The sequence below is a fragment of the Cenococcum geophilum genome, assembly GCF_001692895.1.
Source record: "Cenococcum geophilum 1.58 unplaced genomic scaffold K441scaffold_32, whole genome shotgun sequence".
Lineage (NCBI taxonomy): Eukaryota > Fungi > Ascomycota > Dothideomycetes > Gloniales > Gloniaceae > Cenococcum > Cenococcum geophilum.
In genome coordinates this window covers 560831-628114 of record NW_027137590.1, presented here as the reverse complement: position 1 = coordinate 628114, position 67284 = coordinate 560831, and the positions used below count along the sequence as shown (strand labels likewise).

Genomic DNA, 67284 nt, shown 5'->3' with positions numbered 1-67284 from the left:
TGCTGATGGGGGTCAAGAGGCGGAGGAGGGGGGCGGCGGTGGGAGGTTCGAGGGCGAGGAAGCGAGCTGCGGAGGCAGCGTCAATGGGCTGGGATGCCGATGCCGATGCCAATGCCGATACTGATGCTGATGCTGCTTCGGATATGCCGAGCAGCGCGACGCCGAAGAAGGCGAGGTGCAGCATAGCGCGGTACTCGAGGTGCTGGGACGCGAGCGTGCGCATGTGCACCGGGACGTCGACGAGCGTCTTCCCGCCGACTCTGCGTACGCGGCTGAAGGCGCGCGAGATAGCGAGGCCGCGGGCCCAGTTGCCGAGCGCGGAGACGGAGTTGTGGATGCGGGTGATGTTGAGGACCGTCGCGATCGTCTTGACGCCCTGGCCTGGGCTGCCGAGCAGGTAGGCGCGCGTGTTAGCGAGGACGAGCTCCGCGGTGGGGACCGGGCGCGTGCCCAGTTTCGCCTTCAGGCGCTGCAGCGTCAGGCCATTGAGTTCGGTTTGCGGGGGGCTTGTGTCTGAGGAGGGGAGGCGGCGCCGCATGGGCGCGAAGAAGGCGGAGAGGGCGCCCGAGGGTGTTTTGGCGAGCATGATCGTCATTTGTGAGTCGGCAGCTGATGAGAACCACTTGAAGCCGCTGATGGACCATGGGCCGAGGGGTAGGCCGTCGGTATCCAGTGTGCTGGCTCCTTCAGCGAAGACGGGTGCGAATGTCGCCTGCGTCTCCGTGTTCCGGACGTCGCTCCCGCCTGCACGCTCTGTCATCCACTGTCCGCTCGTCCAGGCTTTTTCTGGATTCCGTGACGTGAGGTGCTGGTATGCCGTCTCGAATACCTTCCGCTCTGTCTCGCTCAATTGGATGTCCTTCCGCGCCAGATGCACCGCTAGTAGCCTGGCAGCACCGTCCTGCATTGCTGACGGGCATGTCACGCCTGCGCTTGTGGCCGTCCATAGGTGGTATTTTAGGAATTGGTAAAGACGGCTGTACGCTCCAAACTGGTTCTCGTACCCGATTGCCACCATGCCCTCAGCGATGCCGAGATCTTGCAGCTTGCGCCATCCTTCGCTGGTCACGAGCGTATTGGATCGGCGGCCCCATGTGTCGAAGGCGTTGAGGTATGGCGGGTTGCGCTCGGCGTCAGCGGTCCAGGTGAGGGTTGAGGGTTGCAGGACGAGCGAGCTGAAGCGGGAGAGGTCGGGCGTTAGGGCGGTTTGGATGGTTTCAGGGAGGTAGGCTATAAGAGTTATTTAGTAATTACACATAAACTATAGAATTATCTGGTGGTGGAAAGATATTTTCCTTGCTCAAATAAAGGACTTGAGAGTTGGTCCTATCGCGTCTCTGTGTCTTTGAAGAAGAAAGAAGGTCGACTGACATAAAAATATCCTCCTATATGCCGCATCCTCATAGAAGGAGTTCTCCAGCTTCGGGGGCGTCTGAAAGAATCCGTCGGTGGAGCTTGAAGGTGGTGTTTGGTGAGTGAATGGCTCGTTCTGAAACGCTTGCGCCGTCACGGTGGGCAAAGGAGATTTGGTCATGTNAAATACTCAACGCAACTCATGGTGAAAGAAATACTCCTTGTTGGAGCACTGCGCGCTCTTATCCTCGAACTGTTGCAGCGGCTGTTGATGAGCTGACGCTAAATCAGATTCCTAATCAGGATGGCGCCGGCATTGACACCCCGTGGGGAAGCTCTGTATCCGAGGGTGAGGTTGATTGGCGTGCTTGGCCGTTCACAAGGCACAAATTGAAAGCGAAAGTCAATAAATGTTCCATACTTGTTTCTTACCGCGTAGGAATCACGGAAGCATATAGACGCTATTTTTGAGTTGTGAAACAACTAATTTTTGAATTGTATACAGGAATGAGTATCCTTTAGTGCGCAAATCCACAAAATCAAAGCGACAACGAAGAACTGTCAGATAATCTATATTCTCTGTGGCGTAGGACGTGCACGGGTCACGTGTATTGTAAATATCTTCGTCTAAGCCCAGGGACCCTAGGTCAATCAACGAAAAAGACACGATCAAGATCATCAATCAATCAACCCATTTCATCAATGAATAGCTCTATATGAGTTATCTGACAAGAACATGCCTTCCCATGTTTTTCAGACGCGAGACTCCGAACTCCCTAAGTGTATGCATGTTCCTTCATCTATGTGTACCTCCGCCTGTACGCCGACACATATGCAGATTCAAATGCAAGACAAACCCCTCGCTATGCTATACAGAATATGGGGAAGAAAAAAAAGACAAGCACGCCTGGCGCTCATAATATGCAAGAACACTTAACGTTCCATGTAAAGCGCACTGCGCGAGGGACCGGTCTATGAAATATAGTGCAAAGAAAGGAAATTGCAGACTAATCACAACCGTCCACGGAACTTGGCAGATCCATGCTTGGAGAAGCGTGCGCTCACACGAGCATTGTTATCCTCCGTCGAGGGGACACCTCGTGGTGTAGCGGTGGCAATGGTCAATGGTGCAGTGACTGTGACCATCTCTGTGATAGTAACTGTAGTCGGTTCCAGCAATCCATCGTTGCCGCCAGTTGGGACACTGTTGGTGATCTTCGGAGTGTTGCTAGTTACTGAGGTAGCAATCGTCGTAGCTGCAGATTTTTGGCCGGTGGCAGATCCGAATACCGTCCCAAGTTCGCCTGAGATTGGGTTCGTAGTGAAGGCTGTGCGAGACTTGAAGTTGGTTACTGCAGCAGTCTGAGGATCCTGCTGCGCAAGAGTCTTTGATGGAGTGACGCTCTTGACAGAGGCAACGACATCGACATCCATGCAAGTAATATAGTATTCATCCTTGCCTTTTGGAATATTGGGGTCGACACCACCCTCGGTGGGCCACTGCCACACCCAGTAAAGCGTGTACGGCTTGCCTGCTGCCGCATCGCTTGGAAGTTGCACATCAGTCTCGCATAGCTGCTCGTGCTGAGACCCGACTTGGCCATGTATTGGGTCGGCAAATTCCTTCTGACGCTGAACGGAGATCGGGAAACCACTGATCTGGTAGCAGCGTCCGTCATCGAAGTTCTCTGCGCTGAGGAGAACGCCTCGCTTATCACCCCCAGAGCCATCTTGGGTCCACTGCATGACGTCGGCGAGCTTTTCATCATCTTTAGGTTGAGTAGTGCCGAAGACGAAATTCGTTCCACCAGCCTTGGGCTTGCCGGGCAGCTGCGCAGGTTGAGTGACATGGCCGTTCTCAGCATACTTCATCGCAAACATGCCACTCGGGGCAACTTGCAGGCGCGGGAAGTTGGCAGACTGGGTCTGATTTCTTTGTGAAAGATGGCAAAGCAGATCAGCGTTATCGATGTATGGTGGCTGCCTCGTGAGCGGAGGCAGCATGTGCAGGTCGGACTGCTGGTTGAAGCCTGAAATTCCTTTATCCGCGAAAGCACGAGGGTATCCATATTCGCCGAAGTATTTGCCGTTGCTGTCGATGTTCACCATCTGCTCGATCCACGAATGCGCAAGCGCTTGTCCAAAGAAAAGGCCTCCGCAGGCGAGCCTGAAAAGAGAAGGCATTTTTGTAACAGTCGTTGTATATTTATGTGAAGTTACGCGTTTCGTAAGTCTTCGAGGTTTGAAAGAGTGGAAATATTCCTGGCCTGCCAAGAAGGTTGGTGTGAAGGACTGTGACAGTCTTTGAGTAGTTGAACGGTGGTGGCTGTAGTACTAAGACTGGGAGAGGTGTGGCCGTAAAGGACACAGAGGTTTGTGAAGGCGAAGAAATATAAAGTGGTGAGAAAAGGTGAATATTATACCGGGTCAGAATCCGCGTGACCTTACTGGAAAATACGTGAATGGACTTGAAAATTTGGCGGCGACAACAAAGCCATTACACAAGCCACAACATCCTTTGTCCTAAGTGAATGAGCGCAAAAACATTGCGAATAATCTCGCAGGGGAGTTATATCCTTTTCTATAGACAAGACCATCGAGTTGAAACAAACGAACGTCGACCAATGATGTTACCAAAGTGGCGGACGCCATGAGCGAGACACAGGAGCCAATCAAGGGAGTGTGGGCAAAAAATATCGAAACGGAATCACAGCAAACCCGATTTGAGAAAGCTTCTATTCTAGATGCGCCATTTCCGATCTACGTCTCGTCCTAGGCCTTTTCTGTAGCCGCCGCATAGCCCTAGAAAGAACCATCATCCCACTCAGCCTAATTAGCTCACCGCAAACTTTGGAGCGGGCAGTGCTTCACGATATTAATTTGATGCTGTGACCTCCATCAGCAGACGCAAGCTGCCAACGTAGACGTTGTGGCGCTGTCAAACCACTCCCATCGATTCACCGCCTCACTTGATCGTGTCTGGTCCAAAAAGCAACACGCATATACTTTTCTTGAGTCACATTGCCTCTAACAAAACCACAAGCGGACGACATCCGTTTGCTGCAGTGCCAGTAGTAGATTTGAAGTCTCTTTGAAGGGAGTGGGGGTTGGGATGGGAGAACGAAGACTTGGTTGACGCGTCGAGGGTGTTTCAGTGGACGTGGTGTATGCGAAAGTGAAGGGTATGTATCAAATACGTGCAGGAAATAGATCTGCAACGTTGAACAACAGGCCGTGGGATGCTGGCCGGCGTTTAGTGCTTGATGAAGTGCCGTGGTGCGACGAGGCGACCAAGTTTCAGGACTTGGAAGCGAACGAGAACGATTGGTGCCAGGCGCGCCGGCCTCAGCACCATCCATGGCGCAATTACTATTCTGGCAATACTTTATTTCAACATAACTCCCGCCGATGCCATAATTACAGGCTCATGGCGCCAATTCCAGACACCTAAAATTCTACTCGCCAAGTCCAAAGGCGACTGCCTGCGGTACATCATAACATCTAGTTCGAAGGAGGCTCAAGGGGCCTGGTATCCACTGGCCTGCGACAAGAACACCATCAACCTGCAAAGCAAGGACGAATCAACACCCTAGACCAACATTATCTGCTACCCTAATAGGTTGTGTTATCTACCAGATCTCAAATTCCTGAGTTGATACAACCACATGTCTGCAGGAATTCCTCTGCAGAATGACGATTGCTGCAGTGAAACCTTTTACCTTGGATTTGGTAACCAGACATCCACCAATCAACGCTTGATTACATCAGCTACGGTGGTTGACGTCTGGGGGTATCTACACCACCTCGGCGCATCTCGTTGTAAATGCGTGCCGATCGTGCCGATCAAACAGCGCAGAATTATACCCTTTCTGTATAGAATTATGCCTAATAGATAGTTTACTCGCCAAGATCAATATGCACTTACAACGAGATGTAAAGAGGTGGTGTAGAATTTTTGTTAGTTAGCGAGTTACCTCAGCAAGCTCAGACCAGAGAACCAATTAGCGAACATACGTGTCACAGTGCTGCAATGAAGTAGACTGAATAACTACGTTGTGGTATGAAGAGGGGAAGAAGGTGGAAAGGGGGTATTGTATATAAATAGTAGGGCCAGCCGCTAAGTCGCTAGTGGTGGGCCAGCTAACAGTAGGGAACAGTACGAGACAGTATGAAACAGTATGCGTCAGGTTAGTGCCGTAACAGTACTCCTCTCCCCTAGACGGTTTGGTCCCTAAACTAAATAGATAACTTAAAAATAGGCAGTGTATAGGGTTGCCTATTTTCTACCGCAAAGATATTAGTTTTACTTACCGCCCTTAACTAAGCTAATGGCGATTTTCTATACCGGGCATAGAAAATCCTAATTAGTTAGTTTAGTAAGTAAGGTCGGCAGAACTCTATACCACCACCTAAATTAGTCCGTGTGGTGTTTCTTAGCAAGAATTTAGCTAATTAGATAACTTTAACCGCTGGTTAAAGTTCTATAACATCTTAACCACTATAAATTTTAATACGGTAGTCGGCCGCGACCTTAGCGTGACTTTTCCTTATCTTATACCTAGTCTAGGGGTCCTAGCTTCTTAGGGTGTTGCTTATAGAAGCGCTATATAGCTTATTTATAACCCTTTAGGTTTTCCTCTAGCTGCTAGGTTATATCCTTATAATATTTCTATTTAATCTTATAAGTTAGGCCCTAGGGGTCTTTATTATGTATATTAAGGATTTTTTTAAACTCCCATTTATCTTCTATATTGCTATTATTATCTCTCTTTACTACTCGTCCTTGTATATTACGGCGCTCTATAGTATTAATATTTACTTAGCTAGGGATCTCTTTAATAGCCTAAAGGCGGACCTTAAATATATAAAAGGATTTATTTACTTAGATATAGTCTAGAAGGTTTACTATAACTGCCCCTTAGTATACTATAAGTACGGGGTATAGGCCGTCCCATTTATTATCCCATTTCTTTTTAGGTTTATTTATCTTTATATTTTTTAAGCTAACTATAACTATATTACCTTTATAGAATAATGCGCTCTCGTCCCTATAGGTATTAGTATTATCTTTATAGCGTTACTATAAAATCTAAGCTAGGGCCTTAAGCTATATTAATATCCGCTTAAAGCGGTTGGCTATAGAGTCTATACAGAAGAACTCCTTCTTTACTTATGCTAATAGTATTAATAGGTGGGGGCTAGTAGGCTTAATTCCGAGGCGAGGGTTAAAGCTATAGTTTGTAAAAAACGGGGAGATGCCTATACTCTTATTAACTTAGTTATTTATAGTAAACTTAGTAAGCGGTAGATAGTTAACCTAGTTGTCCTATATAAAGCTAATAAAAGCATAAAGGTATTTATTTATAGCGGCGTTAATAATTTTAGTTTAGCTGTCTGTTTTTAGGTGCTAGGCTAAGCTTAGTTATAAGGTTGTCTTAAGGCGTTTACTTAGTTATTGCTAGAAGTTGCTAATAAATTATATGCCGTAATTAGAGATAATTGTGCTTAGTACACCGTAGAGCTTATATATATTGTTAATAAAGCTATTAACTAACTCCTCTGTTAAGAGTCCTATTACTAAAATAAGGTATTATATTTTAGTTAGGCGGTTTATAATAATAAGGATATATTTATATACCTTACCATAGCGTTAGCATACTGGCAGCGTTATAATATAGTTAATTAAGATATCAGTCTATAGGCGGGTGGGTAATTTTAGTAGCTTTAAGAAACCAGGTGGGGTAGAATAGGGGGTCTTAGTGCGAAAGTATAGGGCATAGTCTTTAATAAAGGTAGCTATAAACTGGGAGATTCCTAGCTACTAGTATGTTTGGTTTAAGAGATTAAGAGTTTTAACCCAGCTAGGGTAACTAGTAGGGCCGCTGCTATAAGAGTAATAGGTAACTTCTAGGCGGAGGTCTAGGGTGTTAGGGATAAAGAAATATTAGTGGAAGTAGATCTGTCCGTTAATAATACTATATTCTAACTTATTGCAACAGAGTAATTTCCTAATTTTCTTTAGCTAATGGCGAGCTTTCTAATTATATAGGGCTGCTATTATATCTCTTGCGAGTTTATTCTCCTGGTATTTTAGCTAGATTAACTTATCTAGTAACTTTTTGGCTATTTTAGGGTCTAGAGCAGCTATAAACTCTATGTCGTTAGAGTTATAGGACTTATATAGTAATTCTTCTAAGATTATAGGGTTAACTTTCTGGGGCGGTATAACGACTTAGGCTTAGTGGCGGAGGCGTTTATTATTAGCGTCCTTAGGCCTTATTCCTAATAGCCGGCTTAGGGTATTAGGGAGCGTAGCTTTGCTACTAGGTCTATATATAATTATAAAGTTAAACTATAAAAGGAACTCTACCTACTAAACTTAGCGCTAGTTTAGCTACTTAGTAGTTATAAATATCTATAGGTTCTTATGGTTAGTAATAATTTTAAACAGCTCCTTAGTCCCTTATAGCTTAAGACGCTATTTCTCTAAAGCCTTAATAATAGCTAGGAGTTCTTTATTATAGATCTTATAGTTATATTTTGGTATAGAGTGCTTTACGGAGAAGAATACGACTAGTCTTAATTTTCTATTATTATTATACTGGGAAAGGACTCCGCTGGAAGCCTAATTTAATACGTCTATCTCTACTACTATTTTCTTTATATAGTTATAGTATGCTAGTACTAGTGCTAAAGTAAAGGCTCCCTTAAGGGCCTTAAATAATTTGGCTTGTTTTGGTCCCTATAGCCATCTAATATCCTTCTTTAGAAGTTTTATTATAGGTGTAGTAATGGTAAAGTAGCCTTAGATAAATTGTTAGTAGAAGTTTACGAAGCTGAGAAATTGTTATAGTTCTTTAATTAATGTTGGGTCTTTCCATTTCTATAAGGCCTATATCTTCTTAGGGTTTATAGTTATACCATTAGTTAAGATAATTAAGCCGAGGTATTTTGTTTTAGTAGAGTAGAACTTAAACTTATTAATATTAATCTAAAGTCTAGCATTGCTAAGTCTTTAGATGACTTTATTTATATACTTAGTGTACTTAGCGCGGTCGTTAAGGGCGTTGTATAAAATATAGTTAATATAATTTTAGAACGTAGCGGGTGCGTTATAGAGGCCAAATAGTATAACTAGTATCTTATAGAGTCTGAACCGGGTAATAAATGCTATAAGCTACTTATAGCCCTCCGCAATCCGGATCCGGTTAAACGCAGTAATTATATTAAGTTTAGTAAAGTACTTAGCGCTATAAAGTGCGTTAAGTGTCTTACGGATTAGTAGTAGTGGGTATTAATTCTTAATAGTGACTGTGTTTAGGCCTTGGTAGTTATAGTAGATTTATATACTACTACTAGGCTTAGTAGTAAGGAGGAGTAGTATAGTAGCTGGTAAGGTTAATTCGCGGATAAAACCCTTATCTAGTATTTTATTAATCCACTTCTTTATACACCTAAGTTTAGTAGGTAAGAGTGGTCTATTTTTATAGTATAGGGCCTAGTTTCCGGGGGTGATCTTAATTTTATGGTCCTATGGTTAATAAGGGGGTAGCTTATCTACGTTCTTAGGGAGAAAGTGCTTAATATATTTACTAAACTCCTTTAGTAGGCGTTATAGAATATCTTCGCGGGTTAATCCTAGTTTGCCTTTTAGGAATTTTTTAATATTAGTGTTAACTATCTTCTAACGTAAAAGCTCGGGTTTGGTTTTTAGATTTATCTTAAGGAAGTTATAAAAATAGGGGGGGAGCGCTTTATAGGCTTCCTTTATTATATAGTCGCCTTCTACTAGCCGGCAAAAAGACCTTTTTAATAGGTTTGGTACTTCTATTAGGCCTATAGGCAGCTCTTTAAGTAGCTATTAGTGCTTATCTTATTTAACCAGTTCTACTAGCTCTGCTATATAGATCCTTATTACCTTTATATCTTTTTATTTATAGAACTAGGTAAAATTAATAGTACGGGTGTATTTAATATTGTTTAGGTTGGGGTGTATCTAGCTCTCTAGTGCTATAGCTAGGCTAGCACGGCTTGGTTGGCCTAGGGGGGCGGAAATAAGGCGGCGGCCCTATACGGTACGCGTGGGAGATAGGTATAAGGTTAGGCGTTATAGTAGCGCGGTTTCTATTATCTGGGTCTTAGTAGTTTTATAACTAGTCCTTACTATAACGCGAGCTATAGTATACGTATATAGCATATGGCTTAGTTCTAAGTATTAGGCTAGGCGGCTAGGGTTTAAATAGTGCCTAGGTTGGGATTGGTTTCTTAGTAGTGGCGGCGCAAAGCGGACCTTCTTCTTTAGTCTTAGTAGGGCTGGCTGGCCTATTATTTTAGTCTTAAGTGCTAGGTTAGTCCAGTCTTTTACTATCTTGTTTCTTTGCAGCTATATAGGCTCCCCTTTATTAGGAACGTCTTCTACTATTAGGGCTTTATATATAGTCCTAGGCACTAGGCTTAGTAGTGCTAAGTGTCTATATAGGGCGTCCCTACTAACGTCGGCTATCCCCTACGGGAGGTAGTGCCTAAAGTAGTAGTCTAAGTTAAAGCGGATCTTAAGTTTCCTAAAGCTGGGACGGGGCTCGTACTTCTAAAGCTAGGGCATACCTAGGATAATTAGGGTAGTGGGCGAGAGTTTAGTAATAAAAAAGAGTATAGCTTTAGTATGGAGGCCGATTAATATTTAGGCGGTAAAGTAGTCTATAATAAGCGAAGTTAGGATACTATTTGCAAGGCGTAGTGGCCTAGGTACTAGCAGCTTCTTAATTATAACGTTATACTTTCTTATAATAGACTCTACGTTAGCAAATGCTATTATAGTACTACTAGAGTCTACTAGGCTTATTATATTGATATAAACTTAGGGGTATAGGTTATATAATAAGGAGAGTTAGGTTTAAATAAGGATTAATTTCTTATTACTATTTGCTAATCTAAGATTAAGTAGTAGTTTACTAATAGAAAGGACTAATTAATCTAATAATAGGGACCTAATCTTCTCGTCTTCCTCCTTATATGGTTTAGACCCTTAGGCGTAACTTAGTCTAAGGGTTTACCTTTTAATAACTAGGGTATAGGGCTGTTTTAGTAGGGCGGTCTAGTGTCCGTCTGGCTGGCGGTATCTGTTTCTATTTTAGTTGGGGTATAAGAAGACAATACCTCGCCGACAACGTGGCCGTATTTATATTCGCTAGCGTGAAGTCGCTAATATTAGGCGTTATTAACGGGTTAGGCTCCTATATAGGGCATAGTTTAGAGTAACTAAGCTATAAGGTTAAAGGGGGGGGGTTATCCGCCGCGGCTATAATAGGCTCCGTGGTTACCGCGTCTATAATAGACTCTACAGTCGCTGTATCCACGGTTATTTATTTACGTTATTTAACGGGGTAGTGTTAGCGACTCAGTTAATCGAGGCACGAGCACGGCAAGAGGGGCGCGCAAGCCTGTACGATTGGTAGTCTATAAACGAGGATCTAAAGCTAGAGAAAGGAAAGGAGAAGAAGAGCAGCGCTAGTTGAAGTAGGGTTCTTTTTATGCGGTCTTCTAGTCACGTGACCGCGAAGTTCTACCAAGTTCTGCCAAGTTCTGCCAGGTTCTGCCAGTGCCGTAATATTACCCCCCCCTCCGCAAAAGCCTGCCCTTAGGCTTTATAGTCCGTATTATACTTATAGGGCGTTCTTATCTTTATATTCTTCCGGTAGCTTATTGTCTTCGCTATACTAGCACTCTATCTACTCGTCTAGGTACTTTAGGGGTCCTGGTTTATTAGGGTAGCAGTTATAGAATTTTTAAAGCTTATAGGGACTGCTAATAAAGTTCTATATAGGGTACTAGGTAGGATCTAGGTTATAACCTTTCCAACTAACGCGGTACTTTAGCGTTTTCCTTACTAGTTTACAGGCTAGTACTTCTTTAATTTCCCATTCGTTGTCGCTATTGACTTAAATTAGTAGGGGAGGTTCGTTCTTTTGTCTAGGCAATAAGTTATTTATAGCTTTCTGTAGCTTATCCGGCAAGAAAATAGGGTAAACCTTAATCGAATCCGGGAGCTTTACTTTATACGAGTTACCTATCTTCTTAAGGACCTTATACGGTCCCGCTATCTAATAGTCTAGCTTACAGCTAGGCCGTTCCGTCTTTTAGTTCTTTGTTATAACCTAGACTATATCGCCTATAGTAAAGTCGGGTTCGCGCCTATACTTATTTGCCTGCTATTCTATTAATTTTTAGGCCTTTTCTAGATTTATATAGGCTACCGTTTAGGCTTTCTCTAAGCGCTTAGCGTACTGCTAGGCTTTCTTATAAAACAGTTTCTTATATACGGTCCGTGGTCCTTCTAGTCTATCCCAGTTAAAGCTTATTTAGGGTAAATACCCTATTTCTAGTTAGATAGGTGCAAATCCCGTAGAGTTATAGGGTAGGGTCGCCTAGGCGTAGTCTATTAGGGGTAGTAGTTCGCCCTAGTTATCCTAAAAGTAGTTAATAAAAGGCCGGAGTCTCTAATCTAAATATTGATTTATAATCTCCGTCTGGCCGTCTATTTAGGGGTAATATGCTATAGAGAGCTTTAGCCTAATACCTAGGATCCGGGTAAACTCGTTCTAGAAGGCCGATATAAATTACGGGCTATAATCGGATATAATAGTATCTGGTAGTCCGTAAATGCGGTAGACATAATAGATATATAGTTAGGCCGCCTCCTTAGCATTAATATTCTTATAACAGGGAATTAAAAACAGGCGCTTGCTAAAGCAGTTAACTAGAATTATAACCATATTATATCCGTCGCGGTCTATTAGTAGCTTATAGAAGTCTATAGAGATATACTACTAGGGGCGGTTAGGTATTAGAAGAGGTTTTAATAGTCCTAGGGTTTTATCTCATGGAATTATAGATCTACGGCAGCTGTTACAGTTCCGTATATAACGGTTAATATCTATAATTATTCCGGGCTAGTAGTAGCGGTTACCAATAATCTTACAGGTCTTATTTTTTCTAGGGTAGGCCGTAGAGACCTAAACATAAGCTTTAGCAATAAGCCGGGTCCGTAAGTTTTATTCCTTAACTACTACTAGCCGTTCCTAGTGCTTAAGTAGTCCGTTTTTAAGGGACCATAGGCTAGTAACATTCTTTGCCTTTTTACGGTATTCCTATAGAGAGGGGGTTATTTAGTTGGCCTGTAGTAGTTTATTAATAAGGTTAAGTTTAGAGGAGTTAATAGGACATATCTCGGCGCCTAAGAAGTCTATACTTAGTTCTGCCCGTATCTAGGGGTTAAGGTATTCTAGTTATAGTAGCGTCTAGGTCCATAGTAAGATCTTCGCAGCCGTCTAGTTATCTAGGTCTTGCTTACGCCTTATAAGAGCGTCCGTACGGTTTATAGCGCCTAGTCTATATATAATTAAGAAGTTAAACTAAGATAGGGTATCCACCTAGCGTGCCTACTAGGCCGTAAGGGCCTTAGTTATTATAAAGTATTCTAGGGCCTTATAATCTAAAACTACCTTAATCGGCTTAGGGGTCCCCTCTAGCTATACACGCTAGTGCTAAAAGCTAGAGATAATAGCTAGCATTTCTTTATTATGGATGTAGTAATTTAGCTCGGCATCTATTATAGTCTTTAAATAGTATATAATAGGGTACTACTCTCCGTCCAGTTGCTTCTAGGAAAAAACACCAGCTATCACGCTATCTAAGGCATTAGTTTTTAGCATTAAGGGCCGTTCTGGGTTAAAATGGGTAAGTAAGGGAGCCGATACCAGCCGTTTCTTAAGCTTATTAAAGGCCTGCCTATATATGGCGTTAAAGTAGAAGGGCTAGTCTTTTTTAGTAAGACGGTTAAGAGGCCAGGCAATTCTACTATAGTTCTTAATAAAGCGTCGGTAGAAGTTATAAAACCCTAAAAAGGATTATACCCCCTTTATAGTCCGTAGGGGTGTCCACTAGTTAATTACAGCCGTTTTCTTTAGGTCGGTTTTAATTCCGTCCGTACTAATAATAAAACCTAGGTACTTTATACGCTTAACACTAAACTCTAACTTTTTAATATTAACCTAGAGGCTAGCCTCGCGGAGCCGTTATAGGACTTTATAGACATACTCCTTATATTCCAGCTTATTCTTAGAGTAGATTATAATATTATCTAAATAGGCCGTATAGAAATTGTTAAGGTAGTTAAAGAGTATATCATTTATATACCGCTGGTACATAGCTAGTCCGTTAGTCAGTCTAAAAGGGAGTACTTTACATTTATACGTTCCGTAACAAGTCTAAAACGTAATAAGATCTTTAGACCCAGGGTCCATCCTAATTTAGTAAAAGGCCTAGCGGATATCAAGCTTTATAAAGACCTTAGCTCTACTTATTCGGGCCAGAGTCTTATTAAGTAGGGGCAGCGGATAGCGATCCTTGCGGGTTATATTATTTAGCTTATAGTAGTTAATACAGAAGCGAAGTCCTCTATTTGGCTTTTTAATAAAGAGAATAGGCAAGGCAAAAGGGGCTTAGCTAGGCTTAATAAAGCCCTTATTTAGGTTATTAATAAGATACTACTTTATGGCCTATAATTCGGTAATAGACTGCTTATAGAGGGGGCTAAAGCTAAGGGTATTTTCTTTGCCCTGCTTAATCTTAATCTTATAGTTATACGGTTGGTAAGGTAGAAGTATATTAGACGCTGCTTTAGAGAATATATCCTTAAATTTCTAGTGTTAATAGGGCAGCTTTTGTTCTACTAGTTCCTTATCCATAAGCTCGCTTTCTTATCCACTAAGCTTATTTCCCTTTTCCTTAATTATTTAATTAATTTTGTATAAGCTCGTTATAAAGGCGACGGTATTAGGCTAAACTAAGTTCTAGTAGAATCCTACGGCACTAATATAGCAGATATTAACTAGTAGGAGGTCCGCTAGTTTCCTTACAGCTATTTTCTAGACCGTATTTTACGGTCTAGGGTTTATAATCTTTCTTAGCTCCTATTCTATCTTCCATAGATTATCCCTCTAATCTATTAGTTCAGTATAACGTCCAACGTCCCTTGCTATTCTTCGTAGCTATATAGGGCCTAAGCTCTCCATAGGGGGCTTTTTTAGGTTACTACTAACTTCCTAGGTCTTTAATGCGGGTAGCGTAACATAGGTAGTNTAGGGGNNACATAGTATACANATCNNTTNNNAATTAAGCTATATATCTTTCTTAAAGGCCTAGTCCCTACGCATAGCATCGGCCTAGTAAATAGTATTAATCTAGGGCCGTATAAGGTTTTCTATTATAATACTAATTTCTTTTATAAAGGAAGGGGTTAAGGGTAGGATTTCGGGCTAGGTAAGCCGTCTACTCCATATATTAAGCTATAAGCCTAAATAGGCTAGCTATTTTCGCCCTAAGATTATATTATAGCTACCTAGGTCCGTAATAAGGAAGGGGGCGTTATACTACCTTCGTCCGTTAACACGGAGGTAAATCCNCAAGATAGTCGTAATAGGTGGTCCTATCCGCCNATTATACCNNNANATAGGAATTNGTTTAGGCAGTTCTTTAATAGGTATATTTAGAAAGTTAGCCAGCTTTACGGCATACTGGGTGTCTATTAAGGCGAAGGTATTTACTTTAGAGTTAGCTAAAGTAGAGGTTAAAACTTAGTATCTATTGCGGAATAAAGTATAAGGGATAGTGCAGCTTCTTCTACCAACTAGCTAACCTAGATCAACATCTAACATATCGATCCCTTTTAACCCTAGAGAAAAGTCTTCCTCTAAGGTTTCTCTTTTTCCGACTCCGCGCTATCCTCCTAGATTAATAAAACCTCGTCCGCTTTCGCGTTTATTAGGTAATCCTTTATACAGTAACCTTTCTATCCGCAAGAGAAGCAAGCTCCTTAATTACTAAGGGCCTATATATAGGGGTTACTATATATAGGCCGAGCATTCGCTAGACCTATAGCAGGGCTGGCCGTATAGCTAGCTGCTAAATTAGCGATAGGCTATACGGGTGGTGCTATAGGGGTTGCCGATCGTGCCGGGGCATTACAGGCTATTCTTATATTGCTTATGGTCTGATTTAAAGGGTTTCTAGCTTTATACCGTTCGGCGCATGCCTTAATTCGGCGGAGGCCTTAGTTAATAGCTAAGCACTAGTCTATAAGTTCCTTTAGCGTCTATATAGTAGTAAAAACTAGCAGTACAGCTCGCTATAGGTCTAGGGTAAGCTTATTAAATAGGTCTAGCATTAGATCTTCCTAGGGAATTTAAGCCTAGCCGGCTAGGTATAAAAAGCGGGTCTAAAAGGCCGAGAAAGTCTCTATCGTTTTCATATTTAGGCTTTTATAATCAAGTCGGGCGTTTTATACTTTAAAGGGGTCCTTATAAATAGAAGACAGGTAAACAATTATCTCTTCTTTAGAGAGGAAGGGCTCTACTAAGTCCTATACGTACCGCGGACATAGGTGCGTCTATACGTCCCCACCGGTACGGCCAAAGACGTAGGCCATTTTAGCCTAAGTAGTAGGGAAGTGGTCCGCATTAACTTTAAGCTTATCCTGCAATTAAAGCTTCCAATTATTAAATATAGGGTTGGTTCCGTCTATAAGCAATAGGGGGTCCACGACCTTTATAGACCGCGACGATGCTAATACTATATATTAGGCTAGAGCTTTAAGGACCGTAGCAAGTCTCTAGGTGTCTAATAATTCCTCACTAGGCGTAGGGGGTTCTCTGGCTTTAAGCAGCTCTCAAAGTCGTTTAATTTCAGCATTGGCTGCTGCGAGCTCCACTTAGGAGTTTAAGTTAGTTACTGTTTTACTATTAGAGGTATTTAAGGGTCCTACGGCTGCTTTACCAGCTACTGTATTTCTTAGCATCGTGGTATAGTTATTAGGGTAACCTTTAGTAGGATTCTATAGGGGTTCTGGTCTATGCATATTCTATAGGTCTTATTATTCTTTTCTATTCTTTTAGTTCTAGTAATATTCTTTAGGTCTAATTCTATGTTCTATTCTAGTTCGTAGTTTATAAATATATTTAAGTTCCTTCTTAGGAAGAAAGGGTAGTTAAGCTTTAGATAATGTTAGCGACTTAGTTAATTAAGGCACAAGTACGGTAAGAGGGGCGCGTAAGCCTATATGATTGGTAGTCTATAAACAAGGATCTAAAGCTAGAGAAAGGAAAGGAGAAGAAGAGCAGCGCTAGTTAAAGTAGGGTTCTTTTTATACGGTCTTCTAGTCACGTAACCGCGAAGTTCTGCTAAGTTCTGCTAAGTTCTGCTAGGTTCTGCCAGTGCTGTAATAGGTAGTATTAGAACTAGGTTTACTATCTTAGCGGGGTTATAGGCATCCTTTTAATAGCCGGGTAGGCTATAAGTAAGGTATAGTCTATTATTAATGCGGCGCTTGCGCTCCGTATTTAAGATTTTATTAAGGTTTATAGGTTTTCTAGTTACTGCTAGGGTTAGGGTTAATATAGGGGCAGGGGCTTAGGTAGGTAGGTAGTAGTTAGCGTTCTTTTTAAGGTTAGCTTAGTATACATAGTTCGCGAGGTTTTTAGTAAATATATCTATCTACTTACTCTAACCTATATAGTCGCTATTATTGATTTTATAGGCCAGTTTAAGTACTAGCTCTTCTATCTTTAGAGAAATAAACTTTTAGAGTAGGTCTACCTTCTATTTATCTATCTTCTTAGCGCGGACTATTAGCTTATTAAGCTCTCCCTTCTAAGACTAGTAATTACGCTTGCCTTAGGGGAAATGGTTAAGCTTATTCTTTGCAACCTAGGTTATATTAAGGACCTTATAGTAGGTAGTAAGGTCTTTAAGTATATCTTCCTTAGTAGGCCATTTCTATATAGATATGTTATTTAGGTTCTTATATATAAGCTCTAGGCCCTACTTAATAAACTTATAGGCCTTATCCTTTAGTATATTTAAGATATAAAGGATCTGGGACTAAACTATGTTAAAGTAGTCCCAGTCCTAGTTAAAGACTCCCTTAATCTTAATATACCAGGTCTTAAAATTAGCTTATTATTCTAGCGGGGTACCTTTTCCGCTAAATATTAGCGGGTCTTTAGATCTCCGTTTTTTCTGCTAGGTTACTACTATTATTATAGGGGTTAATTATTTTAGAACGGTAATAGTCTCTACCTAGGAGTTAATAGTTCCTATTTAGAAAGCGATAAGGGTACTAAGGTTTTCGTTAGCTTTTTTATTGGCGGTATTTATATTATATATATACTATAGTCCTACTTTAATGTTATTAAGGAACTTATTAGTATAGTTAACAAGGGTAAGGTAAGCTTTGCTAGGCTTAAAGGTCTTAGGGTATAGTAGGAAGCGGCGGATTATCTACGCGATATTAGGGTATGTCTCTGTAAATAGGTCTACAAAAACGTCGCAGGGGTTCTAGGTTTTGGCTATTTTGGCGTCGTTAGTGTCGCCTATTTAGGCGCTAGGTAAAAACTAAGGATTATTCTAGGACTATGCTAGGGATATATTGGTTTTAGCAGAGGCGCGCGTAGGTCGCGATTGCTCTAGGGCGGAGGTTAATTAGCTAGGGTACGGGGAATTAGTGATTGCGATAGGGCGCAAATTAAAGATACCATAAACTGTCATAGTGCTGTAATAAAGTAGACTAAATAACTACGTTGTGGTATAAAGAGGGGAAGAAGGTGGAAAGGGGGTATTGTATATAAATAGTAGGGCCGGCCGCCAAGTCGCTAGTGGTGGGCCAGCCAACAGTAGGGAACAGTACGAGACAGTATGAAACAGTATGCGTCAGGTCAGTGCCGTGACAATACGTATACCCGCAGGCGGATATCACTAACCTTTTTGTTAAAAAGTTGATTCTATAGGTTATCCCTTGCATTGATAAACGCGTCCTGAGAGCTGTGCTCCGTGCGCACCAATCAGGAATCTGCATACGCAGGCGGTCAACCACTCTGCCAGATAACCAAGGCCTCGTGGTCCGGGGGTTGGCGGTGGCTTTTTCGCGACCCTCTTTGCGACCCTTTTGGAAGTAGGATATTGAGTAGGCTGTACAAGATCTATATCAATAGAAATGTAGTTACGAACCATTATGGTGGTAATTAATTGATAAAGTTATCTATTCTCCACTCGACGTGAGGAAGTTGATATTCTTTGATCGCGTGCACGGGCCACACCTCTAAGTACACTATCAATGCAAGGGATAGGCTAATATAGACCCGATATCTATAAAATATCAGGTCCCCTCTAATCAACGAAATTGTAGAAGCGTTTCTAGCTACCGTTGTCCCTTGACCCGTCAGCGTCCAATGGGTAAGTGGTCCGTGCGCAAACACCAGTTTTAAACAACGCGTGTATCTATATAGATTCTATCAATTAATTACCTACTACAATGCAAAATACGGTTCTACAGGAAGGATAAGTGCTAGAAACCTTACGCCGGGCGACTTAACTCCCAAAATTAGGCGTGTATATCAAATTACTATATAACCAAAAGCTTTATATTCCTCAGTACGGGCGTTAAATTCAGCTCGATTGATTGGCTAGTTCTTATCGATAACCGTTGGGCGCGAATTGACGGGTCAAGGGATGAGCAATTTATTGATTTGTATAAGGAAAATTATAAAGTGCTGGAAAACAGCCTCACACGTGATTCTGGTGGTGCAAACACACAAATCATTAACTCTACCACTAACCAGCGCATTTATTAATAAAAGCTCGACGTTACGTTTATCAGCTCATCAAGGCGATTCAGAGGGTACTCTTATTTTTATTAGCAGAGTAGTGGTTCTTGCCACATTTTATCCGCGTCACCATCACCAAAACAAGGCTGTACATAAATCTTTACCTAAAAACCCATTAAAGGCCCCTTGAGCGCCTCTACCAACTCAAATACAACTATAAAGCTCTATAGGAAGGCCCTACATGAAGCTCTGTGGTGGAGGGTACTATTCGTCGTCGTCGTCGTCGTCGTCGTCGTCGTCGTTGAAGGTTCCTCTATAGCAGATTCCTCATGTCGAGGAAAAATAAAGCTAGACGAGAATAGGTCTCTATTCATGCAAGACAGGTTTCTTCCACAGCAGACCCGTCGTGTCGAGGAGAAATGAAGCAAGATGGTGATGGTGGTAGCGAAATAGGTCTATTCTGTATTTTTAAATAGCTAGATTTAGATACCCAATAAGACAGGCCCTCAGGATTCGGCATGCATTTTGCTACTATCTCCTGTGGTTGGCCTCTCCTGTAATCCGTTCCTTACTGAAGGTTTGAAATCTGCTCTTTGGCATGCAAAGATAGCTCACTACTCTAGTGATACGGTGAATGATGCACTTTATTTAATTTGTGCGCACGAGCCACATTTTATTGCAAACTTGTCACCCAATCGCGCCAATCCACCGAGATTTAGGCGCATGTGAGCGGTCGAAGCGCACCTCAACACCATCACGAACATTCTGCTCGCAAACACAATGGATCTCGGCGATGAAGGCAGTTCTCCATGGGGAGGTTAGTATCGCATCGGTCTTTTCTTCTTGAATTCTAGCTAATACAAAGCCACAGACGTGCCGTCCCGCTCTAATTCAAGCCAAAATCTCCCTAAGGCTTCTAATGATGACCGCCTACGAGCTTCAGGTACAGCTGCAGCCATAGCGCTACCAAAACGAAACAAGCTCTGACACTTTGTAGATTCCCTCGAATCCTCAATACCTACCGCAAGCTCCGTCCCCAACGTCTCTGCTGCTCCCCGATCTCCTGCAGGTCGAGGGCCAAGGAGACGTCAGTATGGCACACAACCAACTCGACTAGAAGCTGTGGAAGACCCTTTAGGGCCATTAGGGGCTCCTACTCCACCATCACAGCCCGATGAGCCACCGGCGCCCCCGCAGAAGGAGCTCGCCTCTGCGCGGGTCTCGCGACCCACTACAGCAGCTTCAACATCTTCAATTCGAAGTATGATGGATTCGGTAAATCTCGATGATGAGGAGGATGACATGCGTATATCGGGGCCAAGGATACCACCTCCAGTACAGCCTCCGAGTAATAATGCGCCTCAGAGGCAGACACAACCTAGCGTGAGCGTAGAGCAGGCAGCCAAGCCCACATTCCAAATTACAGTGGGAGATCCACATAAAGTGGGAGACCTCACCTCTCACACGGAATACTCAGTAATGACAAAGGTAGCCATGTTCAGTATTGACCACTGTTTTAACTTGCGCTAACCGTACGGTGGCATTAGACCACATCGAAAGGATACCGCAACCCGGAATTCACAGTTTCCCGTCGCTACCGAGACTTCCTTTGGCTATACAACCAACTTCATAATAACAATCCAGGCGTCATTATACCACCTCCGCCTGAGAAACAAGCCGTGGGTCGGTTCGATGCGGATTTCGTCGAGTCGAGACGGGCTGCCCTCGAGCGGATGCTCAACAAAACAGCAGCGCATCCCATATTACAGCATGATGGAGACCTAAAACTTTTCCTCGAGAGTGATGCGATTAATGTTGACATCAAGAATAAGGAGCGAAAAGATCCCGGCTTGGGGGAGAGTAAGGGCATGTTTGGCTCTATCGGGATCTCTGTTGGAAGTAGCGGGAAGTTTATTGAGCACGACGATGTAGGAGCCCCTGATAACTCTGATATGCCATAGGTGTGTCATGGAGCCTGACTGATTTCTTTTTCCAGTGGTTTCATGACCGCAAAATATACCTTGACGCACTCGAGGCCCAACTCAGGGCACTCCTCAAAGCGACCGACACTGTCGTAGCACAACGCAAAGGCCTTGCGGAAGCTTGCGGTGATTTCTCAGCGTCGCTCCATTCCCTGGCTGCCGTCGAGCTCTCTCCTTCCCTATCCGGCCCGTTAGATGGCCTCTCAGACATACAAATCCGAATACGTGAACTTTATGAACGTCAAGCGCAGCAGGATGTCCTTACCCTAGGTATTGTTATCGATGAGTATATTCGCTTGATTGGGTCCGTCAAAACTGCTTTCCAGCAACGGCAAAAAGCATACCATGCGTGGCATACAGCTGAATCGGAGCTGCAAAAGCGTAAGACAACTCAGGACAAATTGCTACGTCAAGGCAAATCGCAGCAAGACAAGCTGAGTCAACTCAGCGCCGATGTGGCAGACGCAGAGCGCAGAGTGCATCAGGCCCGGCTGCTCTTTGAGGATATGGGTCGTTTGATGCGTGCTGAGTTGGAGAGATTTGAGCGGGAAAAGGTGGAAGACTTCAAGTCGGGCGTCGAGACATATTTAGAGAGTGCAGTGGAGGCACAGAAAGAGGTATGTGACTGCTTGTTGCCTTACCCTTCCTATTCTATTACTTTTCTTCCCCTCTTAATAGTAGCCCGGCTAGCTTAGAGTACGGCTAACGGGTACCCGCCAGCTCATCGAAATCTGGGAGACCTATCTAATGCAACTTGACGCTGAGGATGCCGAGGGCTTCGGCCAGGTCCACCCACCTGCGGGTGTTATTGCAGCACCGCTTCCCTCGGATATGAAGGCTGCTAACACTACTGAAAGACCTGATAGTCAGGATACAGAGACAGATGCGAGGGCTGCAGAGGGCACGAACGAAATCGAAGAGTAGCTAGTTTAGGTACAGCATTTGTAAATAGGTTTATTGTCACGAAGTCAAATGATTGGGTCCAAGAGAGTTACATCATCAATGAGACTCTGAGGCAATGGAGCCGCTGTTAAGAGATTCTATAAATTGAGGCTTAACAGCGAGAATGGGAAGGACAGCACGGTAGCTGTAGTTCTTACAGACTGAGGCACATGTAACTTGGGCAAAGCTTTAACTAGGCTTGGAGTATTTTCGGTTGTGGACGGGAATAACAGCACGAACAGGTCAAGTGTGGAGAAAACCAATGAGACTAATTATGTCGTTGCTTGGAAATCGGGTGAGAAAGTCGTTCTATTCTGTCTCCACCACGCCTGTCATAATGCTTTTTGTGAATGCCCACGTGCCTCCCAATTGTCGAAGAGTTGTGACTGCAATGAAACCAGCATATTTACGCCACCCCTTTGCATCCCATTGGGTGTGCTCTTTGGTCCTGCACATCTCACCGAGCGTATGATCTACACGGGCATTGTTCCGACGGTGCAAAGGACCTTGACAAACCCCTAATGGAAGGAATGGTTCTTGGGGTCAGTACAATTACCTCCGCGCTGATTAGTCGGGTTTGGTTATTCTCAGACGAGAGGTCCCATTTGCAGGGGATGGGCGTGCACCAAGAAAAGCCGCAATGCACCTTCGAGTAACTGCGTCTGCAGTACAGTGAAGTGGAAGCCTGAGATGATGATGTTTGCAAATGCCCCGAGGCCGGAGGCCGAGAGTGTGATACAGATTGCAATACCACAATAGCACTAGGATTAGAGGTCAAGAAGAGCTTCCTTGATTCGCTCAAGGCGGAACGTTTTGTTCTGGATACTGGTTTGATTGGTTCGAACGCGTTCAATCATTAGAGTTTTGTCATCTTCTGTGAAGCATTTGGCTCGCATAGGGCTGTCTAAGTTACCGGTCAGTTTATGTGATCATGAAGAATTGCAGTTGTAAAACAGTACATACCAGGAAGCCACTACAAGACGAAGCAGCTCTAGAGAATAGAGAAGTATCCGTAGGTTAGGAAGATGGCTTGCCAGCTTTCAATAGTCCATGATGAATAAGGGAAAAGCAGTATACTAGAAGACCACCAACGATCTGCTGTCCACTATTCATCATATACCAATACGTAACGATCTGGGCCTGCTCCTCTCGCTTATACCGCATTGAGCCCAGCACGAAGAGAGCTGACACCGGCCTCGAAGATACTGGGAAGCGTACGAACAGCCACAAGGCTGGCGAAGCTGGGGCAGACAGCATGTAGAGCGAGAGTTATGCTCCAGAGGACGATGTTTAGGCCGAGGCATTTAGCGATCGGAACGCGTTGGATAAGCCAATTTGTTGGGTATTCTACAATGAGGACGGCGATGTAGATACAAGTCGTAAGCCAGGAGTACTGTCATCTAGTTAAGCATGAAATCGACTCCAACAGTTTAACAAGAGGGCTGGTCGAATGGCTGGGGATCTGATCTCGTAATTGAGGGGTGGGGCTCTGCTGAATGGCCCACCGAGGCACAATCGAGACAATGTTTCTCAACTAACTGGGCTTATAAGTAGAATTGCAGGCAGAGGCCAATTCGAATGGTATTGACTCTGTGCGAGTGGGACTGTGTGAAAGCACCAGCATGCCGTGAGGGACGCCAGGCTGTTGCGCACATCGAATCGAACGAAGGCGGAATGCAAGGCTGAGCGAGGCTGATATCAACAGGCTCGAGCAGGCAGAATTCCAGTAGCTCTACAAATAAAGTTGGGTTGTTAAAACATCGAACAACCTGGGATTTCAAGGAGAACGAGCGCGTTGTTACCAAACGCAACTTTGAGGTAAGCCCATTCAGACGAGCACAAACGATTTCACCCGCCCTTGACCTTCAAAAGGGCGGAGGCTGGGTGAACGAGCTTTGGGGTTAGAGTTTGGGTGGGAGGGCGGTGAGCGAGGCGCAAAACCAGCAAGGGCGATGATTGGCTAGGCATCCCTAAACCGCAGTGTTGCCGGCTTCGTCTAGAATCTTCTCGAGCTTTGTGCGGGAGTATTTCAGCTTCTCCCTCCAAACACTTCTTCTACCTCCTCCATCCTCTCTCCAAACTGTTGAAAACGGATAGATTTCCTTCCTCTACCATCTTTACTGCGAGTCAATCTCATCCACTAGTGCTTTTATAAAGCCGTTAGACCCTCATAACCCTCTGAGAATCGTAAGTATATAAACAAACCTCACAGCCTCGTCATCTTCTAGGCAGAGACCCACACTGGTCACAGAACCTTGACTTCAATTATTGCATATTCTACAATTTTCTGAACCATAATATTTACCTCACCACTCAAGCGCACTGGCTATTAGTCACTGACTCCGTAATTGCATAGACAATTATCTCCCCCCACCGCAGTACTACAATCATGCCTGCCGAATCCTTTGAGTTTCAGGCCGAGATCTCTCAGCTTCTCGGCCTCATTATCAACACAGTCTACTCAAATAAGGAGATCTTCCTGCGAGAGTTGATTTCCAATGCTTCCGATGCGCTTGACAAGATCCGATATGAGGCTCTCTCGGATCCTAGCAAGCTAGACAGCGGCAAGGATCTCCGCATCGACATCATTCCAGACAAGGAGGCGAAGACACTTACAATTCGTGACACCGGTATTGGTATGACAAAAGCGGTAAGTTGAACTATAAGACTTGTTCTACGACCACCGGAACTAACAGTTTTCTTAGGATTTGGTCAACAACCTGGGTACGATTGCTCGGTCAGGTACCAAGCAGTTCATGGAAGCTCTGACTGCTGGTGCCGATATCTCTATGATTGGGCAATTCGGTGTTGGCTTCTACTCTGCCTACCTCGTTGCCGATAAAGTCACTGTCGTGTCGAAGCATAACGATGACGAGCAGTACATCTGGGAGTCAAGCGCAGGCGGCACCTTCACGATCACACAGGATACCGAAGGCGAGCCTCTGGGCCGTGGCTCGAAGATGATTCTCCACCTCAAGGAAGAACAAACTGACTACCTAAATGAGAGTAAGATCAAGGAGGTTGTCAAGAAGCATTCCGAGTTCATTTCCTACCCAATCTACCTCCACGTCCTCAAAGAGACCGAGAAGGAGGTTGAGGATGACGAGGCTGAAGAGAAGGAGGAAGACGAGGACAAGAAGCCCAAGGTCGAGGAGGTTGATGATGAGGAAGAGGAGAAGAAAAAGAAGACGAAGAAGGTCAAGGAATCCAAGATTGAGGAGGAAGAGTTGAATAAGACTAAGCCAATCTGGACACGAAACCCTCAAGACATCTCCCAGGAAGAGTACGCATCATTCTACAAGTCTCTTTCCAACGACTGGGAAGACCACCTTGCCGTAAAGCACTTCTCGGTTGAGGGCCAGCTCGAATTCCGCGCTATCCTCTTCGTTCCCAAGCGAGCACCTTTCGACCTCTTCGAGACGAAGAAGACCAAGAACAACATTAAGCTCTACGTTCGCCGCGTCTTCATCACTGATGATGCCACCGACCTCATCCCAGAGTGGCTTAGCTTCGTCAAGGGTGTTGTCGACTCCGAGGATCTTCCTCTAAACCTTTCCCGTGAGACACTCCAGCAGAACAAGATCATGAAGGTGATCCGCAAGAACATAGTTAAGAAGACCCTTGAGTTGTTCAACGAAATCGCCGAAGACCGAGAGCAGTTTGACAAGTTCTACTCGGCCTTCAGCAAGAACATCAAGCTCGGAATTCACGAGGACTCTCAGAACCGCCAGGCTCTTGCTAAGCTCCTTCGCTTCAACTCTACTAAGTCTGGTGATGAGACTACTTCTCTCGCCGACTACGTTACACGCATGCCTGAACATCAGAAACAGATGTACTACATCACTGGCGAATCCCTCAAAGCCGTGCAGAAGTCCCCATTCCTTGATACGCTAAAGGATAAGGGTTTCGAAGTTTTATTCCTTGTTGATCCAATCGATGAGTATGCTATGACCCAGCTCAAGGAGTTTGACGGCAAGAAGCTTGTCGACATTACCAAGGACTTTGAGCTCGAGGAGAGCGAGGAGGAGAAGAAGCAGCGTGAGGCCGAGGAGAAGGATTTCGAGGGTCTCGCCAAGAGCTTGAAGAACGTCCTCGGTGACAAGGTCGAGAAGGTTGTTGTCAGCCATAAGCTTATCGGTTCGCCATGCGCTATCCGTACTGGCCAGTTTGGTTGGTCCGCCAACATGGAGCGTATCATGAAGGCCCAAGCCCTGCGTGATACCTCCATGAGCTCGTACATGTCATCGAAGAAAACGTTCGAGATTTCACCCAAGTCCCCGATTATCAAGGAGTTGAAGCGCAAGGTTGAGACTGATGGCGAGGAGGATCGTACTGTCAAGTCCATCACCCTGCTCCTCTTCGAGACATCACTCCTTGTGTCCGGCTTCACAATCGATGAGCCTGTCCAGTACGCCGAGCGCATCCACAAGCTCGTTTCCCTCGGCTTAAATGTTGACGAGGAAGTCGAGACTGTTGAGGAGGTTAAGGCTGAAGAGGCCGCACCTGCTGAAGCTAGTGGGGAGAGTGCCATGGAGGAGGTTGACTAAATGCATTAATTAGTACAAAAGTGGATTTGGCGCTGTGATTCCCTTAAACTCCCTATCTTCATGTGTCACGCCTTCATTTTCATACACATAACTTCTCTTCTCGGCGAACGGTAATCTGCGGTGGATGCTGGTGATTGCATCTTCGCATTAGACGTGAAGGCGTCATTTCTTTTTCATGTGGAGGTTGACGGAATGAATGAATGGGTCCCCGATATGTACTATGAGTTTGTGCAAACTTGGAAGAGGTTTCTCGTAGGTAGTTAACGGTGAATGACAAATAAACATTTCAATATATTGACCAAGTGAGACGTGATTCCAGTCCAGCTCATTTAATAAATATTACTTCAAGGTTCATACAAACCGAAAAACCGAGGATGCAGGTCGCCTGACCATGCTAAAAGTTCGACTAACCTAACTATAATACTTATGTTTTAGACGGTGCTATTTAGATACCCCTTTTTAATAGGTAGATACCCCTCCCCCCAAAACACGTTTAGCGCTTGCCTTAATAGGTTAGAATATCACGTGCGTTTAACTTGTTTACATCTGTCAAAATCTCAACACCNCCCTGCCGATAGCCCTTACTACTACTACCACGGCCCTCAACGTCGCGCCCATAGCAAATTACGACTCAGCAGAAGCAGGAATTAAAGGCTTTAACGCCCAAGCGAAGCTGCAAGGCTCTACCATAATTATAAAGCGATCCAAAAAGGACAAACGGACTCCGGCGACCGTGCGCAAGCCCGCGGAGGCCGTTCGTAGTTATCAGAGGCAGTAGCACCTAATTAAGTTCACGCGCAGCCTCGTAGAGCACTATACAGTCCAATTAGTCGACAGGAACAGGTTAAGGTCAATTCTAGTAGTAGGCATAGTGGTGGAAGCCAATCTAGGCACGGGACTCGGATTATAAGATAGACCCTATCACTCAGCAAGCATTGCAAATCTTAGGACAGGGGATTACTGCATACACTCAAGGACCAGGACGGGATAGTTATAGAGCATTTGTCCTCTGTATGCAAGGAACTTGTCTGCAACTCGCTTCTGCTACTCTATACCGCACCTATATAGAGGAGCTTTGCCAAAACAAGCCATTAAGCCGAGATCTACATATTCGCTGCTCAGAGCTACTTGACCTTCGCAAGCGTATCCAAAGAGTTGAGGCTCTCCGGTTAGTTATGGGTCTTTTGAAGCTCCTTGATGAAAGTGGGGCTGCCTAATGAGGGGTAGAGCAAGGAAATATGGCAGCTCTTCAGCGCGCATTTTGTAGGTAGATAGGTATCTCACAACTGCTGTTGCTATATATATGAGTGTTCAACCTAAAACCAAACTATACGCCCCCGGTAGTTTTAAGAGGAAAGTGACCTCACAATTCCACCTAAGCCGAGGGTGAGCAGCGGTGGCCGAGGATGAGCCAAGCAAGGGAGCTTAGCACCAAGGGGAGCTTTGGTCTGTCAGACTCCGCTCAATGCATATTAGCCTTTTCTTCGAAGTCTTCGAAGTCTTCGAAGCTTCTCGTTAGCTTCTCTCCTAGGAGCTACCACCGTGAACTACGCGTCTCGGCTTTGCTCTTTTCTGGCTGAGCTTCGTCAACCTGAAGCTAGCTCAAAATGTATCTCAAGACTACCATCGTAAGCTCACCATTCTCTTTACAGCCAAGAGGACCAAACGCAAATTATTGTGTACTTGAAAGTCTTGATCGTTAATAATGCTGTCTTTTAGGGTCTCATTCTCCTCTCCCTTGCGTCGCCCTACCTCTATGACCGTGAACAAGTCCTCGAAACCTTCTTCCGCAACGCCCCGGGTAAACTAAATAAATTCTCTACGTTCAAGGAGTATGAAGTGAAGTTCGCGAATAAGCTGAGAAATTGCGAGGACGCTCTGCTGGACGAGGCTATGGGATTAGCTATACTAAGTTGTGATGTGGGGAGGGACAAGTGGAATACTGTCATGGTGAGATGAATTCTCTTGGCTACTTCGAGTCGGCTTGGAATGATTGCTCTTTCAAAAAGAATTTGGCCCAGGCTTGTTACAAAGCGTATTTGATTTCCGGAACGATGTGATTAGACACATAAACATGCGTCGACACTAACTATACTTTCTATAGGGCAATTTCCACAACGAACGGGTCCCTAGTGGTGCTCTCTATATTTATGACTATTCTAATTTCGATCTTTCCGATGAAGCAGCTGTTAAGCGCCTCACTCTTACCGACTTCCCATCCGGTGATACAGATTTCCATCCACTCGGCATTGAGTACTACGTGCCAACCTCTACACTTTACGTGGTGAACCACGCTAGCACCGGTTCTACTATTGAGATATTTCACCTCTCGGTATCATCTCTCACCGCCACACACATTCGCACTCTCAAACACCCTCTTGTGCATACACCAAATAGTATCGCTGCTATTACGGATACGGAGATCTATTTCACCAACGATCACTACTTTCCTGCTCGCGAAAATACTCTATTAGCAAAAGCGGAGACGTACCTCGCAGTCCCAGGTGGAAGTGTTGTGCACGTCAACCTCATCACCGACTCTGCTAAAATCGTGGCGCATATCCCCTTCCCAAATGGAATTGCAGTGCTTAATGAGACCACGCTTGCTGTGTCATCAACATCCAAGCCAGGTGTATACCTTTACACTATGACGAAACAGAGTGATCTAGTTCTACAGAAAGTTATAAGAGTGCCCTCACTCATAGATAACCTTTCAGTGGACGCAAACGGGAAGCTGCTTATAGCAGGCCATCCGCATGCTCCGAGCCTTGTTACTGTCTCGGGCGCGAGGGCGCTTTGCAATTCAGACAAACCGGAGGAAAGAGAAAGCGAGGTCTGCAAAGTGCGGGCGCCTAGTTGGGTCGGTGAGTGGACTGAGGAGGCTGGCTTGAGGGAGTTGTATCAGGGATTAGACTTTCAGACCAGCTGTACCGCCATAAGAGATACTAAGAAGGGCCTGGGGATAGTGACCGGGTTATATGAGAGAGGTATAATGGTTTGGAAGGAGTGAGGTGAGTTAGCGGTGAGCTCTCATGATGCCTTGATTTACTAGAATTCAACATCTGGTTGCTGAGGCTTCTGTTTCCCAATACTCAAGAAGGTTATCAGCTCAGCCGTCTTCATTCTTCGATTAACCAAGTCTTGGAATTCTCTAATGACGGCAATGCAAAGAAAGTTATGGGCCTTTCACTCCATGAAAGGCAAATATACACTTTACACATAATGGTCATGTGGAAAAAAAGTTCTTTATCCTAGTCTTTTCTTGTCTTGACCACGTTTGCTAGACTGGTTACCCTTTCTTATCCTTCAGCATTTGCCGACATGACCGTTGGAGCACTTCACAGTGCTCAAACTCCTCCATCGGCTTGGATGCTTTCTCATTGTCTTTACCGCGGTTGCGCCAGAAATTTGAGATGTCTGAAGATATCCCTTCCCGTGACCCAAGATCAAGTGCATCTATATGGATAAATAAATGCAAATGCTGCTCATCCGAGAGAGAAAGAACGTTTGCAACTCGAGAAGCACATGAGCAAAGCTTTCCGCAAGGCTTGAGATCCGGCTCAGGATCCGACCAAACTTCTCAGCAGAAGTAGGACTCGCTGTTTGGGTCCTTTTTTTTGCTCATGCCAAATTTTCGTGCAATGTTGGAACGCTTGCTAGCAGGTGGCTTGGTTGCTTTCCGAAGCTCGTGTTCCTTGAGCGGGACCTTTCTTGTCTTTTTTTTTCCTTGAGAAATCACATCATTGAAGATCTGAACAATGTTCATAGTGGTGCGTGGAAAAGTATTGGCTGTCTTCGAGATGGTTTTGGTACTTTCCAGGAGGTCTTATGGCCTTGGCTCTCTTCTGCATCATTTCGCCACTTAAGGCTACGAGGCACCGACCCTAGGTAATTGGTTGCGTAAGCACTGTGTACTGTGGACGAGTAAATGTTGCACAGTTAGAAATATGAAGTCACCCAGAGCAGCTTATCTAAGCAAGTACAGGCATGGAGTGGTATCGGTGAAGACAACGTGGCTATTTAAATAGGCAATCATTGGCTTTCTAGCATTTCAGAGTGTAAGTTAGCCAGCGCGAGGGAAATTGGCAAGTCCCCCATTCTACTTTACGAATTGACTTCCGTCTAAAAGTCTAATAGCCCCAAGGGAAATTCATCGATCAGGGCGAGCAGTGATATTGCCTCTACGGCAAAACTCTACGGCAAAACTCTACCCATTCTTATGTTTTAATCCATATCAAAAATCTTCAATCTTGCCTTTCCAAAGCTCCTTCGAATTATTGTAGAAGACAGATTTCTTTTCTCCTTCAGTCAAGAAATCCGCATCAGCTAGCCCAGCAATATTTGCTTTCACATCCCAGAAGCCAATGCCGTACGGATAGTCCTGCATAAGCGAATCAGCATATTGAGAGTGGTAAAGGAGGTGGAGATGTGAATTGAGACCATGATAAAGAGGAAAGCTACTTACAGTCCCAAAAACAAGCTGGGAGATTGGGATACCATAAGCCATTAAACCTTTGACTTGGCGAGGATAAATGGGACCGGCGCTATCGTACCAAAATCTACAAAGATCAGCCAGGCTCCGAGTTACTGAACTCCTCCGACACGTTGTTAAACTGGCAGAGGAATATGACCGTGTTGAACTAACCGCGTGGCATATATCTCTCTAGCCTCAGCCTGCAAATCTGGGAATCCAAGGAGAAACCTATCTTCAATGCAAGGGAATGCGCCAGCACCGTGAGAGATCCGATAGTGCAGTTTTGGGAAGTCGTGGATAGTGCGTGATGCTGTGAGAGAGGATATAGCGCGGGCGGTCTCGAAGTAGAACTCGCCTAGGCCAGAACGGAAAGGTGCTTTCAGATAGTGAGCTGATGAGAATAATCATACGCATAAAGCAGGTCTGGCATAAAGAGTGCCACGATTGAATACGGAAGGAGTGAGGATAAAGTTACAAGAAAACTTACCGGGATTAGAGGGCACCAGTCTTCCGTCGATATTGATAACCGGATCGGTTGGATGAACGAAAACGATCTCTCTATCACTCTTCCGGCTTTCTAGTGCTTGCCAAAGAGGCTTGAATGACACATCTCCAGGATATTTTCCCTCGTGATTTGTGAGAACGCCTACACCGATAGCTCCGAGGTTGTCGAGCGCATAGTTAGCCTCTTTAATCGCTGCGTCTGTATACGGAAGCGGCGTGATCGCCTGAAACGAGAACCTATCCGGGTACGTGCGCACAAGAGCAGCTACAAATTCATTAAGGACACGTGCAAGTGCAGCAGTCAGTTCTGGAGAGCCGGGGAAGAGGTTAGCTTGCGGTGTGGAGACACAAATAATGCTGCGTTTGACGTGGTTGTCGACCATGAATTGTAAATGCGATTGTACGTTCCAATTGGGCGTTCCTCTACCAGCTGCGGATGGCGCAAGTTCTCGGTACCAGTCTGGGACAACATGAACGTGAGTATCGATTCTCGTAGCATTCTCAAAGCAAGGAGGGTCGGAAGCCACAGGGACTAGGACGGCATCAATGGAGGCAAAGGCAGCGTCTGCGAATGGTAGGACGGTGAGATCAATACCATCTACGGTACGGTGCGTTAGTGTGCCGTTGAAAAGTGCAATGAAGAGGGGCCCACCGGACTTTGCAGCCGCAATTATTCTCGTGATTGTAGGAGAATAACTCATGTTGGCAAGTGAACTGCAGTATGATGTGGAATGCAAGACTGAGACCAGAAATGCGAAAATCACTGTAAGCATATGATGGCAACGTTGACTTAGATCCGAGAAGCGGATTTTTTCCAAACTCCGGCTTATAAATGTAGAGATTTAGTACACAAGAATGCTGCGCGTCGTAGGATGGGGAGCTGGGATGGTATAAAGGATGAGAACTGGGGTTACTGTGATGCACACTTGGAGTGTTGAACGGCTCCCCACCTTGGCAAGGGGCTAAATTATTCTGTATCACATTTCCGCTTTCATGTAATATCTGAGATGCATCGTTGTTCTTGATATCAAGTAGTTCTATGTTTGCGTAGGGAACGGTTCTAGTCGTTTGCCCGCTAGCTCAAAACCGCCTGCTATCGTAGTGCACCTAGTCCAAGTATGTCCGTAAGAAATTGCACCTATGCTTCTCCTTGATGTTTTCTCAGTCACTACTATCACCCATTACTCACACCAGCGGGGTGCCAGGTCCATCAGAACTTGCTCAGCGCGCAAGCTAAGTCCTCACAAGTACTGTGGGTGAAGCAGCTAGATGCAGGTGTATCACCTGGTAAACGACAGGACAAGCGAAAGCGGAGGTATCGGGCTCGCTGAGAACAGCACTGAGATGAACGGAGTGGGGGGAATCGTTGATGGCCTATTAGAAGAGTGTACAATGGAAGCTGAAACGATTTGGATATGCTGCTGGATAGCGAGAGGCCTTTTCAGAAAACCGAAGGGCGATTCATTCGCAGGATGTAGTGGTAGACGCATGGGCCACCTCGTGCACGGTCCCACCTCATGCATGGCTTTTCCCTACCAAAATACACCAAAATACACCATTTTATAACTTAATAATTATAAAAGCTATTAATATTAATATTATTAAATTATAATATATGCATTAATAGACAAACTGCTATTTTATCAATATGTTTAATTTTTAAGTTTAGAGTTTTATTTTCTAACTGTTCTAATAGTCCTAATAGTCCTGGTGGTGCTCCTAATAGGAAGTTATTGACGAAAAATTCGCTTTCGGTTTACGTGACACCCCGCGCCTTCCCCTTTTAGATATAGCATTCCTTTGGCTTCCCCTCGATCTCTCCCTTACCGGCCCCTCCTGCTCCACAGGCTCCAACTCAATCCTCCTCCCCACCCTCGCCACCTCCCTCACCCCCTTCGTCGCAATATGCCTATCCTTCAATTGCACACATAACGGCAGCACCCGCGACTGCCCCGCTGTTGTGAGGAGGATATTAAACACCGTCCCACCACTCCCCACCACCCCCTCACTCGAGATCATTCAGTCCGTCGATTACGCAGTACATCAACACAGGCGTGCGGTCCAGCAACGACCGCAGGACTTCTAGGCTCGCGCTCCATGACTCCTCCCCCCCATTCAACGCCGCGAGGCTTTCTTTACTGACATCTAACTCATCATCCGCCTGCTAAACTCCAACAGCTGGTAAATCAAGCTGTACACCAACCCCACCAACTCAACCTGCTCAATGCTCATCCCCGCCCGTACTTTGTCCCAATGCCGCTGGCAAAAATGCGAAATGAGCGGCGTCTCCGCCTGCCACGCCGCCGCCACGACCGCCAGTGCCGCCGCCCGCGCGCTCGTCATCCCGGCCAGGCCAGAAGGGGCTGGATACCCACAACGTGCGCGGCGCCGCAGTATCGATCATCCACGCTCGCAGCTTAGGCAGCACCTCTTCCTTGGCGAGCCAGAAGCGGCCCGCGCCGAACAGGCCCGGGCCTTCGTCGCCTATAATGAAAGGCTCCAGGGCGGGGCCGTGAGCGCGGGCTTGGGCGCGCGTTATGCTGGCGACGGTTACGTCTTGGATGCGGGATGCGGGCTCGACTGCCAAACGGCTGGGTTTTTCGGCTTCGAGGGTCCGCTTGGGGGATTTGCTGTCCATCCAGCTGGCCTCCAATAGGATAACCATTCGATGTCCGGCTAAGGTGTCCTGTGCTGCATAGTTTCGCCGCTGGCGGTGCACCTCAGTCTTCAGACTCGAAACCTCGCCGTGGAGCATGGCAATCATGGCGGTGCTGCTGATGGAGGCCTCGCGATACAATTCGTTGATGCGGTCCTCAAGGTCTTTCGTCGCATCGTCAAATCCCTTCTTCAGATTCTCGTTGAAGCTACGGAATAGTCTAGAAAGCCTACAGTGCAGGTACCGCTCTATGGCGTGTTTGTAGAACTGGAACATGCGGGCGTAGATGTTTGCGAGCATTTTCTCAGCCTCTGGGTCTTGATAATTAAGATTAAGTTGGAGCATGTCGTGACCTTGTCTGAAATGCTGGCCATGGATTTGGATAGTGTTTCGGCGGTGTCGCCGTGATTCTTAGCTGCCTGGTTTGATCAGTCGTCGTATCTTATACGGTACATCTGGATCACTCACCTTCACGAGGCAAGAAAGGCTCGCACATAATACCAAGGTGTAATTGTTCTGCGACGGAAATATCGCAAAGATGCTCTTATGGTCGTCGAGAGTGCCACACAGTTTCTTGAAAGCATTATATGTCTAGATGACAAGTGTCGGAGCAATATGCACCAGCGTCCGGAGCTCGACTTACAGGCCCATGGCTTTCCTTCCACTTCTCCAAGTTATCGACGGACGCTTTAAGCTCGTTGAAATCGCGTTGTACCGAACCCTCGAGCACTTCGATTGCCTTTGCCTTCGCTGACTTAATTGGGATTCGTATGCATTGCGGCGCTGACGGTTTCGCGTCTTCGATGAACTTATCAACTATCTCCTGCAGCGCGGCCCTAGCGATTTCCGCGATGCCAAAGTCCTGTGGTCTAATTCTGTAAGATGTTATCCACAAAAGGATAAGATTTGGCCTTACGAAGTGCTAATATTCGCAGAGTCTTTGTAGAGCAGCTTCAGCCGCCCTTACTCCTCCCTCTCCTCTTCTTCATCTATCTCCGCTTGCGCCGCTTTGGTCGATCGCTCCAGCTCGTCGGCCCCCGTGAACTGGTCCGTGAACCGGCGAATAACGAACCGGCCTTCGAACCTCTCGGCCTCGAGAACGTGGCTCCACGAGTCGCATTAATAACTTAGCGAGAGCTCTCAGCATTCGAGCGAAATACTGGCTGCACTACCCGCGGGCGGGCGCGGGCGCGGGCGCGGGCGCTCCCGTAGAGGCAATCTACAGACGTCAAATAGAGGCAGCAGCACCCAATCTAGTTCTTACAGCGCCTCGTAGAGCACTCCGTAGTCCTACCAGTTAACTAAGCACGACCTTAAAGGTGTTATACACTTTAACTTTCACGACCTAGGTGTAAAAAGTCAACACACGTGATATTCTAACTTCAAGTGGCAAGGATCTAATCTTGTTTGGGTAGAGGGTGTATGATTATCGTTTCCCTATATTAATATGGCGTAATTGAAAAGTACTGAATCTTTATCGATAAGTATTGAATATTGATTAACAGCACTGGCTGCCGCTTCCTCACGTGGCCTGACCTGACTTCCAATCAGCAATGCAGGTGGCTTTATGCATTTACGAGAACTTGCTCTCGGCCACGTAAAAGTGCGGGGAAAAGCATATACTAAATCCCAACAGCATCTATTAAATCTATCCGCTAATCAGTTTCCCATTCATTTCACCCGTTAGGGTTCTCGTATCGAAAAAATAAACAGGCCAAGATGCTCCCCCCATCACGTTTCAAACCCGGCACTATCCTGTGGCTACCATACGAGCGCCGTATCCCATACAATACGCTCGACCTCGGTGACACCGTCCCCGACGATTGCTTTGGCCGTCCCGTCCTTTTTCTCGTCACTAACCCGTCCGACGACGCAGCATGGATCTTAATTGTCCGCCGCGCTCTATCTCTTCTCTGAACCACATTAGTACACTAACTCATCCATTCAGCTCACCACCTTCGGTGACCTCGGCCCCTCTAACACATACCTCCGCCGCCATGGCCATTCTGCTGGAGAATACCTCCCCCTCCACCCGGCACCCGGACGCTTCACCATCCCCGAGCTCTTCCTAGAAGAACCCCAATCCCTCGTCCGCAAAAACTGGGTCTTTGCCAGCGAGCCATACCGCTGTCCCAAAGTCTGGCTCAAGGAAGTCCGGGATGATCGATGGAGTAATCCGCAGCTGAGTGAGGACAGTAGGAAGATAGAGAAGGAGTCGTTCGATGATTTGGTGCGGTATGCGCGGGCTAATGGGTGGCATTCGGGGGTGTATAGCGGGCTGCTGCGGCATCGTGGCAGGCCGAGTGGCAATGCTGGGCAAGAGAATGAGTATACGAGCCTTATTCCGAAAGATGATGGACCAACGAATGGGGTGGGATCTGGAGCTGTCGGCTCATATAAGAAGAGACGAGGATCTAGGAAGAGACGAGGGGGTTGGTTTTGCTCATGTTATTGGTTTGATGTCTGTCGGGGATTGAGCCGGAAGTAGGCATTTTGGAAGAAAGTTAGAGATTTGGGCCCGGGATTGAAAGCATGTTTTAAGAAAAACGGACAGTACTACATATCAGTTGGTGTGCTAGGACGAAGGAACGCCCATGAAGATTAATTTTAGTGATGTAGAAAGGTGAGACCTACAATTGCGGATGATCGAAGGGAATATCATAAGCACAACGGTTGCGGGTGGGGGCACAAAAATTTATATCATTATTTCATTTGTCTAACCGTTATCATTTAGTAGAAAATTGTCCATTAGCTCAAACACCATAACTAAGGAAAGCTAATGGTGCAACTTTATCTATCCAAAATTTTAAACGGGCAAGGACGTGAAGTATAAACATATAGTGTGGTCTCAGACACAAATATAAGAACAAAGTTCTTCTCTAGGAGATGTGTAATATTCTTAACACCAGCTTTTACTTCTTCATATCAAACATTTTCTTTAAATTGGCGAATAGGGGCTCGTAATATCTAAGGCTAATGGGAACCTAGTACATCAAATCTCACATAACGAAGTTGAAGCATGTAGAAGTATATTTAGACATAGGAACGCTGCATTCAACCAAGGACATACCTGAAATTAAGGTTCCGCGTCTGCCTAGCAAAACCTCCCACAAGAACGTCTCGTACGTGCGGCCCGAAAACAAAATGTGTTGTGGACGAGTGACGGGGAAAAACGAAGTAGATACACAACTCCTCCGATGGTGACTACAAGAGTGCTGGTAAGAGCTTCCGGGGGACTGTTTTGAAAAGCCAATGGAAGGATAATAGCACATCCTACTCTAAGCTTCGTTCAGTGGATCCATGGAATCGTTGCGTGATACTCACACCCGGTGACTGCAGATATGCCGGACTAGTTTATGTCTAGGGAGGTGTTCGTCAACTTCATTTGTCTGAAGAGATTAGGGCTTGCTTGTTCACTCCGGGAGTTTTTGAGAATTTGTAAGTCAAAGTTCCTGCCACAATTCGAGATACTAGATTACTTTTACCTCAAACTAGTATTCAATACCTCTAGGAAGATACTCTTTGTTCAGCAGGATGACGATGACGACGTGGCGGCTCAGATTGAGAATATGGGTAATATATACGAACCGGCATATCTTATATTTGAGAGTAGCTCAGCAGTGAATGCGAATACAGGTCTCTCCAGAACTCGTTACGGTACATGAAGACCCATTACTCGGGGTACTGGGATTTTGAAGGGCCATTCCAGTCATGGCTATGCAAGAGTCATACGATATTTAAACGCGCCGCTGCTACTCGCAGACTAGAGGTTGGACTTTCTAAGAAGAGAAGCCATTTTACGGTCAAATTTTCTTCACTGACTATCAAACCTATCTCAGTTGTAGAACCACGTCTTAGTAAGAGGACACTATCGGGGGACTTCTTGCTTTACATTCGTCTGGAAAGGGAAGAATAAGACAGTTTTCTGTACAGGCTACACAAGAATAAGAACGTATTGGATAAGTAACAGGTAGTATACATTGTTTATCTAATGTAAAATGAATTATAAATTATGTTAGTGTCAATTTATGAATTAACTTTACATTATTATAGAATCTTGAATTGGGCATTATGTATGCTTATAAGGGATTCTTACGATGAGAAATTGTTCAAAGAAGTGGAAAAAATTTACAAATATTCAAGTCCAATATGATTCTTCTATACCATCGATCTTAAAACGATTACGTCCCTTCGTACGTTGCGCGTCTTCCTTCACTTTCCGATCTCTCCTCTTTAATACCCACCCCCGCATTTGTCGATCCTATCCATGGTAACCTAGTCCAATTTGCTCCGCTTGATCTCGTACTCTGTGGGCTCTGAGGGGGGCTGTACGAGCCCTGCGGAGGACTTTGCGAGCTTTGTAGTGACGGGGAGTTATGCGGGCTCTCTAGCTCTGCTCGGGCTCGCGCGCTCTCCCCAGAGAGCTCAGATAATCGATGCGGCAATGATTTACGAGCGATGCTTTGTGTAGGCGAAGCCGGCTCGCCGCTTGCATTCCTCGAGTATGGTACATAGCCAGCGGGAAGCTCGAATGCAGGCTTCATGGCTGGGTTGTCCGGGTTATAGAGGGCTGGGTGATATGGAGCAGGTGTTGAGTAAGCTGGGAGTGATGAGTCTGCTAAAATGTCAGGCGCGCCGTTCGGGCTAGATAATAGATGGGTATGGTAAGAGAATTTACCTGGCGGAGGTGTCGCTTTAGGATCTCCAATTATTGCTGCGGCGGGAGGAAAAGATAGCCGTCTGTTGACTTCATCATTTCTTGTTTTCCGGGATTTTGCTGCGTGCCGGCAGTAGTATATAAGAAGAGCAATGATAATAGCCAGAACTGCAACGCCGCCGGCTGCACCACCAGCAATGGCTCCAACTGGGGCGCTTTTCGAAGCCGCTGTAACTGCTGTGGGGCTTTGTGTTAATGTGGTTGAGGTTTCTGAAGTTGCGGTAGAGGCTGATGATGTTCTTGTTAATACAGTGGAAGTGGAAGCTGCCGCTGTAGAGCTTGAACGACTGGACGTTGTTGATGAAGCTGCTGTGGAAGATCCACCGCTCGGGGAGAATGCGGCTGCAACTTCGGGGTTTGAGCTCAGAAAGCCAGATGTAAGATCTTCCGTTGGACATCCATTCTGTTGGCATGGGTTGGATTTGCAGCATCCCATGAATGGTGGGGTCGTGCCTGTGCATGTATACCAACTGCCGGCCGAACACTCCTGGTCGGGAAACTTGCCATAGTAACTTGGGTCGAAGCTGGCTGGCTCAAGATTTCCTGCGGGACAATTATTGACGCAAGGCTGGCTTTTACAGCAGCCGACAAATCGTGAGCCGTAGCCGCACGAGTACCAGTTACCGCCACTAGGGCAAGAGGGACGAAAGGCTTGACGTTTGTGGTTGAGCAACATTACTTTAGAAGAGAGTATCGAAGCTCAACCAGGGTGATAGGCAGAACTAGCTTGCAAGGTAAAGTTCGCATAGGAAAACAGCGAGCAGGACAGAGCCATGGTTATGAGCACAATGATTTCCTGCAGCTAGTTAGAAAAACTCCTAGAACAGCACCTTTGGGGTCCAGCCTTATTCCTCGGTGCGAGTGACCAAACACTCTGTTGGTCTCCTACCCCGCTTCGCGGCAGAAGCATAAGATACGGGCTCAAACCTATTCGCTGCGCGGAAAGGATGAACATGGTGGGGGCGGAGCCAAAAGCGGTATATTCTTTGTCTTGGATCGTTGCTCCTACTCTTTGCGAAAATCAAGATTAAGCGAGCCTCCCGCCCGCATACGCTCGCTCTGCGAAACGCTTCTGCAGCAACTAAACCCAGATCTTATTAATAAAGCGAGTAAGTAAAACTATAGAATAGATACCACCCTATAAATTTAAAGCGTTGTAGGCTGTTATATAGCGTGGTGGTGGAGTTATAGGTGCTAAGTAAAACGTTTAAAATCGTTATCTCATAAATCAGACCCCCGTTGGTACGTGCACTACGCGCACGGGCGGGCACAGACCTGCGGAGGATAAATTATCCTATCCGGTCGGGCGGATAATAATCCTATCCGAGGATAGCCCGGATATCGGATAATATCCGGATATATCTAGATAAGGCTTGGCATCCGTAGAATTTCAACTATCTTTTATTTCTATCGTACGACGCTATAAATATGGCTAGTACTAGTGAAATTCACTCTGCGGAGAATCTTCATGGAGCTCTGCGGAGGCTCTGCGGAGGCTCTGCATGAAGCTCTGCACGAAGCTCTGCACGAGGCTCTGCACGAAGCTCTGTATACGGAGGCTCTGCACGACGGGTCTGCGCACGACGGGTCTACTACGGAGGCTCCATATAAAAGCTTTGTGCAGAGCTTCGTGTAGAGCTTCGTGCAGAGCTTCGTGCAGAGCTTCGTGTAGAGCCTCTGTACGTAGATATTTGTGCAGATCCTTGTATAAAGCCTTATGCAAAGCTTTTATACGCAGAGCCTCCATATAATATAATAATATTTAATTAAAAATATATATAACGCTATAAATATAGCTAGTACTAGGCTTTATATATAGAGGCCCTACTTATAGAGGGTTTATATAAAGCTATATATATAGAGCGTTATAGTATATTAGTGCTACGTATTAGTAAAGCTTTAGAGATCTAAATAGGGCTTCAAGTAGAGCTTTATGGAGAGCTTTATAGAGGGCTTTTGCGGGGCTTTATGCGGAGCTTTTGCAGAGCTTCTTGTGGAGCTTTTGCGGAGCTTCGTGCAGAGCTTCGTACAGAGCTTTTGCTGAGCTTTGGTAGAGCTCCGTGCGGGGCTCCCCCTAAGCCTTATTCCGCAGAGCTCTTGTAAGCTTTATATCTATATAATATTAGCTACCCTTAGGATATTTAGATAAAAGTGGTACCATTTTAAAGCGCTTTACAAGCTCTATTAATCTATACAAATAGAAAAATTATTTATTTAATATTGGGGGGTGCATTACAAGTGTAAGCATATTAAGGGGATTTTGCCAAGACTATCCGGAGACTATCAGCTGATAGGTCTATTATCCGAGAGGCCTATCCGGTCTATCCTCCGCAGGTCTGGGCGGGCATACTGCTCCCTATCAAAATGCACCCAGAATGACCTGCTTAACTACCATATCTCAACTCTTTTATAACGTCTAGTTGTTGCAAAAATACTATAAGGTAGGAGCTCTTTAGCTTCTCTATCTAATACACTAAATAGCAACGTCGTAGCTATATCATACAGCAGTTGGTCGCATTTTATCGGTTAGTTTTGTCTAGTTTTATCGTAATTTTTATCGTAATCTTGCCTTACTACTATACCTTATATACTTCTCTATTGCCTCTATATTATAGCGATATCACAGCTCTATTCTACGGGAAGTTAAATATAGGTAGTCGGTTAGGTTTAGTTTAAAATCTAACTTACGTTATACAATATATCTCGCCTCTTAATATTCTAAATATAGGGCTATAGTATATGTTTATAAAGATATAATTACCTAAAAAATCTAATATATTAATAAAAAATATATATACTCTTTTAATTAGGACGTAACGTAGGTGATAGGGTTATAACGGTCGGTATGGTTATGACGGTTTGGAACATTAAAACTGGGCACAGACGAAATTTGTTAGTATGCCGACCGTTATAACTCTATTACCTACGTTACTATAAAAATCGATCTATAGAATTGTAGATAACCCTCTGGTTATGCGATATATCTATCTTGCACGCCTCTGCAGGCCGTTGTGGAGGCCCTAATAGAGTTGCAAGCTCATCGTCTGTGGAGCTTTGCGAGACCTCTGCCGAACGAAGCTTAGGGGAAACGTGCACGGAGCTTGAAAGGGGCAGTATTTTGATGTTCCAAACCATTCTCGCAGTAAGCCCAATAAAATTCAATTTTAAAAATGTTTAGTTTATACTAAAACGAGGCCTATAGGATCTTAGACCCTCGGGGGATTTATTTAGTAATAAGGCGCAGTATGCTCGCCCGTACGCACTAACGGTCCCCCGGGTCTGATTTATAAGATAACAAAATCGTGTTTTCCGTCACTAAGGCTGTCACGTGGATATTATAGTTTTCTTATTGACTGCCACTTCTTGATAAGAGCCTCTGTAACGTGTTCCGCCTTTACGTCGCCATATAGGCCAAAAAGACAACAGTACTTGCGAATCTATCACGACTGTGACGGGATCCAATACATGTACTCTTACAGCCTCTTATATTAAAATCTATTACTTTTTACAGTTGAATATCTTTACCGCTATAAAAGATAATAAAAATTTTACAGTACATTGCACGACCAGCTTCCCCCCCCCCTTGAAAAAAAAGTATATTTCGCTTCGGTACGCGGGCTCGCCAAATCGCCACCAACAAGCCGTATGCTTGGCTGCAAGAACTTTGCTTCTGGCGGACTTNAGATCGGCCTTCCTCCGCAGTGTCGTGATCTTTATCAAATATCGTGAGGCTTTCACCCGCACGACATTGCCAAATTCCATCGACCTCTCTGCAGAGACAGCGTTGTACTCGCGTTTTGGCGGCCACAACGGGAGGGGTAGTTAAGGGGGGGAGTACGTCTTCAATTTTGGTTCTCCTGGCCAACCAAGGCCAACCAAGGCGATTCTCTATAGCAACCAAAAAGGTCCTTGCGTGTAGCCACAGCCGTTCGCTACAATTACTATGTACAGTTGGTGGCAGTCAGGCGAGATTGGATGCGCGTACCGAATTTGAAATTTCGTAGCGCTCGCTAAAGGAGGGGGGGGAAGCTGGTCGTGCAATGCACTGTATTACAGAAAATTACTTATAAAATTACTTATATATATATATTTTTATAAAGCTAGTGTAGGGTAACAAGCTCTACGTCACTCGGCCACTAAACAAATTCAAAAAGGTAAGCGAGTGTAAGGGTTATTTTGGCCCTTACTCGGCTGCATCGCCTAGGGGCTCTTAGGGGTCGCCAAGGCTAGCCTTCGGCTAGCCCTTGGCACCTCCTTATAAGCACCTCAGGCTTGCAGCCCTTCCCTCCTCATCGGTTCGTCTCTGTACTCAGGCTATTGCCTACCCTCATTACCATATCGTCCTCTTCCATCGACTCCCTATGTGACTCATGCTCGGCTTGCCTGCTCCCTACCGTACACCCTGGCAATACTGCCTTACAGCGAGTAACTAGCACACTAGCTAGATATTTTATAGCTATATACTATAGCTTTGAAAATACTTTACTACGACGTGATAAGCTCCGCACCACCTAGCCATCGCATAAACCCTAAAATGTAAGCGAATGACTGGATGCCAGGCACGGCTGTGCGGAACAATATATATAAGAGGGGACTACGTCACCTGACATTTATTATAAAGCTTTAAAAGTGAAGTCTTTTAATTTTTTAACTTATATATTTATTACTTTTATAAAAATATAAGTTATTGCAAGGCTATATATTAGAAAAAGATTTATTATTTAAAAACTTATATCTTTTTATTATATTATTCATTAATATATTAAGGGGCAATAAGTTTGCAGCTTTTTGTGTGGGGGTACAGGCGACTCGCCTGTGAGGCACGTGCGCTGCACGTGCCTAGGGAAAACCCCTTCCTTACCTCGCACACAGACTCCTCCTTTTTCCCTCAAGGATTCGTCTGTTCATATAATATACCCTAATGTTCTATCAATTGGACTCCCTATCCACATCCTTGCCTCATAGGAGTTGATTAGGGAGTTACAGTCGACAAGAAAACCATAATAAGCCTGCTAGCCGACCGAAGAAATACACCAACCCTTGTTCTGCTTAATACCGACATGACTCGTTCTGGATTATTTTGTGCCTCATTCCGGAACAAATCGTCCTCAAAAAGGAACAAAGTCGTGTATCGCTTTGATCGTCTGGATCCCAGATCAATTACCTCATTCTAGAATATCTTTAACTACAGTCAAATCTCTTTAGTACGATACTGTTTGTTTGGCCGAGCGTATCGTAATACTAAGGTATTGTTATATTAAGAGTCACGTGTTAGGTGAATAAGTAGGAAAAAGAGGAGCTTAATACCTGAAAAAGCTTAGGATATCTACCTCGCGGGCCCTCTCCCACACAAATTCTCCACTGGTTATACTGATATTGGTGGTAGGTGCTTAACCATATTGTCTAAAGTCAGATTATCGTAATATTACACCAAAAAAGGCTGGATCGAAGGGCGTAGATCGTAATGCAGAGGATATTGTTATATACCCCATATCATATTAAGGAGGTTTGACTGTACACAACATGCTAAATAATCTCCAAATTTGATATGTCCGTGGGGCGGATGCCGTATTACCTTGATTACGGGTGTTCCATTGGCTAGCGATTCGTGGGACCTTGGCTCGTGTAGGATGCCCGGCCCCAAAATTACCTTAACTAGGTCTAGCTCAGGGATTATCTATTCCGCAACGAGTCGTTTATTCCGGAATACGCACTCAAAGCGATACACGACATTGTTCCGTATAAGGCAGAATAATCCGGAACAAGTCATATATCGGCATTGGGCAGAACACCCTTCTAATTACACACAATCAGCTTCATGGAAGGAGACTGCGCAGTTATTCAAGATCAAAACGGAAGTGATATAAACAGCGGAGACAGACGCGCAGGCCAACGTCGTCTGAAGCTGAAGAAGACCTACCGTCAGGAGTCCACTCCGGTACCCTCCGCCAGCACGAAACGAGTCATGAACTTCACCGTCGTAGAGGGAAATTGAGGGCTAGTAAGGAAAATGACGCTCAGCGAACCGACCATTTAAACATCTTACCATAATCCAGAAGACCCGTATACCGCCAGCGGTGTAGACAATTAAGTGCGTCATCTCTCGGGTCGGCCAGAGTCAGGTATGAGCGCCCTTCCAGCTGACCCACATGAACAAAATTCTACGCTTCAAACTCTTTCTACCCCTGTAGAATACTTTGCTCCGTGATTTACTAATCGGAATTATGTTTCTATACTGACGGCAAGATGTTCTACCTTAGTACTTCTAATCTCACCAACACTGATCATATCACTGTGGCCAAATTCGCCATCTGATGTCATACGTGTATAAGCTATCCCGTGTTTCACATCTTCATCATTTATATTTGATGGATTTGGTAAGTTATGAACAGTGCAAGAGCTGCGAGCACAGGAAACAGTTGGAGATCACGGAACATGAAAGGAATGAAGGAAATGCTACGGGCAGACATAAGAAATGTGGAAACTCTAACGAACTTCTTAATATTTATTCGCTCATAGAACCTAAGTCATCTCATAGTTAACCCTGGTTTAACATTAAAAAATATTTTTTCCAACTGCATTGATCGCTCCAACAAAAACTCAAGTAGTAAAGCGCAAAGGGAAAAAATTAGATACCAGAATCATCTTCGGTTATTGAGTTAGCTGTCGTATACGTCTCCCACGCTGCGCAAGTCGAATTCAATGTATCATAATCGATCAACGCTGAAATTTCGCTGTATCTCTCAACAAACTGGATGGCAAAACCTTCGGCTGTATGCCAACCGATATGGCAGTGCATGAGCCAAGCACCTGGATTGTCGGTTTCAAACGCAAGGACCAGATAACCAGACGCTGGAAGCATGGCCGTATCGCGACGGGGCGGGTTTGACAGACTCAACGAGACTGATGAATCGTAAGTACCAGTGCCTTGTGCTAGGACGAAGAAGTCATGCCCGTGCAGGTGTATTGGGTGTGGTACTGCCACTTGCGTCTCAATAATCACGTAGGCCCACTCATCAGCTTCCGGCAACTCTATGACGCCGCTCGTATTTGTGAAATCTGTGTCGCCATTGTAGACCTGTAATAATGTGGGATCATTCCACTCCACGACCATCGATGTGCCGTTCATGTACCATCGGAAGAGGCTGTTACTGTTTTTGCCAACGGTAACGGTTTCATCTTCATCCCAATATTCGGTTGACACAGTCTTTGAGACGTATGGCACGAGGTCGCTGACGTCTTCGTCGTCGCAGCTATCCGTATACGAGTAGGCTGTTGTGGTGGGCGTTGAAGCTGTGCTTCCATAGTAGACAATACCTTTAATGTTGTCTGCACTGTCGTTGTCTGAGCAAGCAACCTGTGGGATCGCACGCATCCAGAAATTGTCTGCTACCGAAGACTGATCCGCAGTTACGATGACGTCGTATCGTTGGCCTTGAAATTTATCGCATTAGTCTAGGTAACTTCTGCAAAGCATGCCAAACTGTAACTTACCGATACCAATGTTGAGTACGGTTGTGTTATAAGAAACGATAGGAACGAGGTCGTTCGCAATGACCATGAGTGTGTGGTTGTCAATAGAAAATTTGAAATGCGTATCGATTGCTCCGTTCACCAAGCGGAGCCTATATGAAGTACCAGCCGTGAAGGACGTGTTAAACCTAGAGCCAGTCTGGCTGCTTGAGTCGTCCTCCCCATAAACATTTGTGCCGTTAATTAAGCCGTTGTCCAATGTTGGCGGGCCTGACACTTGTGCAGAAGTGTAAAGCTCGTCGACAGTCTGATGGCTCCAGTCGGTAAGGAATAGAACGCCTTTATCTTCATCATAATTCGCTGTAGCCGGACCGTTGATTATGATGCCTCCAAAGACACCTTCCCAAGCTTGTAACGCAAAATGGGAGTGATACCATGTCGAGCCATACTGCATCGCTCTCCAGGTGTACGTTATGGAATCTCCCGGAGCTGTAGGGCACTGAGTGATTGATGAAACGCCATCTTGCTGATTGGTAAAGTTTTGGCGTATGCCATGAAAATGAATACTGGTGCCGTTCTGACTCGAAGTTAAGCTGTTTGTAACATGCACAACCACGGTATCTCCCCAGTCAGCTTCGATGGTAGGTCCTGGAATGCTCCCGTTGACGGTAAGAGCGGATCGGGAATAGCCATCAGGAGCTACCGTGACTTCTGTCAACTCAAAATAATATTCGCGGGTAACTCCAGTGTCGGGGACTTCGGTCGTATAGTCGGTACTAATATCGTAGTCGCACCATACAGTTCTGTCGCTGGCAGAATTTCCAGAGCAAGTGGCCCGAGGATAAAGGAATGAATGATAAGGGGCTGCAGCAACCGTGGCAATACCGCCTATGAAGACGAAAGATGCAAACTTCATTGCTCCGCGCATCTTCCAAGAGGAAAAGAAGAATTTCAAGATACAACAAGGACTGAAGGAGGGACGGCGTCCGCAGAATCGCAAAGTAAGCGAGTGAAAACTTAATGAATGATAGTATATGAGAAGTAATGATGAGGATTTAAATTGATGTACACAGCAAGTTCCAGAAAACATAAATACATCTTTATACTCCAACCCCCAAGACTTCTAGATGACGTTTGACATAAGCTCAGGCTCATGGGAAATACCGTGTTCAGGCGGTGATGATGCTAAACCGTGCATGTAGACCCAGTAAAATCTACTGAAACGCTACGATGGCATAAAATCGGCCACATATTGGTCATGAGTGCTACGTGTCTATGAAACGTCATGTAGAAAAGGAGTAGTTCTCCCACTTTAGAGCCAAAAATTGGGATTTGTGCTTTGTGCGCGGACCATCTCATTAAGATTGAAGAGACTATGTAACCCGGAAATGAATACATTGAAACAGGGAGGCCGCAAAGTGTAACTGAAATTTACCTGAACTCTCAGGGATCCATGAACAGCTTACGAAAAGTTCTTCGATCCCTACTTAAGCATGGGACCGGCACGGGCTTCTTGTTCAGATATAGTAAGTCGGCCTGACTAAACTAGTTAAGCTTCATTCGCCAGGGGCCGGCTGGTCTTGTTTTGGTGGAGAACATCGATCTGCACAGCCGCAGAGCGACGTAGACCCTTGGAACGGACCGTGCCGTGTCCACCCCTGGCACTAAACCGTTCTCGAAACCGCCCCATCGACTTGTAAAAGTTTTCTATCATGGGCTATTGATCTGACGCGTCCTATGATGGAATCAGAAACGTAATCTATCCTAGCGGGGCTGCGTTACCCACAATTGCCAAACCTTCAAAATGGGCTCAGTCCCAAAATATATGTAGAGGACAAAGCTCTCACTCCAGTCGCCACTCCTTTCTCTGCTGAATACATCATTCCTTCGTCTACTTTCTAAAAAAATACATATTCTTCTCACTATCTATCAATCTTCTTTAGAATCATGTTCGTAACAACTTCGCCCGTTATCGGCTTTCTTCTCCTTGCTGCAAGTGTTCTTGCTTCTGCGTCTCCACTTTTGGCTCGCGCCACCTCATCCGATTCATTCGGCCTCTACGCCTACGGCAGCGGTATCGGCGGACTTCCAGTATTCTATTCTGACGGTACGCCAAGATAGAACTTCTACCTACACATTACAACACCCAACTAATCACACATAGGCAATGCCTACATTGGACATGGACCCCCACCAAACGCCTCTTCCTCGGCCAACATAACTTGTATGTATATCCTCAGAATATAAATTATTAAGCTATTGAGTTCTATATTGATTCGAAATCTTATAGTAACTAAAAATCCCAATGACTCTGTTGGTTGGATTGCTAACCCCAACACTACAACTTCTTCCAACGCAACCTGGGCGGATGCATCATTCTATGTGCCCAGTCCTGAAGCGTCATCTCACCAAGTAGGCTTCACTTCAAATGCCACTTCGGATCAAATATCATCTGGTTTCGCCTTTTACGGCCACGTCACATTCTTGGTGGCATCCTCGGGGGGGTGGGAGGCTTTGTTCTATGCCAAGCCCACAGCATCCTCCGGAATCTGGTCGCTGATGTGGAACCAGACTGGCGAAACTGACAGTAGCGCTGTGCCGGTGGCATTGAAGGATTCCGCGCCACCAACACTTTAAGCCGACGCCCTGAACTGCACTGTTATCTTCTGGTTGCTACCAGCCTTCCAATGCGGACTATGACAACCTCAATGAATTACACTCAAAGATCCAGTGCTATTATTGAACCAAAGGGGGGAAGAGTTGTTGATATGTATTGTAGTCATTTAAAATGCGTCTTCAAGTTTTATAAACAACCATGCTAGAACTACGTCTAATCAATGTTCTTATCCGTATTTAATATTGATTAACAATTATTAAATATTGCGTATTGGCGTTCAATATTCAATATCAATATGAAAAGTGTTAATATTTAGTATATTAAATATTTATATAAATATAGTAGTATTCTGCTATTTTATACAGCTATATAGGTATCGGAGGTCCAGGTTAGGCTTGGCATAACCTCGGGTTACGCACGAACCCCCAAGGTCCGCGACATATCGTTTAAATATTACCCCCTTTGGTGGTGGCCCCTACTTTTTGGACGCGTTTTTAAGGCCTAGGTTGGTACTAGGTTAGTATAGAGGGCCTTAGCGCGCCTTTGACCTTAACGTCGCCTTAATAATCTATTTTCCAACCCTCTCCTATTCTTGTGCCCGCGCTAGCTTACGCGGGGCTTCTAATTTTATATAGAAAGGCCTACCGTAATTCTAATTATATAATATAGAGCCCTCTTCTTCTTCCCCTTTAATATTTACGCGTTTAGTAACTTTATTTACCCACGCCGCGCTTATACGCCCCTCCCTTACCTTTTACGGATATAGAATCTTTTAAGAATCCCCTTACCCTATGGTCCACTTTACGGTCAACAGAAGCCCCCCTAGCCCCCCTACCCTATAGCCTCTAGAGCGAATTTAAGGCCCAGATAGTACGGCTATAGAATATTTATAAGGCCTAGCGCTTAAAGAATACTATAAGGGCGTATAAGCTAAAGTAAAAAGAGTGGGAAGATTAGTATATAAGACTAGAAGGTAATATAGACGGCGCCTAGGTAATAGAAGATAAGCTTTGCTTATTTTTAGAGTAGTAAATTATTAACTAAGAATCGCGGGCTACTAGCTATTAAAAACGGAAGTTAAAATAGAAAGAGATATAGAAAGATAGCGAGCGGGTAAAGAAGAGGTAGAAGACAGCTAGCTGGCTAGGAGAGTAGCTAGGGGGGAAGGTAACTGTAGGGGCAGCTATATCCGTAGAGGAGGAAGCTATAAAGGAGAAAGGGGAGATATAGGATAAGGAGGCCCTAGACGCCCTATTTAACGAGATAGTCTAATACTTAGTTATAAATAGCTATATCTCTACTATTACCAAGCTTTATATATAGTAGTTAAAAGGTAAGGCCTCTTAGCCACTATAGGGGGCGAAGCTCTTAGCAATACTAGACAGCGTCTATCGCAATAAGGACCGTATTTAATGCGTTAACTTTATTAATTAAGGCCTATTTATAATTACTAGCGGCTATAACGTTAAAGGGCTAAAAAAGGCAATTACTTAGTACTAGGAGACGGGCTTTAGGATGCTAGGTATAACGGAACCTTATAGCAGGAACTACGATAGGCTCGTTAATAGGCTAGGTGTATAGGAAATGCAAAGACAGTAGTTAACAACGTAATAATAACTGGTGGAGTGGTTGCCTAATAGATTAACTCCAATTATATTCTAAGAATTACTATAAGGAAGGAACTATCTAGGTAGGGACTAAGGGTCCTTAAATACACAACCGTACTCCTATAAAATCCTTCTTATACGTAATATACGTCTTATATATAAAGTACGTAAGTTCCTTCTATACCTCTTGTTTAATATATAGCACGTTATATAACCTTAGTTACTATTCCTTATTATATAGTTCTATTGGCTCTATCTTGGACCGTGCTTATATTAACTAACTAGCTTCTTCCGTCTCTTCTCTAAGTAGTTATAATATTGTACTTAAAGCGTCCGTAACACTATCTCCCTCCTTTTTATCTTTATCCTTAAAGATTCCTAATATCTCTAAGTTGTTTATTAGAGGTGTAATATCCGTTTAATTAATTTGGTTAATATTATTACTTATTATACCTAAAGCAATTTCTTCTTTATACGCCTAACGTCGTGCTCGTATTATTGCTGCGATATTATCTTTTAGTAAGATTATACCATCTCCGTATTCTTATTGTTTAAAAGAGGGGCTAGTCTATATTATATTAGCGAGTATATCTTTATAATAACCGTCCTCTTATTTAAAGTGCACTAAAGCAAATATTTATCCGTCCTATAATGTTTGCTCTACCTCTAATACTAAATATACGCGACCTATTACTCTTAATAGTTGTCTAGTTCCCTAATTAATTTATCTTAGGGTCTTATGTTTAATCTACTACTACGCGGCTAGATAGTAAACTGTCTTAAGCCCTTATTAAGTTAAAATGTTCTTATAACGCGGAATAAAAGGCCCTAGATACTTAGATTATGGTATCTACTTAGTTACTCCGTCTTAAGAAGGTTTATAAAAAGGTCCGTTTTAAGGAGTAAAAACTTATAGAATAAGGTTTATAGGAACTTAGCAATAAAAGAACGGATTCTCTTTTAATAGAGAAGGAAATAGATCTAAGTAGTTCGGCAACTGCTCTTCTTAAGTCCCCCTTAGGTAACTCGTTCTTTAGCGATCCTTTTTTATTAATATTACCTAACCTAATTTCTTCTAATACTTCTATACCTTTTCTATAGCGTTTTTTAAATTTTCTAATAGCTCCTAGGTAGTTTTAGTGTAGCCTATCTACTTAACCTTATACTATATTTTATCCTTAATGTCCTTATAACTAATAATCTTTAAAACTTACTATTTATCTTCTTCCTATCCTTTATACGTGTCTGCTTTATAAACCGGTGGCTTAATATTCCTATATACTAGCTCTAGCATNGCGATATACTATATAGGGTAAATCTTCATTTTAGCTAGTAGGTTTAACTTAAACATAACCGGTAAAATCCTCTATATAATTTCAAAAGGTCTTAGTCTAACGTAGTTTAACTTTTTACTTAGTTGTCGACTCTTGAAATTTTTATATAGTAGCTATACTTTATCTCCCTCCTTAAGATCTAGTCCCTTAGATCTCNTAGNATTATANTACNTTTTTATTNTNTNTTATNNTTTCTTTANTAATTCTATAAGGTCTATATAAAGATTTATTAACGTCTTTATTCTTTCTTTAGCTATACTACTTATTTTCTTTACTTATTATAGTAATAACGATATTCTTAGCTTATATTTATAATTTGCCTTAAATAGTAATATGCCTATTCCTTCTTAAGGTGTTGCATTATATATAAACTATATAACTAGTAATAGCAATACCCAATTGTTCTGTATATAATTAACATAATGCCTTAGATACTATTCTAGCGTCTAATTTAATCTTTCCGTTTAACCGTCTGTCTGCGGATAATATACTGTAGAAGTTGCTACTTAAACCCCTTACTCTACTAAGAACACTTTTTAGAATGCTGCTATAAATCTTAAATCTTTATCCAATATAATCTTATTTAATACTCTATATCTTATAAACACTTCTTTAATGTAGATTCTAGCGACATCTTCCACTAATATTTCTTCTATGCATGCTATAAAGTATCCCCACTTCGTAAGCTTATCTACTATTACTAAGATTATATTATAATCTTGTCCAGTAATAGGATCTCTTAACTTTAGTAACTTAATAATAAAGTCCTATAATATAACCTCCTATAGTCTTTCTAGTATTCTAATAGGTTATAGCCCTCCATATAGCTTATACCTTATTAATTTATTCCTTTAGCAATCTAAACACTCTTTTATTACTTTTCTTATAATATTCTAAATTCCGTTAATAATATACTCCTCTTAAAGTTATAACACTAAGCCCGTAGCTCTATTATGTCCTTAAGTTAATCCCCTATAGAACTCTTCCATAAATTACTTAGCTATACTTTTTAGGATATATTTTACTTCTTGATTTTCGTATATATCCGTCTATAGATCTTCTAGCTATGCTTCTAGAATTCTTTATACCTAAAAGCTTTCTAATATCTTATAGACTTTTTCTAGTTCTTCCTAAGTTGCTATAATCTTTAGATAATTATACCTAATTAATCTATCTATATCTTTTCGCAGTAAAGCCCCTAATGGCTTCTTATCGTTTTATAGTTTAGCCTTTTAACTTAGAGCATCTACTTGTATATTGTCTATACCCTTAATATACTAAATCTTAAAATAGTATTCTATAAGTATTTTTGCCCATCTAACCTATTTTTAGTTAAGTTCCTTTGTTATTAGGAATCCTATTAGGTTCTTATAATCCGTCTTAACTATAAATAGTTTCTCTATACCTTATAAGAATGCTCTCTATTTCTTAAGTGCAGTAACTATACCTAATAACTCCTTATTATAGATGTTATAGTTTAACTCTAGTGGTATTATCTTCCGACTATAGTATGCCACTAGGTGCTATTTATCTTAATATTTCTATATAAAGTATACCCCTAGTATATAGTCTAATACATCCGTTTTTATAACCGTTTTTAGTCCTAGTTAATAGATCTTAAGAACTAGCTCCTAGGTAAACAATCCCTTAACTTTCCTAAATAGTTTTTACTATTCCTTCCCCTATACCTATAGTTCTTCTTTTTTTATTAACCGCGTAAATAGTTTAATATCCTTTAACTATTACGCTATAAACCTTCTACAGTAATTGCAAAACCCTAGAAACGATCTTAACTATATAACGTTCTCTAGTTCTTGCCAATTTACTATAGCCTCGATCTTCTTTAGATCTATACTAAATTAGCCTAGTTTAATAATAAATCTAACGAAATCGGTCTTCCTTATAAAGAACTCGCATTTCTTAATTGCTACTAGCATTTGTTCTTCTTATAGTCTCTTTAAGACCCATTTAACATATTCCCCGTATTCTTCCTTAGTTATTAAGTAGATAATAATATTATTGTCGGTATACTCGCTTTATCAACGTGCACGAATATCACTCGTAGTGGTACGTATGCGGTGTTGAAGTTGGTAGTTGATTGTTGTCTAGAAGAAAGGGGTTGCTCTAAGGTTAGACAGTTAGTCTTGCTTTATAGTCCCGTGACTATGTCACGTAATTAATGTTCTAACACTGGAGCAACTCTAAAAAGAAGGCAAATCTATACTCTAAAGTTAAGTCTTTTAGACTACTCGTAACGTATACGCAATAGCGACTTTCTGCCAAATTCTGCTAAATTCTGCCATGTTACCGAATTCTGCTAAATTCTGCTATAATACCGAATTCTGCTAAATTCTGCTATATTACCGAATTCTACTAAATTCTGCCAAACCTAACTTCTGCCAACTAATTAGGATTTTCCATCCCCGGGATGGAAAATCGCTATTAGCTTGCTTAGTACTAGCGCTAACGCTAAACCAAAGTTGAATCCGTTCGCTTAACCTACCCTACGGCCCGTAATTCAACTCAATTCGTATTAATAAGCTATAATAGTGCCGTATAGGGCTTACCCTTTATTATAGCGTCCGTAGGGTTAGTATCTCTATTAATCTACTTAACTTTAGTAATCTATCTTCGTTTATAAGCTTGGCGAAGGCATATTACATTAATTATTAAGCGTTTCTCTTACGTAGTTCCTAGTCGGATAAGACAGTTATATAAAGACTTTAAATTAGTATAGAGAACGAGTGGCAAGTTGACCTGTAAGACCTTGTCTAGCGTGGATTTAATTATAGCGCCTATATCGAAACCATGCGCTATGCCGTATAACTTTAAGGCTAATACACTCCTAGTAACTCTTTTGCACTTAATTAAGAACCAATAGACAATATTTACCTTATTTAAGGCGTCTACTAGTATAAGTATATAGCCAATTTGCAAAGATAAGTCCTTATTATTGGCGAAGGAAGCGTCTATAAATACCAGGAGTTATAAGGTATTAACGTCTAGCTTAATAAACTTTAGGCCTCTATTTATATTCTTAATCTACTAGCTTAATTACTTATTAAGACTCTTTATATTATCTTTAACTAGGTTAATTACCTAGGTAGTAAAGGATAGGTTAAATAAGGCCTTTAGCTGACAGACTAAGGCAATATAGGCTCCTCTAGCGCGTCAAGCGATATACTAGTCCTTTGGCGTAAGTAGGCCACGCGTAACTCCTCTAGAGCTAGTGCTGTTTACTAGCGTAGTGTTAACTACACTAAGGTTCTTACATTAGCGCTTTTATATTAGCGTAATACTCCTATCTTATGTTAATTAAATAAGTCCTCCGTTAAACTTAATTAGTATATTAGCGGTTAATTACTCTCACTCCTTAGCCATAAATTTGGCCTTATATAGTTTGCTTTATTTAGCCTCTGTAAAGGTATTATCTGCGAGGAATAGTATATTGTTAGTCTATAGGCCGACGATTCCGAAAGGCTTGTCGCTATAGAGTAAGCAAGGGTTGTATATAAACTAGTCTATTCACAGCTAATTAACGTAGTATAAATAGTAGGTCTTAAACCAGTGGTTTCTAGCTTTAGGTACTCTATAAAGTGGCTTTATAACCTTTAGAACGGAGTCCGTATTAATTCCCAATTGTTTATTTAGCTTGTGTAGTGGTCGTACGTAGAACTCGCGGTTTAGGTTCGTAGTAGACTGGACATAAGCTTATAAGATATCTTAGAGGTAGAGTTATGTCTATAGTAGCATAGCAGCAATATAGAGAATTAGCCGCTGGCTAACTCGTTAAATTGTTAGTGACTAAGTAAGGACCAGCTCTTTCTCTAAGTTATTATAGGCCTATATAATAAGTCGTGATTTCTTAAAGGCTTTATTAGTTCCCTTATTCTTAATCTTATTAATAAACCGTGAATTAAAGAGTCTGACCCCCTTTAGTATATTGTATAGTTTAATGATCTTAAAGACGCCTTTCTTGAGTAGGCCTGTAACCTCCTTTTATTATAAAGCGCTAAATTGGGTGTTGCTATCGTTTTATAAGTAAATAGTAGTGCTAGCCGTATCTGCGGTATTATCGTCCTGTAAAAGCGTCTATATCTATCGTAGCATCCGTAACAGTTGTGTTTGCAACAGCCGTAAGTAATAGGTATTTATAGGGGCGACCTCTATCTTGCTTTGGCGGTAGCTGTAGTTCAGCCTTAGGTAATAATTAAGGTTCGGCTGGTAAAGGTACTGGTTTATCTAATTTGATAGACTTTTGTGGTTTAACTAGGTCTTATAGGTTTAGTAGGTAAGATTTTACAACCATAAAGCGGAAGGTTATAGGCCTATTTAGTAGCTTTACGGTGTAGGTCTCGCCGTTAACGGTAAGTAGTATATATAGTCCGTCCCAATAACCACTTTAGCTAGTATTACCTTCTCTCTAGACTAAGACAGGCGAACTAGGTGGAAGGCCGTAAATAGTGTTAATTTATGGTCCATTTCGTATATTAAGAGCGTTAGCAATCTGTTGTTTAGCTTATAGCTTCTAGATTTCCACTATTGCTTTCTTAATAGCCGCAGCTTGTTGTGTAACTGAAGGTAATAGTATATCTAATTCGACTATTTGGGGGTAGGCTCTAAAGACTAGGAGTATAGGGACTAGGTCTTCTAGGCCAGCCGTGTTATTAATGGCTTTGAAGGCCATTTGTAGGGCTATCTCCTTACTAATTTCAGGGATTTTAGTTGTAATGATTTGGTAAGCTCGTCGTAGCGGGCCGTGGTAGCGTTCTACCATTCTAATAGAATTATGTGATTTGACTAGAACCGACTTTATGGTTGCTCCTATAGTAGCTATATAGTGCTTAAACTCCTTACTAATAAAGTTCTTTCTAGCATCTGTAGTAATTAAGTCTGGTAGTCCTAAATAGCTGTTTATCTAGCACATTTAAAGAACGTCCTAAGTGTGCTTGGCGCTAATATCTCGTAGCTATCTGCTAGCTTAAAATTAAGTTGCTTTGTCAACTACGTATAGTAGGGGGGAGCCGCTAATATATATAATGTTAACTATGATATTATAATTGAAATTAATGTCGTCTTATAAGGTGAAGTAAAATCTACCTAGGGGTTTACTAAACTTTTGGCAGTGGTGGCAGAGTCTAGTTAGTTCTTTAATAGCAGATCTATTAGTGTCGTAGCTATAGCCAGCCTTATTAAGAAGCTTTTATAGTCTATTAACTAATAGGTAACTAAATTGACGGTGTAGACGTCGTAGTTCTACGTTAGTTAAGTAGTAAGGGTTTATATTAAAAGACTTAACTAAATAAAACTGTAGGGAGAAGCTCTATAGGAGAAATGGGTGGCTAAATCGTCTGACTACTGGCACCTTTTTAGTGCAAGTGATGATGACGTCTTTTAGGTTATTGTATTTGATATAGAGTCTATCTATATCTGCTAAGCAAAGTAGGAAAGAAGTATCTGCTTTAACGATGTAGAATTATACCTTACCTATAGGGCTATTAACGTCTATAGTTCTGATAGACGTAGAGGCTCCAATCCTAAATTAGATAGTTACTTAGCCCTTAGTTAACGTGTTAAGACTTATAGACTTATCTACGGCCTATAGAGCTTAGAATTAACTATAGCTAGCTATAGACTTGCGCGAAGCACCTGTATCGATTATAATTCCTATAAAGACCATTAAGGTGTATTATAACGCTATAGCTATAGCCGTACTATAGGCAAATGGGTCGGTCTTTATATAAGGTTCTGTAGTAGACTCCGTGGTAAGTTCTAAAGCCATAAGCAGGTATATATAAGCCTTATTAGCTAGCTCTACGCTTATAGAGGTTACTTCCTCTATAGTAAGTGTTCTAAAGGTAGTGATATAGGTAGAACTATTGTTAGGTTCTCTAGCATCGCTTCTAGAGTTGTTAGCGTCTTATATATAGGCTTTAAAGTCTAAATTATTATCTTAATCTTTTTTGTAAGCAGCGACGTATTACTTAAAGTAGTTATTAAAGTTGCCCTTATTGCGGCCCTTAATATTAATAAAGCGTCTCTTATAGTTATCTCTGGACTAATTACGCTCCTTCTTTATATATTTTCACGAACGGCAGTCCTCCATCTTACAGATATAGCACTTGGCCTTTAGTCTGCTATTGGTTCTATAAGAGTGATTGCTGCCGTAGCGATTAGTGTTTTGGTCTCAACTTTAGTCATTCTAATAGTAGCGTCAATCCGTAAAAAAGGCTTAGTAAGACGGTCTTATTAAGGCCTATAAGGGGTGTTCTTTTTCCTATGTAATAATAGAGGATTATAGCTTGTTAATTAACTAAGAAAGGTTTTCTAAGGGGTTAGAGACAGTGATATGGCATGCTGGTACTCCCTAGTAAGTGGTAACTAACTTATTTATAAGAATGCGGTTTGTATAGAAGTCTAGGTGTAGTCTATAATATTGCTTTAGCAGTTTATTTATAAGCAGTTGGAAGTTCTAATAGATTAACTTATTAGGGTTCTCGTCTATATCTTCTTAAAGGGTTATACTATTCTACTCTATAAGGTTTTTATGGTAGTATTCTGGCCCTTTAAAGAACTGTTATATGTAGTTATAGGCTTTAGTAAAAGGTTTTAACTTAAGGTTGTTATTATAGTAGTGGTCCTAAGTAAGCCCTTTTAGCATGCTAGGGAATGCTACTATATAGCCTTCTAGTGGCAAGCTAGATCTCTTATAGATGTTGTAGAAGATAATTAACTTAAAGTTAAAGCTGTCACTAACTCTATTGTACTTTTAGTCGTTTGTATAGATCTTTATAATTATGGCCACCTCTTTACTATATATAGGTCCTTGTTTAGGTCCTTGCTCTACACTAGGTATAGCTAGTTTAGGTAGTGTATATATATATAGCTGCTGCAGTTACTGCGGCTGCTGTAGCTGCTGTAGTTGCTATTCTTTTGGCTATAATAGTTAGTCAATAAGAGCGTGGATTTGTTTATAATTAGGGGATTAAGGACTAAGAGGGGTAATAGGGGTAGCGGGGGTAGCAATTGGAGTAGCTAGTGGTGTAGCAATTAGAGTAGCTGGTGGAATTGGCGGAGCAGTTAGTGGTAGGGCTGGAGGTATAAATACGGGTATTTGCGTACCAGACCTAGGTGGTATTGCAACTATAGCTGTATGCTAAGCCGATAGACCGTTATAAGTGTGGTTTAACCTATTTTATAGTGCTCTTATAGCTAGTGGTTCTGCCAACTCCTTAATAGTTACTACGATCTCCTCATCTATCTATTAATACAGCTCTTCTTGTTATATAACTTTAAATAACAGTTCAGATATAGTAACTCTATTGCTAGGTTTGCCTACGTATATACCTCCTTTAAGGAGATATTTTCGCAGCTTAGATCTGGTATCTATGCGTATTTTCTTAAAGTTCTCTACTATAAACCCTTTAAACTGCTCTTAAAAGATGGTCTATAAGTTATTATCTATAAAGTCTTATATTAGGTATATTATCGTCTATACAAACTCTACTAGTTCATCCTTTATAGCCTTATTTGCATTAATTCCGTATCTATATTTACTGGCCATTACGGCCTATTCTTCCTCTATTTATGCCATAGTTATAAGTATAAGGGTAGGTATAAGGGTAGGTCGTCGTTTAAGTATTAAAGTAAGAGTGTAAAGGTATATACGTGTCCTATTAACGAATTTACAGTTCTTAGACACTATAGACGATTCTTAGCAAAGATATAGTCCTCTAGGCGATCTAACGCGTTAATAGTTAAGTTGATACGTGGTTTTAAGCTTTAAGGGTCCTCTAGGCGATTTAACGTATCAGCGAGCTGATACGTGGTCTTAAGCTTTAAGGATAACGTAGCTCTCTCTAAGTAAAAATATGGTTCTCTAGGCAATCTAATACGTTAGCAGTTAAGCTAATACGTGGTTTTAAGCTTTGAGGGTAACGTAGTTTTCTCCTTTAACTAAAATAGGGCGATAGCTCTGTGATTTAACGCGTTAGCAGTTAAGCTAATACGTGGTTTTAAGCTTTACTATTACGTATTTCCTAATCTATACGTCTACTAATCAGTGTTAGTATACTTGCTTTATTAACGTGCACGAATATTACTTATAGTGGTACGTATGCGGTGTTGAAGTTAGTAGTTAATTGTTGTTTAGAAGAAAGGGGTTGCTCCAAGGTCAGACAGTTAGTCTCGCTTCGTAGTCCCGTGACTACGTCACGTGATTAATGTTCCGACAATTATTAAGGTATACTATAACAAATTTATCTAAGTGTTCTTTTAATATATTATTAATATGCTTCTAGAACGTTGCTAGTGCGTTTATAAGCCTAAATTGCATAACTAATAGTTTATATAGTCCTTCCTTTAACCTAAAGGCTGCCTTTTATTCGTCGCCTTCCTTAATCCTAATCTAATAGTACGCCCATTTTAGATCTATCTTTATAAAGATTTACGCATTACTTATCCTATCTTAGATTTCGCTAATTAAGGGTAAAGGATACCTATCCTTTCTAGTAATGCTGTTTAACTATTTATAGTTAATACACAGCCTTAGTTTACCATTCTTCTTTAGTATAAATAGTACTGGATAACCCGCTAATAACTGCGATAGTCTAATATATCCCTTTTATAGATTTTCTTAGATAAACTCTTTTAGTGCTCTACCCTCTTCTTTAGTAAGCTTATAAATTAAAAAAAACCTTAAACTTATTTCTAGTTCTAATTCTATCTTATAGTCCTATACTATATACTCTACTAGCTTTTTACTCTTTAGTAACTATAGTTTCTTACTATACTTGTGGTATCTCTTTAGTACGTAACTTAAGCCTTACTTAGTCTCTTTATATATTACTCTAACTTAGTACTATACCAACTTAGCTTGCTATTACATCTTATGGCATTAAGTATCCCTAATATTAACCTAACCTGTAATCTAATTAATCCTTAGATTGTATTTCTGTAACTATAATATCCCTAATACTGCCTTACCCCGTCCCAATAGTAGGATATTAAAAGACATCTTAATTTATCTTCCTTTAATGGTTATCTAAATAGGTCCTATTTTAAGATTAATAATCCCTCCTCTATAGACTATTAGATCTCCTAAAATTATAACTAATAGGTAAAATTACTCCTTCTATCTATAAGGTAAACCCATTCTTTTAACTACTACTAGTAAGATATAGTTTCGCGTTACTCTATTATCTATTAGCGCTTTAAACTGCTAATCTTACTATTTAACTTGTAAATTTAGGTGTTGTCCTTAAATTCCTTTAAGGGTTTAAGGCTCTACTACTGGCTCCCTTTAGTCCCGTAGGCCTCTACTTTTCCTAACTATTAGCTGCTTAATCCTATTATACTTAACTTACTTTTTAGCCAATACCTAGTTTACTTTTTATCTTTAATATGCTATAGACACGTGTTCTCTAGGCATTTCTACTACTATTATCCGTTTAAGCATTCTTCCATAAGGAATCTTCCTAGCTAAAGTATTAAATCTCCTTTCTCTTAAACTTCTACTAGATGCCATCTATATATATATTTAGCATTTCTATACTATTACTTATCTATTATCTAGTATATCCTTATAGGGTATTTCCGATTCTTTTCCTTTAGATTTTTATATATTTTATATATATTATTTACGTATATAATCTATAATAGTATATAGTATACTAGGTGCTTTAGGTTAACTCTTAGCTCGTCTTTATCCTTAAGTTTAAACCTTTATTATGCTAATCTAAACTTTATAACTTTATTTATAGGTACTAAAATACGTCTCTTACTTTTCTAGTCCTCTAATCATTTCTCTAGATCCTTTAATATTATAATTAAGGCTCCCTTAATATGAGTTATAGCCTTTTCTATAATTAGGTGGTCCTAAATAACTTTTTTATCTAACTATATATAGAAATCTTCCTACTTGTTGTTGTGTCGCTGTTTATACCACTTTTAGTATAGCTGCTAGAGTATATACGGCTTGTCTATAAGGAAGTATCTTCTTATTACTATATCGTAACAGCCCTTTATATGTCGTTCTTTAAACCTAGTAGGAATTCCTAAATCCTCTTCGTTTTCTAGTTCGGTAAGCTACTTAGCTCTTAGTGTGCCTACCTTCAGCCTATTAGTAATTCTTTGTACTAGCGCTCTATCCCTTATACGTCCTAATATACTAAATCTCTTATCTAGTTTCTATTCTTGCTATACAATAATTCTCTACCTAAACTCTTCTATAGTTTCTTTTGGTTTGCGTCTTATAAACTAATCCTTAAAGTCGTCTTACTTCTTAATCTTAGTATTAACTTTTTAATCTTTAGGCTAAATACTACGTTCTCCTAGTAAGTCTTCTAGGTCTATATACCTATCTCCTAATCTAATCGCTATTTGCGCTATAGATTCCCTAATCTATAAAGAAGCCACTTACCCCTTACTTATAGATGTCCTTATTTATACTCCGAATTCTTAACCCCTTAGATTCTTTAATCCTAAGCTTACTTCTAACTTAAGCTTAGCTCTAGCCTTAGTCTAACTAGGCTTAGGTGTTCTTATCTTATCTTAAGAGTCTTAAATCTTACTTATCTTATCTTAAGAATCTTATACCTTTAAGAAACTTCATCCTAAGCTTATTTATATGTCACTAAACTAAGCTGTTACTCTACTCTATCGGTTATCGTCTATTATAGGTCCTTAAGCTTACCTTATCTCATCTTAAGAATCTTAGTTATCTCACATCTTATCTTAAAAATCTTAAGCCTTTAGCCTTTAGCCTTTATTAAATGCTAAAGTAGCTCGCTATCCTACTTCTCTTATATCTCGCAAAGCGATAAACATCATATCTAGTAGGGTCTTAATCCCTACTAATATTCCCTATTCTGTAGTAGAATTATCCTCTACCTTTAGTATAACATCTCCGATAGCTACGTATTCCTAATAAACCGCCTTTATTGCCTTATCGTTACGGAATATTTCACCTATATTAAATTTATCGTCCTTAATATCCAATCTACGAACTAGTTTATTAGTTCCTTTATATTCTGCTAAATATAGCTCTTATAGCTAATAGCTTACGCCGTACTTAGCGTCCTTATAAATTTGGTATATGTTATTATAACAAAACACAAAACTTTTAATTAAATATTCTTTTGTTCCTCGCAGCATATTATTATCCCTCTATATATATATATCGTCTACTAGTCTTATCCCTTTTACTACGTAGTAACTCTACCTACTTCTATAGTCTTTAATATAATAACCCTATTTTCCGCAATTTATATAAGCTCCTTCTTTAAACTATTTTTCTTATTATAGAGTCCGCCTAAATATCTTCTACTATTAAGATCCCTAATTTAGCCTCTGCTCCTTAGACCTTTAATCACTTAATCCTTATCCTCTGGGTTTCTATAGTCGTTTACTCCATCTCTTATAGGCTTCTTTAGTACTACTTAGGTCTATTAGCTTTACGCCATACTATAGTTTTTAACTTAGCTTTAGTCATTACGTACTTTGCGCCTTATATAACTATAGAACTCTATCCTAACCTCTCTTAGCCTATTCCCTTTAGTAGATCCGATTGTTAATCTTAATTACTTAATCTATTAATTCCCTTCGGGTGTCCGCATCTTCTATTAGGATAATTACGTCCTAAACTTTAGCCTTAAGTCCCTGTTTGTACTATGCTATAAGTGCCCTATTATTCTACTTTACTTACGTTACTAATATCTGGAACTGCGTTATATATTTAATTACTAAGGTTCGTTACGTAATATCTTAGAGTTTTCTTTTCGCTATAGTTACTGCCTCTAGGTCTTTAAATATCTGTATAAGTCGCTCCATAAATCCATTCTAGCTTAAAAACATAAACCGTACCTTTTAGTTTATAGTTGTTATTCTATTTACCTAGATTTCTATAAGGTAAGGCTTAAACTATTTAAATACTCTTCCTATTAAGAATAATCCTACATACGCTATTTAATCTATAGGTGTTGCTAGCTTTACTCCTTCTTACGTAACCTTAAAGTGTATTTATATAAGGAATCCTTTAAGCTTAAACTTCTCTCCTAAGAATCTTTTAATTAATAGTAACTTAACCTTTACTGCGCCTATTCCGTTAATCCTATTTTCTAATATTACATTATTTTCTGTTAACTAGTCAACTATCTCTTATAGTTGTCCGACCGTTATAAGTTGCTATAAGTCAGTATCTGCTATACTAGTGTCGTTACCTAACCTNAAAGTAGTTACCGCCGTTAATAGCGTTGTAGTGGCTGCTTTTAGTAGTATGTTATTTAACTTTTTATATTTAATACTATAACTAGGTAGTAATTGTATAACGGAACCTTATAGCAGGAACTACAATAGGCTCGTTAATGGGCTAGGTATATAAGAAATGCAAAGATAGTAGTTAACAACGTAATAATAACTGGTAGAGTGGTTGCCTAATAGATTAACTCCAATTGTATTCTAAGAATCACTATAAGGAAGGAACTATTTAGGTAGGGACTAAGGGTCCTTAAATACACAACTGTACTCCTATAAAATCCTTTTTATATATAATATACGTCTTATATATAAGGTATATAAGTTCCTCCTATGCCTCTTGTTTAATACGTAGCACGTTATATAACCTTAGTTACTATTCCTCGTCATATAGTTCTATCGGCTTCATCCTAGACTATGCTTATATTAACCAACTAGCTTCTTCTATCTCTTCTCTAAGTAGTCGTAATATTGTACTTAAAGCGTCCGTAACACCAGGCTTAGTTAAGTCTTACCTTTAAACCGCCGCTAAGTATTTATTAGGTTTATATATTACTACTACTATATACCCTATCCGGTCTATATAGACTATTTATAGCCGCCGTTTTTTAACCTATTTCTTAGGCTATACTACTATTACCTAGGGTAAGAGTAGATAGGGTATTTAGCTTACTAACCTTATCTTTATTAAACTAGAGAATAAAGGGCCTAAACTAAACAAGTTGGCGCCGTATATGGTTATATTAATAATATAAGGGAAGTAGAGTTAGCATAGTAAGGTTAAGTATATAGGCTATATGCGTAATACTACCCCTATTCTCTACCCTCTTTCTATAATAGCCTTTTACTTATTTAACTACTAGGGTAAAGATAGTGCTAAGAGTTTCCCATCTATTTAGCAGCTAGAGGACTACTATAACCCATACATTTTCCCTAGTAGCATTAAAGTACTATAATAGTATAAGGGGACTTCGTAGACAGGGGGCTATAAAGATACAATTATGGAATAGAATAGATTAGTAAAAGAGATAAATCCTTAAGGAGGTAAGGCCTCTGGAATTGTAAAGACTATATACTATGGGCACGTGCCTCTAATATTATCGGGAATATATCACGTATGGTTACGTGTAGCCGCGGCACTAGCGTGGCGAGGAGCCTTAAGCTCCTCGCTCTTCCTCATTTTCAATTAATAAGCTTTATTAACTAACATCACTGTAACCCTACTCGAGTAGTCGTTATTGGTAAGTCACCCTATGTAACCAACACTAATCAGTGGTTGAATACACAGTTAACTATAGAGCAGCTAGGTTTTTAAATAGAAGAGATAGTCTCGTATAGGGGTGCTATATGCGCTTATATGGAATGGATCCTGGCAATACTGTGCTACCTTAGACTTGCGGAAAACTAGTAATAGAAGTGTTACTAAGTACTAGGAGATACCAAGTTGCGTCTATTATATAGAACAACCACGTTTATAAAGATTTGGTTAAGTACTTTAGGTTAGAAGTATTACTAAACCTAGGGTCCTAAGTTAATGTCCAAAACGCGTTAAATAACATCTTAAATTGCCTACCTCTTGATAGTAAACCTATAAGATCCTACAAAACCGAAAATCCTACCTACCTTTAATGTATAACACCCCGTTAATTCTATACCTACTATAGCGTTAACCTACCTAAAGAAGTATAAGGAAGATATTAACCTAAAGATATAAAACAAAGCTATAATTAACCTTATAAACACTAATAAACAAGACTTAAATGGATTTTTATTATACTATATGGCATATTATAAGGATAGTGAATATAATAATACTACGCTATAGGAATATATAAAGGAGGACTTTGTTAGATAGATAAAGGAAATATAGGCCCCTATAAACAAGGATATCGTATAGGACTTCCGTAACTTCCTTTAGGAGAATAGAGTATTTATCCCTAAGGATAGGGGTACTATTAGAGATAATATTTAGGAGTAGGTTATTAACGTAAAAGAAGAGCATGAATGGACTCTATAAGAGATTAAGCACCAACTACGCACTATAAGGAAGCTTAACTTATAATGGAACCTAAGTAATACACCTCTAGAGACGAACCTACCTCCGCCTTTAACTCCTTTATATCTAATTTAACCCGTAACCTTAACGTCAGATACTATACCCCAACAAGAGCAGGCACAGGATCCTATTACTTCGCGATTTAATAACCTTTGGACTCTACTAACTAGACCTATATCCCCACTACAGCCTATAATGCAACCCCTACTTTCTCTATTTTAATCTTAAATCGGAGGTAGTTTAAAATTGCTTACAGAGCTTACGAAGCTCTATTTAGATTAGGAGAAGAAGTTTAGCAAGGAATTATATAATGTTCTTAATTTAAAACTACATATCTTCTATAATTGTTACTAAAAGGTGGGAATAGAGTCTAATTAATACCACAACGCCTATTCCGTTATGCTTAAGGGCTAAGCTAGTACCTTCTATTATAATCGTTTGGTAGAAAAAGGATATAATTTTAACCGCATAATATATAAGTTAAGATACTACTTTAAAATAAAAGAGAATAAGTAGCAGTATATGTTAGAATGGAGAGAGACTACTTTTTTAAAGATTATTACTACAAACCCAGGTGTCCCTTGGCTTGATTATCTTTAAAAGCTCTTTAATTAACTTTAAATAATTTAGCGTGGATTATCCGAATCATATTAAGAGAACTTTAGCCTACGTGATTAAGTTATTAGTGTATACTAAGGTGTTAAAGAATATAACCTTGCTCTTTTTAATCCTACAAATACTTATAAAGGAGTGTGTGCTTAATTAAGATCTTCTATTAGCACCGCTTTACGCTCTTAAGAAGTATAGCAATTTAACGCCTAACTTTAACCTACTTTAATTAACCCGCCTAACTAATATAATTATAACTAGACTAATCGAACATATAGTGGCCGGGGTAGGTAATATAGCAGAGGGTACAATTAACGACTATAAGGCAAAGGTAGAGGCCCTCGTAGAGGTTTATTTTAAAGTAATCGCTAAAAGGGTTAAGGTAAGAAGATCGACGTTATTAACGTTAATTCCCTAAAGCAAGGATACGTGGAGCAACGCGCTTGCGGAGCTTATATTGCTTCTATCTATTAACCTAAGGCTTTATTTAATCTCTCTATTGCT

The 67284-nt window shown here is 42.0% G+C and overlaps 12 protein-coding genes across 12 annotated transcripts in view; 5 read left to right on the top strand and 7 right to left on the bottom strand.

Moving 5' to 3' along the window:
- Positions 1 to 1726, bottom strand: part of K441DRAFT_706704 (acyl-CoA dehydrogenase/oxidase C-terminal) — a gene marked incomplete at its 3' end in the record, with an annotated part of 6029 nt that extends 4303 nt beyond the window's left edge. The window contains exons 1-2 of the mRNA XM_067653680.1: positions 1372 to 1726; positions 1 to 1230 (exon numbers count right to left, since the gene is read on the bottom strand). The exon at positions 1 to 1230 is cut by the window's left edge and continues 583 nt beyond it. Coding sequence (XP_067501903.1) covers positions 1 to 1230; positions 1372 to 1534 — 1393 coding nt within the window. The 5' untranslated portion in view covers positions 1535 to 1726. The remainder of the gene's footprint in view (positions 1231 to 1371) is intronic.
- Positions 1727 to 2043: 317 nt separating this feature from the next.
- K441DRAFT_663028 (uncharacterized protein) lies at positions 2044 to 4023 on the bottom strand. Its single transcript, XM_067649135.1, has one exon. It carries the CDS (start codon positions 3535 to 3537, stop codon positions 2365 to 2367), a length of 1173 nt encoding a protein of 390 aa, XP_067501902.1. The 5' UTR covers positions 3538 to 4023; the 3' UTR covers positions 2044 to 2364.
- Positions 4024 to 19790: 15767 nt separating this feature from the next.
- On the top strand, positions 19791 to 22256 carry K441DRAFT_706702 (Vps5-domain-containing protein; the record flags this gene model as incomplete). The annotated part of the gene is made up of 6 exons (XM_067653679.1): positions 19791 to 19827; positions 19882 to 19953; positions 20008 to 20498; positions 20558 to 20938; positions 21007 to 21609; positions 21713 to 22256. 6 exons carry the CDS (start codon positions 19791 to 19793, stop codon positions 21914 to 21916), a joined length of 1788 nt encoding a protein of 595 aa, XP_067501901.1. The 3' UTR covers positions 21917 to 22256.
- A 1777-nt stretch (positions 22257 to 24033) lies between these two features.
- Positions 24034 to 26755, top strand: K441DRAFT_614626 (heat shock protein 90). The gene is made up of 2 exons (XM_067645694.1): positions 24034 to 24584; positions 24640 to 26755. The coding sequence occupies exons 1-2, from the start codon at positions 24324 to 24326 to the stop codon at positions 26479 to 26481; spliced, it is 2103 nt and encodes a 700-aa protein (XP_067501900.1). The 5' UTR covers positions 24034 to 24323; the 3' UTR covers positions 26482 to 26755.
- A 1333-nt stretch (positions 26756 to 28088) lies between these two features.
- K441DRAFT_678938 (putative paraoxonase) lies at positions 28089 to 29491 on the top strand (the record flags this gene model as incomplete). The annotated part of the gene is made up of 3 exons (XM_067651208.1): positions 28089 to 28109; positions 28201 to 28431; positions 28586 to 29491. 3 exons carry the CDS (start codon positions 28089 to 28091, stop codon positions 29489 to 29491), a joined length of 1158 nt encoding a protein of 385 aa, XP_067501899.1.
- Positions 29492 to 30473: 982 nt separating this feature from the next.
- K441DRAFT_663023 (amidohydrolase 2) lies at positions 30474 to 32337 on the bottom strand. Its single transcript, XM_067649134.1, has 5 exons — positions 32112 to 32337; positions 31443 to 32057; positions 31127 to 31331; positions 30947 to 31040; positions 30474 to 30862 (listed from the first exon to the last, which is right to left on the bottom strand). Exons 1-5 carry the CDS (start codon positions 32158 to 32160, stop codon positions 30716 to 30718), a joined length of 1110 nt encoding a protein of 369 aa, XP_067501898.1. The 5' UTR covers positions 32161 to 32337; the 3' UTR covers positions 30474 to 30715.
- A 2026-nt stretch (positions 32338 to 34363) lies between these two features.
- On the bottom strand, positions 34364 to 35198 carry K441DRAFT_570421 (uncharacterized protein; the record flags this gene model as incomplete). The annotated part of the gene is made up of 3 exons (XM_067643917.1): positions 34364 to 34534; positions 34759 to 34990; positions 35083 to 35198. Coding segments are annotated over 3 exons (519 nt in total), but the record flags the coding sequence as incomplete, so codon positions are not given.
- Positions 35199 to 35751: 553 nt separating this feature from the next.
- On the top strand, positions 35752 to 36121 carry K441DRAFT_663021 (uncharacterized protein). Its single transcript, XM_067649133.1, has one exon. The coding sequence runs from the start codon at positions 35835 to 35837 to the stop codon at positions 36030 to 36032; it is 198 nt and encodes a 65-aa protein (XP_067501896.1). The 5' UTR covers positions 35752 to 35834; the 3' UTR covers positions 36033 to 36121.
- A 2175-nt stretch (positions 36122 to 38296) lies between these two features.
- Positions 38297 to 39268, bottom strand: K441DRAFT_678934 (uncharacterized protein; the record flags this gene model as incomplete). The annotated part of the gene is made up of 2 exons (XM_067651207.1): positions 38297 to 38730; positions 38794 to 39268. The coding sequence occupies 2 exons, from the start codon at positions 39266 to 39268 to the stop codon at positions 38297 to 38299; spliced, it is 909 nt and encodes a 302-aa protein (XP_067501895.1).
- On the bottom strand, positions 39269 to 39508 carry K441DRAFT_570129 (uncharacterized protein; the record flags this gene model as incomplete). Its single annotated transcript, XM_067643897.1, has 1 exon — positions 39269 to 39508. A coding segment is annotated over one exon (240 nt), but the record flags the coding sequence as incomplete, so codon positions are not given.
- Positions 39509 to 45460: 5952 nt separating this feature from the next.
- Positions 45461 to 47556, bottom strand: K441DRAFT_706698 (laccase-like multicopper oxidase; the record flags this gene model as incomplete). The annotated part of the gene is made up of 4 exons (XM_067653678.1): positions 45461 to 46266; positions 46327 to 47169; positions 47375 to 47403; positions 47510 to 47556. The coding sequence occupies 4 exons, from the start codon at positions 47554 to 47556 to the stop codon at positions 45461 to 45463; spliced, it is 1725 nt and encodes a 574-aa protein (XP_067501893.1).
- Positions 47557 to 48026: 470 nt separating this feature from the next.
- K441DRAFT_614615 (uncharacterized protein) lies at positions 48027 to 49119 on the top strand. The gene is made up of 3 exons (XM_067645693.1): positions 48027 to 48412; positions 48470 to 48529; positions 48596 to 49119. Exons 1-3 carry the CDS (start codon positions 48253 to 48255, stop codon positions 48940 to 48942), a joined length of 567 nt encoding a protein of 188 aa, XP_067501892.1. The 5' UTR covers positions 48027 to 48252; the 3' UTR covers positions 48943 to 49119.
- Positions 49120 to 67284: the final 18165 nt, after the last annotated feature.

Coding starts and splice junctions, on each gene's coding strand:
- K441DRAFT_663028 (XM_067649135.1), bottom strand. CDS start 3,537: ATGCCTTCTCTTTTCAGGCTCGCCTGCGGAGGCCTTTTCTTTGGACAA.
- K441DRAFT_614626 (XM_067645694.1), top strand. CDS start 24,324: ATGCCTGCCGAATCCTTTGAGTTTCAGGCCGAGATCTCTCAGCTTCTC. Junction 24,585..24,639: donor GTATTGGTATGACAAAAGCG/GTAAGTTGAACT, acceptor CAGTTTTCTTAG/GATTTGGTCAACAACCTGGG.
- K441DRAFT_663023 (XM_067649134.1), bottom strand. CDS start 32,160: ATGAGTTATTCTCCTACAATCACGAGAATAATTGCGGCTGCAAAGTCC. Junction 32,058..32,111: donor AATTGCGGCTGCAAAGTCCG/GTGGGCCCCTCT, acceptor ACCGTACCGTAG/ATGGTATTGATCTCACCGTC. Junction 30,863..30,946: donor CCCAGCTTGTTTTTGGGACT/GTAAGTAGCTTT, acceptor TCGCTTATGCAG/GACTATCCGTACGGCATTGG.
- K441DRAFT_663021 (XM_067649133.1), top strand. CDS start 35,835: ATGCTCCCCCCATCACGTTTCAAACCCGGCACTATCCTGTGGCTACCA.
- K441DRAFT_614615 (XM_067645693.1), top strand. CDS start 48,253: ATGTTCGTAACAACTTCGCCCGTTATCGGCTTTCTTCTCCTTGCTGCA. Junction 48,413..48,469: donor TCCAGTATTCTATTCTGACG/GTACGCCAAGAT, acceptor AATCACACATAG/GCAATGCCTACATTGGACAT. Junction 48,530..48,595: donor TTCCTCGGCCAACATAACTT/GTATGTATATCC, acceptor GAAATCTTATAG/TAACTAAAAATCCCAATGAC.